The 72,089-nt window shown below is 43.3% G+C and overlaps 1 pseudogene; it reads right to left on the bottom strand.

Annotated features, from left to right (window-relative positions):
* Window positions 1-13,440: 13,440 nt before the first annotated feature.
* LOC146802159 (band 4.1-like protein 4A pseudogene) lies at window positions 13,441-37,531 on the bottom strand (annotated as a pseudogene).
* Window positions 37,532-72,089: the final 34,558 nt, after the last annotated feature.

Genomic DNA, 72,089 nt, shown 5'->3' with positions numbered 1-72,089 from the left:
AAATTGTCCTAAAAGAACCTGAACAGGAATGCCCTCAAATCAAACTAAACCAATCGGTACATAATGCTCACAATGTTGAGCCAACATTTGTTGAACATACTCGAATAATAAAAAGTGCGGACAACGCTACAGTCACCAAAACAGAGTTGCCGCTTCAATCAAAATGGCACTTAAACAGCAACACAAGGCTACAAAATGCAGATAATGATCCAATGCAGCAACTAAACCACTCAGACACAATACGCCTAGCACGTTCCCCTCAACCCTTCCACCAAGATAACGCGGGACTTCCAAATCGAATAGCACCCCAGTACTTGCATAGTCAGGCATCAATCCTTTTCATTCCTGAATATACATCCAGAGGAAGGGATGATATATTGAACAGGGGTAACATACTGAGACTCTTGCACTCAGTCAATACCCTAGAAAACATAAGGCCTTCAGAACTTGCACAAATAGAGTTTCAGCCAAACACCGAACCTCACCGCCCGGAAATAACGAAAGCAACCTGGAACTCCGCCGAGGCAGTGAGTAAAATCATGGAAGAAGAAGCAACATTCCAACAATGGGGGATAGAGTTGAGATTAGAACAGCGCCCCCGCTATCCAACACCCCTTTTACCATCTAATAGGTCTCTAGCACCCAAAAGAACCAACTCAATTTTAAGGGGTGCTAGGAGTAATTCCCCGAGGGCATATTCCAAAGACGATAGGAAATTACAAATAGGACAAAATCCAAACTACAGTACTTACTTTTAGCGAGACTGTAATCCTAATTGGAAGTCAATCCAACGCACAATTAGCACAACGACTGGCGCAACTTGACAAAAAGGGCAAGAACTAGCTAATCCTTCAAATAAGAAGAGGGATATCAGCATCTGCTCATGGAACATCAATGGCTTAGCCAGTAAAGGCAATGACCCAGAATTTCTTCAATATCTGAACAGATTTGATCTCTTATTGCTTCAAGAAACATGGGAAGAAAAAGCATTTGATCTATTGGGGTTTGCATCATGTTGTATCCCGGCTAATAAAAATTCCACCTTTGGGCGGAGATCAGGTGAATTGATGCTTCTTGCATCTATACAAACCATAGGTGAAATTAAAGAAATAGACTCTCACATATCTCCCCCGAGTGCAATACAGGTGGTAAAAATCTCACTTTGGTTACGGAACCTGCCTCAAGAAGTAATCATAATCAATGTATACTTACATCCAAAACAAAAGCAAAAGGCCGCAAAAGATTTGGGAGCAGCCTTGGAGAATATAAGGGAAGAACAGGACTCCGACTTAATCATCATGGCGGGGGATTTTAACATGCTTCTCATCAGAGAGGGACAAGACGATGACCTTATTCGAGATTTGAATGTGGCATGGGGCGTTCCCACACAAGGCTCGGTAAAAAACAGCAACTAACTAAGTATTCAAAAAACTTGCTCCAAAATTTGGAACATCTCAACCTAAGGGCCTTAAATGGGCGTTATGACGAAGACGACCCACCAGTTGCAACCTTCCACTCCAATAAACAAACCTCTCATCTTGACTACATGTTTATATCTCTAAACATGTTTAGCTGGACCAAAATGTTCAGAATAGGGATGAGTGACCTCAGCGACCATCTACCCTTAGAAACCATAATAAAAGTCTCTGCAAAATTGGAAAAGGAATTATACAAAGGCCCCTGCTTGGAAGTCACGTCAAACCTACGGCGGTTACGATGCAACATTGACAACATTAGGTCAGTAAGCACAAAAAACCTTTTCACTCAAGCAGCCAATTCCTCATGTAAAGCGTTGAAAAACTGGCAAAGCTTCATTACAAAAATTAGCGAGAAGCTGATAAACAACAAGCCAAACACGTTACGCCAGGGGAAGAGAGTCCCTAATAAAAATCCAGTAACCCTAGAAATGAAGACTCAAAAACGGCTAATAAATCAAACACTAAGGCTGTTACGAAAAGATCAAACAAATTGCAGTTTGCGAACAGTCCTACAGACAGCAAAAAAACACCTGAAACGGATGAAATGGGAAAAAAGAAAGGAACAGAATGAAGAGCTATGGGCAAAGCTCCATTATGAAGGGAAGCAGAAAAATAGTTCGAAATTCTGGCAAATGGTTAAAAAAAATAAACAACACAGACCACCGGGGTCAAAACTCACACATACCAGAGGAGGTTTGGACAAAATATCTGTCACTGCATTTTAACAATGAGGACATCACAGAGGGAGTCGTAACACACATACCTCGTGCAGTAACCATGTGGCCCAAAATTGAAGGCAAAGAAACCAGCCGCACACCCACAAGGTTCCAGGAAAAGCGTAAGAATGGGTCTAAGACCTCACCTAAGCTCGATAAATTAGTACCAATGGCAGAAGTTTCGATATGTGCCGAGCAATGGCAAAATTTAATTATTCCAGCTGACGTAAAACGACAAATAAAAAGAGGGTGATCTGCGGGAGCACCGGGCCCAAATGGTAATTCACCCATGTTGTATAAGGAAGACGTGGAATTTTGGAGCAAATCATTGGCATCCTTATTCAATAGTCTAACTTACACCCAGATACTTCCTGAGTCCTGGTATGGGTCAGTCATCAGCCCGATTTATAAGCACGGTAGTAAGAAGCATCCAAATAACTACCGACTCATTGCATTACTAGATGTAGAGGCTAAATATTTTGCAGGCATAATTCTGGAAGAGTTAACAACATGGGTAGCTGAAAAATCCATTATCCCGATCACTCAAACAGGATTCTGCAGAGGCCAAGGCACCACAACCAACATCATGGCACTGTGCCTGCTGATGGGACAGGCCAAAGAGACCAAATCACCTTTATATCTTACGTTCATCGACTACACTGCCGCATTCGATCACAGATCGTAACAAACTTTGGCAGAAACTAAGCCATTGGGGGATACCGAAACATCTCTTAGACGTGTTAATACTACTTCACTCCAACACTTGGATTAAAATCAAACTTGGAACAGGAACACACCTTTCGAAACCTATCAAGACAACAAGAGGACTAAAACAAGGGTGCGTACTGGCTCCTCTCTTATTTAACCTTTATTTAGCTGATCTACCAGGAGAACTTGACAAATGCTCTAACCACACGCCTAAACTCAGGTCAATTAACCTCTCCAACTTATTATATACAGACGACTTAGTGTTAATAAGTCGAACCCCAACGGGCCTTCAACATCTTTTGAATGTTGTATATACTTTTTCTGAAAGAAACGCCCTTCAAATAAATCTTAAAAAGACTAAGGCCATGGCTGTGAATTATAAGAAAAAAAGGGAAATTCGTTGGTACCTGAATGGAGAGAAAATGGATCTGGTAACTACCTATAAATACCTGGGAGTAATCCTGGACGCAAAAAATACGTCCAAGCCACAACTTGAATCCCTACGAGGGAAGGCGATTATGATCCACCTGGCCATCAAATCACTAAAGGCAAAACTTCCCGATCTTACACTTAAACCTCTCCTTCAAATACTACGTGCAAAATTACAGCCGACCATCACATACGGGAGTGAATCCCTACATGGGAAGGATGCTGCCCTACTGGACATACTTATGGCCAAATCATATAGGGCCATTTTCAATCTTCCCAAATACGTTTCTCCTGCTCAGATTCGGCTGGAATTTGGAATAATTAAACAGACAATAGGAAGGCAGTGTGCGTATGTAGGAACCTGGCACAAGATTCGCACCGCTGAGACTGGCTCCTTAAGTTCCAACTTATGGGGGAGCTATTTCGACATCAAAAATCATTGGCCAGACACTATCTATTTGAATCACTTCAAGCCTTGGGCCTGAAAGAGTTATGGGAAACTCCAACAGGCCACCTGTCCTTTAAAAAAATCGCAAAAAAATCGGCGCGCATTATCTCAGTAATTGAAGACAAGAATGATTTAGCGAAAAGAGTGCACGGTTGGACAACGCTGGGTGATTACGGGCCAGTACAACCACAAGTATATCTTAGTACTGGCATGAAAATAAAAATCAAAGAAAGGTTTCTGAAATTACGTCTCGGAGTAATTCCTCTACTCCCACATTTGCCACCTTGGGAGAGGAATAACTCCTCAGAGCAGTGCCGACTGTGCAAAACTGACAAGGAGGACATTGTTCACGTGATCTGTATTTGCACTAAATTGAATGACTTGAGGCATAACTTACTACGCCCTTTCTTTAAGCAGTATGGCACACGGACTTGTAGACAAGCTGTAATACTGTGTTTTAATCCGAAATACACCAAACTGAACTGCCAGGTCGTCAAGTTTTTTGATTTAATGTGTAAAAGACTTAAGAGCACCTGATGACAACTAAAAAAACTCTTTAAGGTTACTTAACTGATCTGAAGTAAATTTCTAGCTTAAGGCAATGTATCAACGAATTTTAAAACACTTATTTCGATGTTTTATGATATTTTGTAAAGATTTTAATTAATCATGTACAAATAAACAATTACTTACTTACCTTTATTTTAAGTAGAAGGGCCCTGACTTTAGTGGGATCCTCGAATGCTGCATCCTGGGTAGTGCCAGTCAGGGCCGGCTTTAAAACTGGTTGCGCCCTTTGCGAAAATGTCTGTTGGCGGCCCACTCCCCCAATGACCACTTCTGCCATGGATTACCTTACTAGCACCCTTTCACAGTGCCCCTCAAGTCTCCATAACCAGTCTCTCAGATTCATTTACTTTTATAGCGCCACTCATACCAGTGTAAGGTGTCAGAGCACTTTACATCACACACACATTACAAAGAGACAATCAATCATTTTGCTTTTTTTGCACTGTCAAAAGTTAGTCTGGGTTGCCTACCATCCGACTTGCCCATTAACATCAATTCCTCAGAGCAGGATTGTCACACCAGAAAGTGGGCAGTGGACCAGTGAAGGGGAGGCTCTCAGAGCGTAGAAGTCATCCAAGCCTCACAGCAGTATAAGCCAAGTGAGGTCAAAACATTCCTCCCACTCCTATGTGGTACCACACAAGTGCCTGGACACTTTATATGGGGGTAGGCTCAGCTACGGCGAGCATAGGCTCCTCAGCATACATGATACTTCAGAATCGGCAGGCTTCCAATTAACCTCATCAGCACAGGGCCCACGAGTCAAGGCAGCCCCCAAGCCACAGGCAAAATCCAGAAGAGGCAGCACACTATGAGTGAGACAGTGTGGGTACCGAATAGTTAGCATGCAGGCTCCAGTATCAGTGGCAGTCTTGGCCAAGATTTGGGCGCAGCCACCACGCTCGCTATTTGCCGTGCTCACCTCGTGAGCAGGCCCGGGTACCGGGTCCTTCTGCTCTCACAGATTTGGCATAGAGACCAAATGGCGAGCCCCAAGTGGTCCCTGCGGCATTAGTGAGTCTGCTGGGGGCACAAATGTATCACTGTACCCTTTCTATAGTCCAATCAGCCGTCTCTTCCTCTGTCTCGGGGAACCAGTTTATTCAATTTATCAGTACCAATTTCACCAGTGCTGGCTCATGTGGGTTGCCTGCTGCTCAGGGAGCATTAGTGGAGACTAAAGGCTGCTTTATTTGTAGGATTTTGAGCGGATTGTGAGTTGCGACATCGAGAGCAAGTCGTTTACACCACCACCTTGCTAGGCATTCTCTATCCGCCTCCCCGATACTCATTTCTGACTTGCAATCTAGGACATATGTACTACCTGTAATCGGGATTTGTTGCCGAATGTGGCTCCCTGACATCAAGTCTGCCTTGAGAGGGACGTTTAGCCTCCTGTTATCCCTCTAAATTCTGTTTTTGGAAAAAAGGACTTCTTTCCAACAAACAATTTAAATGGTTGCAAAACGTGTTCTCATTGATCTTTTAACCATTTCGTTTAGTTCCTCTCTGGCAGTTTAGTAACCATAGCCTTCTGCTTGGATTCCAACTCTCATGGTTTCAACCAAAATGTTCTGCGCCTATCGCTGCACCTGCCAAAGACGCGGATGCCCATAGGTTGTCAAATGTTATGCTGATAGGTATTGTCCTAGAGTCTCCATTTTGGGTAGAATGTGAGGAGGATCCTTTGTCCTGTATGCGGTCATATAATTTCTCAAAATCCTTTAAGAAGATCTGGGAGACACAAGCAGCATAAGTACTTGCTCCCAATCGAAAATCAGAAATAGCATACGCTTATTTTAGAGCCGATTCATCCTTTTTCTCCTCTTGATGTGACAGGGTGGATTCTTCTGAGGACACTGAAGAGGATGGAGCCCAGGAAGAAAGAATAAAATGTACTTTGGCCACTTGAGGAAAGTTCTCATCAAATGTTTTACTAATGTACCTCTTGCTCAAGAATCTAGGTACATTTTCTGTATCCACTGTCTACAGAACATGTAGACAGTGATGGATGTGCTACGTGAAGGCATTGACACCAACCTTCCGCAAGCCTTGATTTTATTAGACCTGTCCGCCGCCTTTGATACGGTGGACCACTCCATCCTCCTCAATCGTGTCAGGGCGGCGGGCATAGAAGGCCTAGCCCTCTCGTGGATTGAGTCCTTCCTCACAGGGAGGGCCCAAGCTGTCCATCTGGCCAACTTTACCGCTGACTCCCGTAAGGTGGAATGCGGGGTTCCTCAAGGCTCATCACTTTCCCCCCTCTTATTTAATTTATACATTTACCCCCTCATTTTTTCGTTACAGCAGATGGAGGTCACGGTGTTTAATTACGCCGATGACCTTCAGCTAATCTTTAATCTCTCTAATTCCTCCTCATCTGCCTCCAATGTTCAGACAGTAATGACATTTATCCAGGACTGGATGAACTGCAACCACCTCAAACTCAATCCGGACAAGACTGAGTTAGTCCTGACCGGAGGTGGTTGCAGTCCATGGGCCCCCTCCCACTGGCCCCTGTCACTTGGTGTTCCCCCTCTTCCTGTCCCTAAGGTCAAAACTCTCGGGATCCTTCTAAACTCACAACTTTCTATCCACTCACAAGTTGGTTCAGTGGTTTCTGCTTGGTTTTTTTCACTAAGACTAATTAGGAAAGTATCTAGTTTTTTCTCCCTTTCTGCGTTAAAAATCATTGTGCTGGCCATGGTACTATCACGAGTTGATTATGGCAACATCATCTACAATGGAGCCCCTGCCTATGCGATCCATCGCTTGCAGCTCATTCAGAACCTAGCGGCTCGTTTGATTCATGGCTTACCCAAATACCATCGTGCCACTCCCCTGCTTAAAGCTTTGCATTGGCTCCCGGTGAGGGAGCGTGCTCTTTTTAAACTCGGTTGCCTCACCTTTCAGGCTAGATCGGGAACAGCCCCCGAGTTTATACGCTCTGCCATAAAATCGTATCTTCCAGGTCGCGAACTCCGCTCTGCCCACGTGGCTCTCCTGACCATTCCTCGCTTCAAGAAACAGAAATCAGGCGGAGCGAAATTCGCTGTTCTCGCCCCGCTCTTCTGGAATTCTCTTCCTGCCGCTCTCCGTACTTCTCCTTCATACATACAATTTTGGAAGGATCTTAAAACCCTGTTATTTGAGCAAGCCTACAATGTCTAGCCTTCTACTGCCGACTGCTACTGCATCACTTAAAGCGCCATGAAACCGCATGGTATAAGTGCGCTTAATAAATGCTTTTAAATTCAAAATTCAAATTCAAATACAGAACATGCCCTTGATCACATCCTGAAGGGCAAGATACCCACTCATCAGTAGCCGAGCAGAAAAACCCTAACCAGAGTAACCCTCATCATCCTCGTTTTTCTGTTCAAATTCTAAATCAACCGGTATATGGCCTAACATCTGGAAATTCTTTCCCTGGACATATTTTCCTCTTGTTTCCAAATCATCATCAATATCCATTTTCATCATTTTGGCTTGTGAATCAGAACGTGCAGTATCCACAACCTGGTTAATCACCTGCTGGAACTGAGTCTTGGATATTTGTAAAATTTCAACATTCTTCGCTTTTTGGTAAACATTTGCCCTTTGCAGGCAAAGACTCCATGATATCACCTCTCACATAGCAAGAAGTCAGAAGAGTGCTAATGGTACCACTTATATTTGTTTCTAAGCAATCAAGTCTCACAATCCCCAAGACTTTACTTGCCTAAAAAACAGCATTCTGCCCTGTCGCGGCCAGCAGGACTCACTTGCGGGGGTCGCGCAGGGGTTTGCATGGGGGGATTTAAAGAAAAAAAAATTACCTTACCGGGTGCCGCATCGCCTCTGCTCCTTGCTGGGTCCTGCGTTTGGTGCTTTCCTGCTGCTTTCCTGCTCTCCTGCCTCCGGCCAATCACAACGCTTCAATGGGGGCGTTGTCATTGGTGCGGACGGTGCTTGGCCGGGCACCTATGGGGAGGCCATTTTCTCCATGTAGGCTGCATGCAGCCTATATAGAGAAAATGCAGAGTGCGCCTGACTGGTCAGGGGCCGACCAAACAGTCAGGGCTCACAGCATTGGGCAAGCCACTCCTCCTCAACCCGCCCGCCCCAACCAGGCATACCGTTCTGCTTTCTCACAGAGCGATAAGCAGAAACTGAAAATTTTATTTAAAATCACATTTTATGTTTTAGCTTCTCGCACTGTGAGAAAGCAGTGGGGCGATGCTCCTCCGCCCTAATGGAGGAGCTGCCCCTGATGCCTTCCCAAAGATAAGCACGCACACGAAACTCGCTGGCCCAGCACAGTAGGAAGTGCTGGGCCAGTGCACACACAAACATGGTGCACAATCAACATTGACATCTTTTTTTAAATGTATAAACACAGCATGTTCCTTACCTGTGGGTGACAGTAATGTAAAACATGAGGTGAGGCGGGAGGGAGGAGCCTTTGTCCATGTCTTCATGGGCTAGCATGTTAGAGGCCTGTCAGAGGGCAGGGTTTTGCCCTCACTTAGTTATGACTTGGACGGGGTGGGCCTATGAAAGGGTTTATAGCATTTGTGTCCATGGTAGCAAACTGCTCCCTGTATTGGATTAGTGAAAATTTCACTTGTTCCATTTTTTATACAAGAAGTTACCAAAGTGAGTAATCCATGTTAAAAAATAAGTCCAATATTCTGTGTTAAAATATTTTTGCACCTGCTATGACCTCTTGGGTCTCGGTACCCATGCTTATCTCTACAGCAAGGATGTATACAGTTTTCTTGTTTCTGTGCTTGCCACAGATTACATGAAATAACCCATTCCCATTTGGCACTTTTCAAATCTGTTTTAAAATGTTTTTTCTGTTTGTTTTGTGTCTCACTTTCACTTATTTATGATTGTTTTAGGTTCAGGCTGCATAGTGCTTCTGTTGCGCCTGTGAAATCTTTTGTAATGAAAAGAAAAACTTAAATGGAGCTTACAGCCAGTCCTTACTTTCCATTTCTTTGTATGCTTTTCACTTTGTTTTCCTTGTTTTCGGTTGGTTGGAGCATGCTATTTCCTGTTGTGTTTGTTTTTCTTTTTTTGCGTTTTCTTATCAGTGGAGCTTGGACCAAGTTTTCCTTCCTTTGAACTTTCCTTCCTCCTTTTATGGCACTACTTTTCTCTTCGTCACTAAGCGTGTTTGGGGACTGCATGTTATTTGTGTAGCTTTGTTATTTTCTAAACCGAAGCTGGAGTAATTTGCAATTTAAGAGATCTATTCCCTGCAGCGTGATTTAGCTGTTTTATTTTACATGTGTTTCTTTTCCAGATATATGCTGTAACGTTTGCTGTATATTCTGTTCGGGGGACGAACAAGCCACGTGGTGAATGAATGATACCTTGGAAACTGAAACTGGAGTCATTTCCATCTATAGAGATCTAATTCCGACCACGTGATTTTACCTGCTTTATTTTACATGCGTTGCTTTTACAAATATGCTGTAACATGTGTTGTATATTCTGTTTGGGGGATGAACAAGCAACGTAGTGAATGAGCGATATGCTGGAAACCGAAGCTGGAGTCATTTGCAACTTAAAATATTTAATTCTGGTCGTGTAATTTTAGCTGCTTTATTTTGTGTGTGCTGCTTTTACTAATATGCTGTAATGTGAAATCTCATGTAATGAAAAAAAATCTTACAAGCGGCTTGTGGAGCTCTGTTGCTTTCTAAACCAAAACTGAGGTAATTGTAACTTAAATATGTAATACACGGCGGCTTGATTTAGCCGCTTTATTTGACATGTGTTGCTTTTACACTATATCTATCTTATTTATATATTTCTATATTGCATGGTACAGTTGAGTATTCAGTAAAAAATAAAAATACTTTTCAGTTTTCAAATAAAAAACACAAAGATTACTTTTAATACAAACATTCAAATTCCCTTCAGCAGAAATGTTATAAACAAGCATTTGCAATGCAGTCGGTCTCGCCTTTGGGACGTTATATGTATTTAGCTATGCAGCCCATTGCCTGGGTGCTGAAACATCTACTTTTCTTTAACAAGGAGGGAAAGTAAGCACCAAACTGCGTGACACGCCAGGTATGGGAACACATGGAGAGAAATATTGCCTTTCAGCGGGAAATGGTATAGTCCAAAGCTCTGTTTTTAACATAAAATCAGGGCCTTTGGTGGTCACATCACTGAAAATACAAGATTTGAAAAAAATATTGGCTATGGGTGCTCGTGGAAGACGATTTCTATGGACTGGAATCTAGAGAATGCTAAAGTGATTGTGGTATTTTACTGACTTCTGCTTGTCGTTTTCTATCAAGAAAGTTAAATAGAGGCAGTTACCAGAAAAATTAAAAAAGAAAGTCCCTCAGAGGAAAGCAATTGTGATATTTTACTGACCTCTGCTGGTCATTTTCATTCAAAACAGTTAAATAGAGGCAGTTGAACAGAAAAAAAAGGCCCTAAGCGGAAGCAGGCAAGTCCTAGGGCTGATCTCCAGAGCCCACAAAGTACATACACATCTAAGTGTTCACTAAAGTATATACAGGAGGTCTTGAATGCTCAACCTAAAAAGGCTTGCTAGCAGCATATTCATATCGTAATAGTAAAAACATAAATCAATAACTGTCACAAAGGCAATATCTGTTGGCTTCAGAGCCAAAGGAACCCAAAGCAGCCCTGGCAAATTTTGACTAGTCCCCGTCCGGTGCATAGCGAGTGATCCTGACCACTACAGAGTGGAGTTTTGGGTGTAGGGGGTGAATGGTACACTCTACAACACATTTGTCAATATATCCTCCTGTAGCTCACGCTGCCTTCTTTAGAAACCTTTTTAGGACCATCCTAGATCTACCACAGGGATTGACCGTAATTGGGGAAGACTTTAAAGCAGTCCCTATCCCGGAGTCTGAAGCTACTGGACTTTCTGATTGGGCCACAGCCTTGAGACTTTGCGTCATATTCCTGGAGATGGCCCTTTTAGTCGCGTAAAGGAATAATACCACCCGCTGGAGGTCCTCTTCACCTCCCACTCTCTAACATTGGCACCGGGGAGTAGTTTGGTGTGCACTGCAGAAGCAGCCTCTCTATGAGGCCAGGTGTTTCCTCCGTAAACATGGCTGAGTATGGGGGAAGTCTGGGACGAGGATGTCAATGTTGCTGATGCACCGGAAGGAGGTGTTGTGTCTACTGTATGCCAACGCCTTGCACTTGAAAATGTACCTTATTTGATGAGCCAATTGTGTGTCACATTGTATTTTACACTCTGGATGTTAAAACCAATAACATCTGTTTATAAAAAAAAAAACAAGTATTGTAATATATTCAATTGCATTAGCGGTAAAAGCATAGTAAATGATGACCTTACTGTGCGCACCAGGATACAACAATCTTTGTTGCAGCTCTTTAATGATTCATCGCTATCACCCTCAAACAGTGCCTCTCATCTCTCCATAACGCCTCTCTAGCATGTGTTTCATTCGTTTTGTAGCACCTCTCATACCAGTGTAGGGGTTGTACGACGGTACAACGCAGGCAAATACTTTGCATGCCTTTGACAGGCATTTTTTAGCGCGCATGTTTTTACTGCGAATATGTATTTAAAACGCATGTCAATACCACACATTGCTTTTATATTTAAAAACAATGTATTTGTGAGGGGAGACCCCCACCCACCCAACTTACCTCAAATGAGGGGGATTGGCATGCGTTGCACATGCATATTCGCGGTAAAAATATGCGTGCTAAAAGTGCATGGTAAAGGCATAACGAGGTAAAAACCTTGTTGTAAAGGCTGTTTCCCAGTGTAGGGTGTCTGAGCACTTTACATCACACACATACAGAGCCAATGAATCATGCATGTGTAAATCAGTATATAGGACATGTTATATAAGGCAAAGGGGACTATAAGCTGTAGGATTCACATGCTAGCCATACCAGTAGGCATTTTTTTAAAGTGCTTGGTGGAGAAGCTCAAACTCAGAATTTAGAACATAACACAGTGGTCAGAGTAGGTTTTAATAAGAAGAAGTAATTTCTACCCAAACAAACAAAACTTTCTAGCAACATCAGGATAATGAAAGACTGGGAAAAAACATAACATTCTAAACTGTACCATGCAGCTTGCATGCAGCTCTTTGATGGCACTTCACAGCTCACTGAGCTAGATTATGATTGTAACTTATGAATAAGGCTCCCTGTTTTCCGTTTTTACTGATGTTTACAGATAAATACAGACAGAAAACCATTTATTTTCTTGTTTGTATTTATTTTTAAATGTGGATAAAAACGGGAATTGGATGCTTTTTTGAGTGATTCTAAATACACTTTGCCATGACTGCCAAGCAATTAACTGTGTGGATTGATAGGTAAGGGGGTTAAAAAAGAAAGGCATTTTAGTAAAGAGGCATAAACAGCAGTAGCTATGCACAAGGCAGATAACGAAATGTGCACATTTTCATATAAGTGCATTGATTTATCTTCTGCGGGATTTCTTATCACTGAAACATGGCAGGCATTCAAGCATGACTGCATTTTTTCCCAAAACCCATAATAAATATGGATAAATACAGATAAAGTTGACAAAACATAAATATGGATAAATACAGACGGAAATGACAAAAAAATAAATACCATAAAACCGGGAACCCTACTTATGAACTGCACTGTAGTAAAATAACCTATGTGACAAAAGCAGTAAGTAACCCAATGAGCTTCGGACATAAAATATTGTTCTTTGATATGCAAGGTACACGTTCTTTGCAGCAGGCATATTGACCCTCTGCGCTACTTTAGATGAGTCAAAACTACCACTAGTAAAAACTCCAATCTCTCTCCAGTAGGAACATTAATAACCAGTTTTAACTTGACACTTTTATTGTTGCCAGAAAACTGCTGAATATTCAGGGAAATTTGCAGTGCTTTTAAAATTGCTAAACTGCTACAAAACCGGCCCTCACTAAAAAGAAACGGCACACCACCATTCCAGCCTCCCAAGGAAAGGCCTGATACACTGTACAGCCAGTCCAGCCTTGATTGGCTGTGCCAGTGCTTGTTTATCTTGACTGTACTCTGTCATGTTTCTTTCAAGGAAACTGGTTTTCATTTCAGTTTATTCCTTAATAAAAAATGTAACTGTAAATGCTAAATGCTCCAGCCCACAAGTCTCAAGCGTTGACATCTGTCTGCAAGAAATACTGTTGAACTTACTGCGGTTTTGCTCCATCAGGAGTTGCTGCCTCTGAAAAATAAAGGAGAATCTTTTTAGACTTCACATCCAGGACAGGGGCTTGTAAGGGAGTTGAGGGTGTCAGCACAATACTCCGAGATATCATTTACCGCTACACGTGTCTTTAATAGTATGCATGCCCAAAATGTAAGTCCTCATAGAAAGAATCTGGATGCTGCACAAGATACAGATGTACCCACATGTATTTATAATGCATTCCGTGAGCATGGTTTCCCTCATAACAGAAAGTTACACAAATGTGGTAACACAATGCAATTGGACCTAACACTTCTTAGTGAGCTACCTATTATTTCTCTTGGGAGTTTGTCTTTGTTTCGCAATGCATGTTAAATGCTGAGGGGTTACAATAAAACAAATATAAAAATTACAATCAATGCCTATTAACTTAATGCTGTACATTGGATGTGGGTGGATGAGAAGGGAAGGCAATGAAGTTTATAGTTACTAATGTCTTAATGCAATATATATTCATTTTCTGAGCTTCCTGGAGTGGCACATTGCACTTAACCATCAGCAAATATCTTTAAGGATGTGACTCAAATCGGCCCAAGTTCTGCTACAGCTAGACAAGATTCTATGTTATTTATATATGTTGATGCGCTCGTTCAAACACACACACCTATGTTAAACCACCCAGTACCATGTTATTTATTTCAATTGTAAATGTATCAGTCTAGTGCAAAGGTCGAGTTGCAGTTTATTACAACAGTAGAGCCAGCTTGACCTGAGAAAAAGACTCCCCCACACATTGCATATTACAATTACTTTATATATGGAACACATTCTCCAAAAGGTCACAGGGCCTTTTCAATTCGTCGTCACGGTACTGCAATATGTCAATCCTTGCATCCTGGTTCTAGTTGAATATCTTATAATTAAAAATAAAACAAAGAAAAAATGCAGTAGCAGAGAACATATATGCAGTTGTGCAGAATGATATATTTTTTTTTTAGGTCCCGCCTGAGCCAGCGCATGCGATGCACTGGCGAGACATTTAGTAGCTGCTTTAAAAGTGCTACCTTGCCGGCCACCAGCTTGCTATTATGCGCACAAGCGCGAGCGACGTGCACAGCACTTTTTCCTGTCACACGCGCACACCACTTGCGTTTTTTTTTTCAATTTCCTTTTTGCGCGCGCACACAACTCCCGGTCGCAGCCAATGCTTGCACTTTTTCCCGCGTGCTGAGCACAGAGCGTGTCATCGCGATCACTTTCGCTTTCACCGTGATCGCGATGACTTTCGCGGCCGTGCGGCGTTACTTTTACGGCCGCACGGCCACTGCTTGTTATTGTCTTCACATTGTGCTTTTCATCTAGGCTGCTCGTGGACACTGGAGACTTTCCGTCCAACAGGCTGTCTTTGGATCCATTTCTCCTCTGCTTTGAAGCGTGGCCACCAGAACGCTATCTATCAGAAGCACCAGATCTTTCTTTGCATTGACTTCAGACAGGACTGATCTCTCCCCACCAGAACCTTGGGAGCATCTATTCTGACGGAAGATCCGAGGTCAATGGGAATGCCTGATGCGAACAGGGTCCCCTGAGTCGCTATCTCAGTGTATGGATTCTCCTTTAATTGGTCGACTGATAAACCAGATGGGTCAAGGAGTTCTTTCTCACCGGGATCAGTGCCTGGACCTCCTGAAGTTGGGATCAGCCTGGTTTTTCTCTTTTTGTCATCTCAAGACAGCTTTCTGTGGCGCCAAATCCACCATGTCATTCTCCTGTCGCAATCTGTTTCTCTTCTTTCGATGCTACCTGTTGCAATTCTCTTATTCGCTGCCACTGCTGGTATTACAACGAGACCGTCATCTCATGTTTTGCTTTAAATTGTAGGACTCTTCACTGTTTTGACCTTGCCTTCTTCGTTCAGGCTGGCCAGAATTGCTGTCACTTTCACCTGAAGAAATTTGTTGACGAGGGGTGGGATACTCTGGTGACTTGCTACGGTCAGTGGGCGAACTATACAGTCCACTCTGTGGTCCATTTTCTTCCCATGGTGCACTTGTTTTTCTTTGTTGCGATTCTGGTCTGTTAACACATTTTACTTTCTTGTACCTTTTCACTGGAGATGGGGCAATAATTTTAGTGATTCATTCATTTTCCATGTGTGCTGTTTACACTATGCGATCCGCTCAGCCTTCCCCCCCCCCCCCCCCTGTCCTTTTAGGGTAGGCTTTACTCGGGCTCATTTCGACATTCTTTTTTGGGGTAGCAGGGGTTGAACGGAAAGGTCTCTGCTCATCTGAAAGGCTGTCCAACCATTGAACCAATGTTTGCTACTCAGTGAACCAATCTTGTTTAGTTTCCTTTACAGGGAGCTGGAATAATTTTCTGGCAATCTGAAGAACTTGTTGTGCTCTACATAGAATTTCCAGAGGTGCTTGCATGCTGTTTTACTGTGTGTTAAAAAAACAAAGGATGTTTTATTGCACTCGCAACAGATAATTGCCTTCCCGCAATATAGGAATATTCACGCCTGTCCAGATATTTCTCTTGCCATAAATCCATAAGGTTCAGAAACTTCATGTAATCTGACAAGACTCAGCCTATTCACAGCTTATTCCGTTTATGAGTATCGGGTGAATAATCTAGATCTGAATTCATTAGGACATTAAAATCCTCCCTTAAATCACTTTCCCTGGGATGGTCAACAATGTCTGATACAACTCTACCAGTACGGCTGGGTCGTGTAAAATTGGAGCATAGATTGAACCTATATTTACATTTAATATTGTTAATCAAACCGCTAACCAGGGAACGCTTCCCTTCTTTATCTGTTTGGAAGGAGGTAACATGGTACAGGAAATGTCGATTTATATAAAGTGTGATCCCCTCAGCGGGCAGCGCTCACAATTGAAATGCACGCATAGCCTGCCCATCACTTAAACATGTTATAATTCAACTCCGTTTAGTCCCGGAAATGTGTCTCCTAAAAAAGCACAATATATGGTGAATGCCCTTTTAACCAATCTTCAATTGCTCGGGCTTTACGCATTCTGTTTAGGCCGTTGGCATTAAACAAAACTATTCTCAGATGATCTTTATGTACCCTCATGTAAATTCTGGGTTTCAACATATAAAAGCATACTGACCTAAAGTGCAGTACAATAAATACCCCACAAAAAATGCGTGTCTATGCATATATATTCCCCATCCATACGTCTGCTTATTGCATACTTAAAACTTAAAGTGCTGGAATACATACATCTGTTTAACCAGCAATTAAAAAGTAAACTGCACTTCCTGAGCTACTGACCTACAATAAGGTTGAGGGAACCCATAGATATTCATAACTTTGAGAAAGAAGAAGCATTCCTAAAAATATACTGTGCCAAAAACTAAAGTGCAGTGCAAGAATATATATATGCTTCTTCTCAAACATTTCACATCATTTCAGTTCATTTCACCTCTCTATTGAACCGTTCCGTATGTTAATTGCCCAAGTGATTTCACTATGCCTAAGTAGAGCCTACTAGTAAACAAGCATTGGCATAGCCAATAGATCTCGCCTTTGGGACCTTACAAGTATTTAGTTATGCAACACAATATCCTTGGTGCAAAAACATCAACTGTTGCATGGCTAAACACTTATATGGTCCCAAAGGCGAGACCTATTGGCTATGCCAATGCTTGTTTAATATTAGTAAGGGAGGGGAGGGGCATCATGACCCACTGCAAGTAATATGTTTTTTACCAGCACTGAATGAAAATGCTGTGTTGACCATCCATTTAACTATTTTATTTGTTTAGAGATGCTAAATAGCCAGCAAATGAATTCAAGGCTGTGATTTATGGGAAATATTTCACAGTTAAGAGCTGTTTTCTGTGGTAAAATGTGAGCTTTGAAACCACTGCCACACAGTTTGTTTTATGTTAGGTTGTTATTTTTTTACCATCTGAATAGCGCACAATATACCTGGGAGGGTATCCTGTTGCTGAAGAAGGAGCCGTAAGGGCCAAGCCAGGGCTAGGTGAAGAACCTGGTTTTCAGTTTCCTATAAAATTCAAGAATGGAGGAGGAGGCTCTGATGTGCAGAGGCAGGCCATTCTTGGCTTTTCCTGCATGCAGGAGCAGGCATTACTGACAGACCTATCTCTAGGAATGCCGGATAGCACAGGGATGTAAGACTAGGAGTCTGGTTGAGCGAAGAGGTCTGTAGGTTTGTGGAAGTTAATAGATTGTTGAGGTTCATGGTTCCAATGTTGTGTAAGGCTTCGTATGTGTGTGAGGAGTTTGAAGTGTGCTAGTTTCTGGATTGAGAGCGAGTGGAGGTCTTTCAGGTGTGAGGTGATATGAGGAGGATGAGTCTGGGCATTGAGTTTTGTATGGTCTGGAGTCTTCTGGGCAGTTGAGGGTTGAATCTGCTATAGAGTGTGTTTCCGGTGTCCAGCTGGCTGTTGAAGAGGGCTTTTGGGGAGGGTTCAGCAATTGTTGGCGAGGAGCCATTTGAAGTTCTTCTTGAGTGCATGGAAGCTGGAAACTTTGTTCACTTTGCCAGTCAATGTGAGTTGATTATCGATTACTAGTCTGAGTTTGTGTGTGATGCCTGGAGAGGTGTGGGTCCATGTTTGGCAGGTGAACAGGTGGAGTTCCAGAGTGAGGTGTCTTTCCTGAAGATTACTACTTCCATCTTGTCTGTATTAAGCTTGAGACAGATGTTTTCATCCATCTGGTAACTTCGGAGCGAAATTGGTCCAGGTGTTTGGTGTCTTATCAGAGTATGAAATGGGTATCATAAGAAAAGGATATGATGTTGATTCCGTGGGCATAATGATGCTGGTGAGTACAGTCATGTCGACGTTGAACAGAATGTGGCTGAGTGAGGATCCTTGTGTGACTTTGCAGATGAAGTTGACGGCATCCAAGGTGAATGGGGCCTGGCTTAAAGGCTGTGTGCATTCTGTCAATAAGGAGCAAAGCCAGAAAGTGTGGGATCTTTGATGCCAGCTTTGTGCAGTCGTTGCATAAGGATGGAGTAGGAGAGGGTGTCAAAGACTGCAATAAAGATCCAGTAGGATGACGATCAATATGTCACTTCTGTCCATGATCATCTGGAAGTCAGCCGTGGCAGTGATGAGAGCAGTCTCTATGCTGTGGCTGCGTATGAATCCATACTGAGTGATGAGGAGGCGGTTGTCAGTGAGGTGAATGGCTAGGTATTTGTTTATCATCTTTTCGTTTACTTTTTCCGGTAAGAGTAGCACGGAGATAGGCTGGTAGATGGTTAGCATCTTCAGGTTTGCTTCTGGTTTCTTGATGACTAGGAATACTGTGGCACATTTCTAGGCAAGCGGGTAGATGGCTGTGGTCATTGAGCCATTCAAGAACAGTGTAAGGGCTGCGCTGATGGGTCCAGTCCTTTGATGAGGATGTGGTGAGAGAAGGGATCTGAGGATTCTCAGGAGTGTATAGACTCCATGGTTGTTGCTGTTTATTGAGTGGTGATGGTGGGCCCAGAATGTTGGAGTTGTCCTGTGGGTGATGGAAGTGATGGGCAGGAGGCCTATGATGATGGAAGTGTCCGATTGGTGCTCAAACGCTTTGTAGATGCTGATGATCTTATTGCTAAAGAATAGGGACAGCTAGATGCAGCGGTCCTAGGGAACAGAACACTACCTAGCAGCACATTCCTTACCTTGAAATTATCCCTAGGCATCAGACTGGATTCAGAAATTTTCAGTAGCAGTATCCCTGTTTGCCAGTAGGTGGCTCTGTGTGACTCGGCATGGCTTTGTTTGTTTCGAATTGACATACGTTGTACCTATATAGGCCACCCCAGTTTCTTTTTATGACTTTCCATGTCAGGAGCGCAGAGCCACAAAGAACACTTACCATTGGTGTGGAAAACTAGCTCCCTGAAAGGGAGGATGGGTGGGTTGGTAAGGAATCTGCGGAAAAGATAGCATCTTAATCAGATAAGGGTTTAGCAAAGGTAAGTACCTTGTTCATCTGATTATTATTATTATTATATATAAATTTATTGAGCGCACAGCTACCCGTGGGTTTCCCGGCGCTAGAGACACAAAAGTGAGGGGAGGAGGTCAAACAGGAGTGCAAGAAGCAGATTACAAAGAGAACAGCCAGGTCTTCACTCCTTTGCGGAACTTAAGATAACACGTTTCAGACCGCAAGGGAATGGGAAGTGAGTTCCAGAGCGAGGGCGCCAAGTAGGAAAAAGAGCGCCCACCTACTCTAGCACGCTTAAAACGGGGAACAGAGAATCTGCATTGGGTGGAGGATCTGAGAGTACGGGAAGGACAATATTGATGAACTAAGGTGGATAGATAATGGGGGGCTTTGCCAGCTTTGATACGGTGCATAAAGCATAGAGCTTTGAATTTAGACCTAGATTCTATGCGCAGCCAGTGCAGGCTGCGCAGGGAAGAGGAAACCAAAGTGGTCTTAGGCAAGTTGCAGAGTAAGCGGGCAGCCATGTTCTGGACCACTTGAAGCTTACGGGAGACCTCCTTGCAGGCACCCAGAAGTAAAACATTACCGTAGTCCAGACGCGATGTCACTAAGGCCTGGACCACCGACTTCTGGGTGTCAAGGGGAAGCATCCATGTTATTTTCCTCAGCCACCTGATGATGGTGGTACAGGTGGCTGCTACTTTAACCACATGTTGCCTCATGGATAACTGATTGTCAAAGAGGACCCCGAGATTGCGTGCTGTTGTTGTTGGAACCGGCAGTGGTCCCATTTGCTGAGGCCAGTGTTGCGGGCCCCAGAGAGCGGAGTCCGGACCGAACAAAAGCAGCTCCGTTTTATCGCCGTTCAATTTCAGTTTGTTAGTCAGCATCCAATTGGCGATATCAGTAAGCCCAGAGTGAAGAGAAGAGGAAGAAGAGTGCGGATTAGAAGAGAGAGAAAAAATAATCTGAGTGTCGTCTGCATATGAAAAAATAGAAAGTCCTGGTTGTTCAGCAAGAAAAGCCAGGGGTCTGACATAAAGGTTAAAAAACAAAGGACTGAGAATAGAACCTTGGGGGACACCATAAGGGGAGTTATGAACAGTGGATACCGCAGAGGAGGAGAAAACTTGAAAAGTGCGATCAGAAAGAAAATTAGAAATCCAAGCAAGTGCGGAGCCACCGATCCCAACAGACCTCAAGGCAGAAAGAAGGATGGTATGGGAGACGGTGTCAAACGCGGATAGAGACCTCTAGCCGCAGTTCTCCTACCTTAGAAGACATCCCCAAGCATACCGCCTCAAATGTGGGTCTGCAAAACTAATTTTACACCAAAAAGTCCTGCAGGACCAAATGGGCTAAGTGTCCATCATGAGAGACCAGACTGTCCAGGCAGTAGTGCTTGCTGAACATATGCAGAGGAGCCTACATAGCTGCCAGACACATGTCCAGGACTCCATGTTCTAATGTAGTGGTCGCAGCCTTGACTCTGGTGGCATGAGCATGCAAACCCTCTGGGGGGTTCTTCTTGGCTAATGAATAGCAGATTTTAATGTAGAGCACGATCTATTGGGAGATGGTTATTTTCTGCATGATCTTTCCTTGATTTGCTCCAACATACCCCATATAGAGTTGGTTGTCCACCCGGAACTCTTGTGTGCTTAAAGTAGAAAGACAATGGTCTTTTTGGGTCCTGTCGATGGAGTTGCTCCTCTTCCTTAAATGTATACGGCAAAGTGTAAAAAGTAAGCAGGGTGATGGATTAGCCTTAATGAATAGGAGTGACTACCTTTGGAAGGAAAAAAGCTCTAGTGCGAAGGACCAGCTTGTCCGGAAAGATGGTAATATATCGAGGCTTGGATGAAAAATCTTGGAGCTCACTGACCCTCTGAGTGGATGTTATGGCAACTCGGAAATTGCTGTGATTGTAATAAGCCTGAGAGGACAGTTGTGTAGCGGATCAAAAGGAGCACACATCAGAAAGGTGAGTACTAAATTGAGGTCCCACTGAGGCATGAAGGATGAAGGGAGAAGGTGGAAACATGTGTGGAAGACCTTTCAAAAACCTGTTTACAACAGGAGATTTGAAAAGGGATGGCTGATATGGCAACTGAAATGATGGCAGAAAGATAGCCCTTTAGGATGCCCAAAGCAGACTGAAAAGAAAGAATAAACAGATGGACCTGGGAACGTGGGGCAGAAAGTGGGTCAAATCTGTATTTCTGCACATCATGCCAAACAATTGCTCCAAAAACAGGTGTATACCGTTGTGGTGGAGGGATGCTTGGCTACAAAGATGACATTACACACTTCAGTAGGAGTATCAAAAGCTGTCAACTGTCACTGCTCAATCTCCATTCATGAAGGTGTGGAGCGTGGACAGCTTCAGGTTGAGAACCCTGCCCTGCTGCTGCGACAGAAGATATTCCCAAAGGAGCAGACTGATCGGAGGACTGATAGACATGCTCAACAGCTCAGAGATATCAAACTCTCTGAGCCCAGTCCAGAATCACAAGGATGACTTGGGCCCAGTCATTCCTGATCTTTTTGAGAACTCTGGGCAGGGGTGGAATGGGGAGAAAGGCATACAGAAGGTCTGAGCTCCACTGAAGATGAGAAACGTCTGAGCGAGAGCCACCTTGGAAACTCTTCTGTGCAGAACTACTGACATTGCATATTCCCGGCGGTGGCAAACAGATCTAACCAAAGCTCTCCCAATTGCTGAAAGAGACATTGCACCACCTAAGGATGAAGATGCAATTTGTGATCTGCTAGGCAGCTTCAGCTTAGTTTGATCGCCCTGGTGTTCAGAGAGCCCACTAGGTATGGAACCATCAAGGATATGCCCTGAAGTTCCAGCCATGTCCAGAGACACAGGGCCTCCTAACAAAGGATCCACAACACCACTCCACCTTGTTTGTTGCAGTACCACATGGTGGTGTGTTGGTGGTGATTTCTGTGTTGACGGCCTGGGGAGGTTAGACAGAATGTATAGGTGAATACTTCAAGTGTGAATCTAAATGTTTAGATCAGCACCAAAAACAACATCTATACCTTCTTCAGGAATAAGCTGTGTTAATTGAAAGTGACCAGGAGTACTTGGGATAACACTATGATTCAATTCTAAAACAGGTCTAAATGTTCAATCGCTAGGATCCTGTGAGTGAAGCTATAAAAGTGAGCTAGCTGGGAGTGTAATGCTGCATTTTGTGTCCATGGACAGCATCCTGGATTGAGATTCGATTACTAACACATAAAGGAGATCTGTGTTAATAGTTTGCCTTCCACATTGGGAAGCCATGGTGATCTTATGCGAAGATATCTTGGTACAATTTCTTTTTTTCCTGCTTGAGAGTAAACTCTGATATGATACAATGTGGGTTGGAGTAAGGGACACAGTTAACAGTTAATAAAGTGATATTTTGAAATATCATGCATATTTCTACTACTATTCTATTTCTCTATGCTGTCCTCTCTCTCCACTACTGCCTCATCTGGAGCATTACTTAGATGACAATGTGCTTTGTTCTTGACTCCAAATGTTTAACATTGTTGAATGCGATAATGAGAGCATGCTGACAGACCTGGAACTGTGATTATAAAGGGGTGCCTGTCGTTTTGAACTAGACTTCATATTATTCTATGAATGCTTACACTGTACAAAGATATAGGCGGATTCATGTGGTCTTAGGGCCTGATAAAAAGCAATAATACTGAAGTGTTGAGAGAATCTATATAGATAGATATGTCCATGATTACCTATGGGTGTGTTATCACGTGTTCCTAGCACTTTAAATAGTTGAAAAAATTCTCCATTGGCGTATCATTTGATCAAGGCCTCTGCGAGGCTGAAACGCGTAATGGGGGTGGTGCAGGGCATCTGTTAATAAAATCTTATTGCACCGATACCTGGGTCTGCCTTCGTCCTTCCAGGTGATTGTGGTGGCGAAGTATTGTGGAGAAATATACTGAGTCAGCTTCCTCGGTAGTGGCAGACCCCTCCTTCCCAAAGGGCAGGACGGCAAGAAGCAGCGTCTCAGGTGGTGACCAGAAACTCCAGAGAAAGGAGCAGCCGTGGAAGCACCCGGCCGGCAGGAAAAGCCTTTGCTGCGAAGTGCATAACGAAGCCCGTGTCGGAGGACTCGAGCGGCGGGTGTGACTCTCCGTAGGTAAGGGCATGCCAAGAGGCCGGTGAAGGAGTGAGAGTGAGCTAGGTGTGGGCATTGTCTTTAGCACCTGCTCCGAGTTGTGAACTTTGCCCATACAAGCACAATATGTCCGCCAATTCGCTGAGGAGTCGGGAGGCGGCAGCAGATGATCTGTTTGACAATATTCCCAGTGGGGAGACAGTGATGAGTGCGCAGGATCATGCAGCGCAACCTGTTAATCGCAGCGTTAAAGACCGGTTAAAAAAAACTTGAAAAATTGATGCGAACGGAACAGGCTAAATGGTGGGAGTATAAGTCCTTAACTTGTTACCTGGAAGTGGGAAGAATACCCAGAGGACTGCGTATATTACTGGCTCCAAGCTATGAAAACCCAGACCCCTGCATGTTGGCTGAGTGGGCAGATTGTAATTTAGATCCTCTCGCAAACTGGTGGTGTTACTTGTGAAATACGCTGAAAGTGACCGAGCAGCCCTTCAGATCAAAATCGATTAAATGAATGCAGAAATAGAAAAGCTGAGAGTCACGGCTGTGACTCAAAAACAGAGATGATATGATGTCTCGTTTACAGAGGGATGAGGAAGTAATTAAAAAACGGAAAGCCTTTAAATTTCAAAGAGACAAGGTGGACTACGAGCAGGGGCGTGTGTTCACCTTTGCGAAAAAATACAATGCGGTTAAAGCAGCAAACATATCAGGTGCTCCCAAACCAGCACAGCCGAGCACCAGTGGCAATGTACCAGTATCTGCTTCTGCCTCTGATATGAGTTCTGCCATAGACAGTGAATCAGATAATGAACAACTGGCAGTAGCACGGAGATTGGGGTTTCCAAAGCCAAGCCTTGGCCAGGAACTGGACTATGTGAGGCAGGACAGAATAAGAACTGTTAGACCTGGCACATTGGCGTGGGTCTCCCTTCCATTTTTCGCTGTGCCTCATGTATTTTTTGCTGGTGTAGTTGCTCAGGGCACTGTGCCACTGCTGTCCAGTGCCACAGTGCAAGTGCTCCCTATTGTAAATTCATGTATGATTTGTGATTCCATGATTGGTTGGTTTGGTTTACTTGTCAGACCCTAGTACAGTGCACCAGGAGTGCCCGGGGCTTGTGAATCCAAATACTGCGGGTGGGCTTGCAGCACTGGTTGTGCCACCCACAGAAACAGCCTGTAAATATGTGTCTAAGGTCTGCCATTGCAGAGCCTGCGTGTAGTCTGGTACTGTCATGCTGACTGGGCAAGTGCACCCACTTGCCAGTCCCTAAACCTTCCCTTTTCTTCATATCAGACACCCCTATGGTAGGCCCAAGGACATGGTGCATTGTAAGGATAAGGTATGACATGCCCTAGTGTGTGTGGCATGTTCTAATAGTTAATTACAGCCATTTTCGTTTTTCACTATTGCAATGCTACCTGTTCTCCATAGGCCAGAATGGGCAGTTTGGTTATTACATTTTATAATCCTAACTGGCTCAGAGAACATGGTAGAAATTAGAATTTAGTATGCCTGAACTCAGGATGATAAAATACATCTTTTAGTAAAGTTGGTTTTAACATTCTGTGTTTGAAAATGCCACTTTTAGAAAGTAGGCATTTTCTTGTCTAACCATTCAAACCTGCCTCTGCTAGGCTGTGTGTATTCCTTTGTCTGGAGTTTGAGTGACAGGGCTGGGGAATTCTAGGAGACAGGGTGAGGTGTCCCAGTGGTGAATAGAGATCTACATCCAGATGGGTGGGAGGAGTTGCGCCTGGGACCTGAATAGGGCTGTGCCTGCCTTCCACAATGCTGGCTCCACCTCCTGGGGAGCGGCTGATGTCTCTGCCCTGCACAGTGAATGAAGAGAAGGAATCCTGTCAACAAAGTGCTCCAGGGCTGTACTTGCCTTCCACAATGCTGGTTCCACCTCCTGTGGGGCGTCTAATGTTTCTGCCCTGCACTGTGAAAGGAAAGGAGAAGTTTGGTAAACAGAGTGCTCAGGAACTGGTTTGGACTGGGCAAAGGCCCCTCTGCCTTCAGAGGACAAAGGATTTCTGGGTATAAAAATTGGGACCCTGATCGCAAGAATTTAGATCACTTTGGGAAAACAAGAAGAACCTCTGCTGAGGGAGGAACCAGAAGAAGCTGAGGAGGAAACTATCCCTGAACCTGGGGGATTGGCCTGCAGTGGTTGCCTTACTGCCAGAGAGAGGAGAAAGGAAATTTGTGTGTACCTTTGCTCAACTTGTGAAGGATCTCCAAGGGCTTGCCTCCTGCTGAAGTCTCAGGAAAAACAGACTTCACCCCCCCAGCTCCCCCCGAGTTCTTTGGAAGTGCCTGCTGCTGTTGTTGGGCCTTCTGAGGGACTGCGTGTCGCAAGGAGCTGGAAGCACGACTCAAGAAGGAGAAGCGTGCCACCGTCGGAGCTGTTGTCGTCGCATCTCGTAAAGTGTGTCGCCGCTGCAGCATCGCATTGAGCGGAAGCGTCTCGCATCACCCAGGAAGTGTCACGCAACGCCGAAGAAGCGTGTCGCCATCGCAGCCATTGTAGCTGACGCTTTGCACCGCCTCAAGAGAAGAGTCTCGCATCGAGGAAGAAGCGTGTCGCCATCGCAGCCATCGTAGTTGTCGCATTGCACCGCATCCAGAAAAGCGCCTCGCATCCATGGAGAAGCGTGTCGCCGTCGGAGCTGCTGTCGTCGCATCGCATAAAGGGGTGTCGCCGCTGCAACATCGCATCGAGTGGAAGCGTCTCGCAAACGTTGGAGAAGAGTGTCGCTGCCAAGGCTGCTGTCGTCGCATTGCGTAATGTGTGTCGCCGCTGCAGCTGAAGCATCAAGTCGAGTCTTCTCGCAACATCGGAGAAGCGTACCGCATCTGGAAGATCTTCACGTCTTTATTTCTTTGCACCAAAAACTTCATCGCATCAACATCGTTGCAACACTTTCGTTGCCCTGCGTGTCGCATTCAAAAGGTACATTGACTTAACGTGTCGCATTTAAGAACTTAAGAGAACTAAGCAAAATCCTACCATCTAAAGTAACAATATTGTGTGTTTTTGCCGTTTAATGGTCTTGTGGTAAATCTATATAAAGAATACTTATTTTTAATATAAAAACCTGTGTGGTGGTCATTTGTAGTGTTGTCACTTGGTTACTGTATGTGTTCACAAATGCTTTACACACTGCCTCTGAGATAAGCCTGTCTGCTCGTGCCAAGCTACCAAGGGGGTGAGCAGGGGTTATTTTAGGAGTGTACCCCCCTACCCTGACTAGAGGAGAGGGTCCCTGTTTGTCACAAGTGCATACCTGTGACAACTAGAGACCCCCAAGTCTAACAAGAACATTACGACCTCGTGCCCAAAATGCAAACATCAGCAAGGACGCAATCAAAAAAGACTGGCCAGGTGTAAACGGCGGTGCCAACGGCAAGCACAACAACAGAAAACAAACAAACAAAAGATGGAATCGCAAGTAATGACAAACATCAAAGGGTAAGACCCACAGTCATTAATTAACCTAACTGAATGCATTCTCAGCGAGGATGACAGAAAGTTGATGGCCTTGCGGCTCTCTTTCAGTCCACCTAGCAATTTTGAGTACACCTAAACCCGGATTGACATTTTTAAATTTGTCCGAAAATTAAAACTGCGAAAACATCACCTGATTCAGGGCACACAGAATCCAGGAAGTTCAGTGAATGTCCTGAACGAGCTGGAAAAAGAAGATGAACTTACGGCAGGGGATGTAGATCTCCAAAGAGTAATGCAACAACTTCAGGATGAAAACAACGAAGCTGCCACTGCTACAGGCATGGAGCCGTTACATCTAGGGGGTAGGATTCAGACAAAATTCAAAGCCAAATCTACTTTCTGTCCCATTATGCTACGTGACAATGTAGATTTATTTCATGACAAAGTAACATCGGAATTTAAAAAAATGTATTGTTCCACTACACGGGTCCCAAGAAAATATACAAAACAAGATAATGTGTACTTTCAATTGATGAACAAACTACAGGCTGATGACAATGTCATCATTCGTCAATCGGATAAAGGAGGCAATGTAGCGTTAAGGCCACGCAAGCTTTACATGGAAGAGACCCACATCCATCTAAATGACAGAGACTGCTACAGGCGAAGAGACATGCAAGCGATAAAAGTGTCCTGGAATGACTTTTATACAAAGTTGATGGCACGGAAATCAGCAGGATTGCGGACCATGGAAGAATTCAAATTTTTGAACACCTCATCATTCCTGTCATATATTTCATTCCCAAAATACACAAGGATGCATGTAAACCCCCGGGTAGGCCCATCATCTCTGCCAAGGGTAGCATCATGGAAAATACATCTACATTGTGGACTTTTTCCTTCAAGAACATGTGAAGAAATTGCCCTCATATATGCAAGACACAGGGGACTTTTTATGTAAAATCAAAAATGTGAAATGGGAACCTGGATATGTGCTCATCTCTCTATATGTAGCATCATTATATACGAGCATCCACCACCAGGATGGCTTAAAGGCTGCTAAATAATTTTTAAATACCCGCCCAATGAGCTGATAATTGCATAACAAAATGCTTTTGACAATGATTTCAACATGTCTGGAAAATAACTTTTTTCTCTTCCAAAATCAGGTCTCTCAACAGGTCAGGGGTGTTGCCATGGGGGCCTGCTTCTCTCCAAGGTACGCTTGTTTACATAGGGGACTTTGGAAGGAGCAGGTCCCGATGGCAAGCCATGGTGACACCTTGAATACACATGTCTTTTGCTGGTGTAGGTATATAGACGACCTGTTTTTAATTTGGAAGGTTACAGAGCAGTCTGCACAGCACTTCATTGAACAACTTAACATCAAGAATCTCAATCTTAAGTTCACTGCCCAAAAGAGCAAGGAGAGCATTTTTTACCTTGATGTGGAAGTCTTTGTAAATAATAATAGACTGGAAACAAGACTCCACAGACTCCACAGAAAATCCAAGGCAGGTAATACAGTCCTACATGCCCATAGCCACCATCGCCGCACTTAATCAAGAGCATCCCCTTTGGGGAGATGCTGTGGATACGCAGGATATGTCGTTCTGACAGGGAATGCAGACAGGCGCAATATGAGTGGCGCAATATGAGTGTAGAAAGAGATTCCTGGAGAGGGGTTATTCTGAAGACATACTCAACACCGCCATGACCAAAGCAAACAAGATACAGAGGTCTGCTGCACTCACTAAAATATTAGCTACAAAAGACAGTCAGATACATCAGGATCAATCCACGTAACTTATACTGACATTTAGCAAGCAGCATAAAATCTTACGCAGGTTAATTAATAAAGGCTGGCCCTTAGTGTGCAATGATCCTGTCCTGTCCTGGGGAGCAAACTGGTCAAATCTCCCAGCATTACCTTCAGAAAGGCCACCTCTATGAGTACCTCTCTTGTCAGAAGCATCCCTGAAGTTAGACAAACCAAAACCTGGCTCAACAGTAAGACGGGGTTCTTGAAATGTGCAACTTGTAAAGCATGCAAATACAGTAAAAGTACGTCCTCCTACCATACACCATTTCAGCCCAAACCAGTTCAAATCACTAAATCTCTCAATTGCAAGACTGAATATGCGGTGTATGAGCTGAAGTGCTCATGTGGCCTGCAGTACGTGGGTAGCACGAAACTACAGGTGCACAAGCGAGTGCTCCAGCACATCAGAGCCATCATCAACAATGACGCCGCATATCTGGTGGCAAGGCACTTCAAGGAGACGCATGACAATAACTTGCGGTACAAAAGGGGGTGGTGATGGACGGAGCATCAGAACCAATCAAACACTCACACCCAGTCAACAGATCTGGGTTTGATCCATCACCGTTCTTTAGCCCACTCTGAAATGCCAGAAACCGGTCCTAGGAAGCTTGTTTCCGGTCCAGGGAAGGCAGGGCTTGGCAGTTCGGGCTGGACTGTTCCCATGAGGCACAGGGTCAGACTGATTTGCATATGGCCATGTCTGAACTGGGCTGGCAGAGTGGGCTAAAGAACGGTGATGGATCAAACCCAGATCTGTTGACTGGGTGTGAGTGTTTGATTGGTTCTGATGCTCCGTCCATCACCACCCCCTTTTGTACCGCATTGTTCGCCATAAGTTGGCAGGGTATGCTCAGACGTGAGTCCCTTGCTCACTTTGCCACTGGATTCAAGAAAGCCTGGCTGAAGACGGCTGAAATGCCAGAAACCGGTCGTATGAAGCTTATTTCCGGTCCAGGGAAGGCATGACTTGGTAGTTCGGGCTGAACTGTTCCCATGAGGCACAGGGTCAGACTGATTTGCATATGGCCATGTCTGAACTGGTGTGGCAGAGTGGGTTAAAGAACGGTGATGGATCAAACCCAGATCCGTTGACTGGGTGTGAGTGTTTGATTGGTTCTGATGCTCCGTCCATCACAACCCCCTTTTGTATGACAATAACTTGCTACATCTGAAGTACTTTGTCATTGATGCGGTATTGCCATTGAGAAGGGGCCGTAATCGTGAACAACTACTAAGACAAATGGAAACTAGATACATATTAGAGTTGGACAGTAAAACAGCCCAGGGGCTAAATTCAAGCGAGGATTTTTTCACCTGCCTCTAACATATTCAAATCCGCCCGCATCACACTGTTTAGAATAGTTGTACTGCTGCCTCGCAATATGTTTTTAACATAATATTCTTTTAGGATTTCTTTTTTAGTATTGCACATCCAATCACGGTTGTGATTTGGAACAGTGTAAGCACTTGCAGTCTATGCACTAGCACTTTGCACTTTTTTTTCCACAGGTAAATCTCAAGGCCCACTTGGGCAGGACGTTTGTTTATATTTTTGCAATGCACTATTTTTGCCATAACCATTTTTGCTGTAACTAGTATGAATCAGTATTTTACCTCGATGTTAGTTACGTGCAATAGAGCTTTATATAGTGACCAATTTTATTTCTGACGGAAAGTTAAGAATTGCAATTTTGCTGCTAACTTATAGGTCATTTACATTGTTTTTTTATATGAATTATTAGCTCTGTTTTTAGCATTTATATCGCATTTTATTTATGCTATAGTTCTCTAAATATTTATTTATTTATAAATATTTATTGACTTTGCGTTAGTTGCACTGTGATATTCATCACAGTACTGTAATGCATATTGGCACATATTGCATTGCAGTAGTTCATGCCGACAACAATGTTTTGAATTGGCTGACTATGTCCATGATTACCTATGGGTGTGTTATCACGTGTTCTGCGCACTAGCACTTTGAATAGTTGAAAAAGTTCTCCATTGGCATATCATGTGATCAAGGCCTCTGCGAGGCTGAAACGCGTAATGGCAGTTGTGCAGGGCATCTGTTAATAAAATCTTATTGCACCGATACCTGGGTCTGCCTTCGTCTTTCCAGGTGATTGTGGCGGCGAAGTATTGTGGCGATATATATGTGTATATATATATATATATATATATATATAATATAATATTACAAGATGGGTTACAGGTAAGTTGCCCGGTGCCCCACAGTCTCAGACACGGGTCCCCACCAGTGTTATTTATATATAAAACACAAGCAAATTTGAGATAACCACATTATAATAATCTAGGTATTGGAAATAAAATGCATCTTCTTATTCATTCGTCTTTTGATGTTTATTCTTATTTTCTTGGAAGTCAAATTTACAAAAAGGTATCACAGTAATGCCACCACGTGTTTCGCGCACACTGCGCTTCTTCAGGGCTCTAATCAGTAGCTAGTCCCATTTCTTGAAATACATCTTAGGGAAAAGTCATCCGTGAAGTTGTTGAATCCCCTTTATAGGCATAGGTACCTTAGTATTAAATATATTCCACAGTGCTAGACAAATCTTCAAAGTATATGTTTATTCATGATAAATCCTAAAGCTAGCGTTCCTTGATAAGATCGCTAGGAAAAACAGCGTCCGTCTGACCGTATCTCCTGCAAGCTTTACTTGCAGGAGATACGGTCAGACGGACGCTGTCAAATACAATAAATGGCACACTAAAACAAACGTTGCGTTACATGCGATGGCCAACCAAGCACCGGTGTCTAACCCTAATGTAACAGATGTCAAAATAATAAAAGTGTTGTACTGTTTATACTGTACAAGGATAGAAAAGGTTCCCAGCCCAAAGACAACCATGACATTGTTCTAAACCCCCCACAAGCCATAAAGGGGTGTGGGGTCTTCAAATTAGCATGCCGGGACAAATATAAAAAGGCCCCTTAAGGATTCCTGCCCCAAACGCCCATGCAAAAACCTCGGGGGAGCGACCTGCCTGGATTGTATTGCTGTACCTTAAGGATTCCTGCCCAAGCAACCATTCAAAAACCCTTGGGGAGCAACTTGCCTGGATTGTTCTGCTGCAGAGAGCCACCCCAGGAACTTAAAGCAAGAATGGACCTGAGCCATTTATCCCAGATAGACGCCGCCTGCTACACTGTAATGGAGGTAAATAAGGGATGACGCCATGATGTATGTTTATGAATTATTTAAAGTATTAGGGAGACTGTATTTAAGTGAGCAGAGATGCATTTTAAATGGTGCTCAGTGCATTTGTGGTATTGTACCCTTGGTGTTTTAATTAAGCTTTAAGGCATTATGATCTGCTGCTTAATGTTGGCACTGAAGTTTTTAAAAGGCGTAAAATACAATGTAGCTGTATTTAAAGTGTATAAAGGAGGGTTTGGTTGTGGCGCAGGGGTGTAGTCTTAAGATTATACATTTTTTTATAGAAACATTTTACCATACAGCTGTACATTTAATGTCAAGAATTTTAGAAGTTATGAGGCGCTTGTATTGCAAGGTTACCAGAGGTCCTTTAAATAAAATACAATGTTTACAAATTCAAAATAAATAATACAATTTGGTACTCACCACCCTGTTTATCCTGCCGGTGAACTGCCTCAGAAGTCATAGCTTTCAGGTTTAAAAAGCTGCTACAAGTCCCTGAGGGCTCAGGAGTCCGTGATGGTATGGGGCTCGATGCCCTTTTTTAAATTGTAAAGCCCTAGAGCCTGCTTGCTGGTGGTGCTGCTCGGGGTGTCTTGGGGGCTGGCTCCAGGGTCCGAGGGACTCTGCGGCCGATTGCCGCGCTTTTTTTGATGTAAAAAATAACCCCGAGCCCGCTTGCTGGTGGCGCAGCTCAGGGTGTCTTGGGGGCTGGCTCCATGGTCCTCGGGGGTCTGCGGCCGATTGCCGCGTTTTTAATTTGAAATAACCCCGAGCCCTCTTGCTGGTGGCGCTGCTCGGGGTGTCTTGGGGGCTGGCTCCAGAGTCTGAGGGGCTCTGCGGCCGATTGACGCGCTTTTTTTTATGTAAAAAATAACCCCGAGCCCGCTTGCTGGTGGCGCTGCTCGGGGTGTCTTGGGGGCTGTCTCCAGGGTCCGAAGGTCTCTGCGGCCGATTTCCGCACTTTTTTTTTAATGTAAAAAATAACCCAGAGCCCGCTTGCTGGTGGCGCTCCTCGGGGTGTCTTGGGGGCTGGCTCCAGGGCCTGAGGGGCTCTGCGGCCAATCGCTGCGCTTTTTTTTTTTTATGTAAAAAAAACCCCGAGCCTGCTTGCTGGTGGCGCTGCTCGGGGTGTCTTAGGGGCTGGCTCCTGGGTCCGAGGGGCTCTGCGGCCGATTGCCGCATTTTTTATTTGAAATAACCCCGAGCTCGCTTGCTGGTGGCGCTGCTCGGAATGTCTTGGGGGCTGGCTCCATGGTCCTCGGGGCTCTGCGGCCGATTGCCGCGTTTTTAATTTGAAATAACCCCGAGCCCGCTTGCTGGTGGCGCTGCTCGGGGTGTCTTGGGGGCTGGCTCCAGGGTCCGAGGGTCTCTGCGGCCGATTGCCGCATTTTTAATTTGAAAAACCACCGAGCCCGCTTGCTGGTGGCGCTGCTCGGGGTTCAGGGTTTTGCTCCAGGGGTCCGCGGGGCTCAGAGACCCGGTTGCAGCGTTTCATTTTTTTAAAAAATAAGCCCCGAGCCCGCTTGCGGCTGGCGCTGCTCGGGGGTTCAGGGGCTGGTTCCGGGATCAGCAGCATGGCTGCTTCTCCTACGGGTCTGATGTGCAAGACCCGCCCCTTCAGTGATGTCACCAGCGAGTCACTGAAGGTGCAGGCCTTGCACATCAGAGGTGTGTGTGTGTGTGTGCGTGTGTGTGTCTGTGTGTGTGTGTGTGTCAGACCCGAAGGTGTCAGAGCGCTACACAATAGGAACAGTAATGATACATGAGGCAATTGTGTAAGTATCAAGAGCAAACAAAAGGTAGCAAGCATTACGTTACAAAAGGAAAAAGTGACGTGTGCAGGTTACAAAAGCATACAAAGTACACGTCAAGGTAAGAAAAAAAAATACAATTAATGGCACACTAAAACAAACATTACGTTACATGCGGCAATAATGCCAATTGTGCAAGTATCAAGAGCAAACAAAATACAGAAGGTAGCAAACGATACGTTACAAATGGAAAAAGTGACGTGTGCAGGCTGCAAAAGCATGCACAGTACACGTATAGGTAAAAAAACAAATTGCAATAAATGGCACACTCAAAACACTAAAACAAACGGTACGTTACATGAGGCAGGGGTGGCCAGTGTATGCTAAGGTTAGCCCCAATGCCAGCGCTATTAAAGTACAGGCTTCTGCGCTGCACAGGCAGCCATTTTTTGAATATATGTTTTAGAGCACCACATGCAGCGCTTTTTTATTGTTTTGTTTTATTTTATTTTTTAAATGTGGGTTGTGGCACCCTCCTAACAGCCTTTTTAAATGCCTACATAAATTGTTTGAAATTGTAATACTTTGTTTAAGAAAAGGCGTGTTTTAAAACAGTTTTTTATTTAATCCAGATGCAAGACCCTGCAAAAACAGACGTTATCTATGTTCCCCAGGCACTGGACACCCCTGAAATAACTATCAACGCCCGAGAATTGACAAACCAGCAGACAGGTATATATATTTAGAGTTGTGTAGTTCTACGTAGTTTTGTACACAAATCTCTCAGAAGTTCTGTTTTTTCTAATGGGGTTCTCCTGTATGCGGATCTGTTGTTCTGGACGGTTGCTGTTATGTCCCTTAATGGCTGGGCCGACCTCTCTGCAGCATGTTTCTGAGACGCTTCTAGAATATAAAGAGAAAAATATATATTAGAGAAAAACATAAAGCACCATGTACAATCACCACCATCCTTATTTTCTACACAGCCATCTTTTTATATAGTCGTTGCTACAAGCCGCTGGACCCTCTGGCTGAGAGTCTGTAACACCGCTAGTACTTCTCACACCCTTTTGTAAAAAACACACCTGCTAGAGGTCTTTTTGCAGCTCCTTTCTTTGGCGCAGGTCCCTCTTTACACGTTAAAGCTTTCCTCTTCAAAGGTCTTTCTTTTGAACGTTGCGCAGTCTCTTGTACCGCGGCGCCGTCCGTGCATAACACTGGGGCCCCTGTAAAGAAAAAATAATACCCGGCCTTAGACATCTTTCTGCGGAGGTCCCCTATACACCCCTGGTCAGGCCTTTTGCCTACCCCAGCTCCCACGCGTCTTAGACAGTTCAAATAACGGCAGGCTTTTTTATTTACATGTAGGAACGGTAGTGTTTTGCACATTGTTCATAGCTCCTGGAGCATCGAGGTACACCATAAGATCTTCAAGAACTTGTTGTAGGTCGGGATCATAAGCTGTAAAATCATACATACATGAGAACCCCATTAGAAAAAACAGAACTTCTGAGAGATTTGTGTACAAAACTACGTAGAACTACACAACTCTAAACATATATACCTGTCTGCCGGTCTGTCAATTCTCGGGCGTTGATATTTATTTCAGGGGTGTCCAGCGCCTGGGGTACACAGATAGCATCTGTTTTTGCCTTTTCTTAAACAAAGTATTACAATTTCAAACAATTCATGTAGGCATTTAAAAAGGCTGTTAGGCGGGTGCCACAACCTACATTTAAAAAATAAAAATAAAACAAAACTATAAAAAAGCGCTGCATGTGGTGCTCTAAAACATATATTTAAAAAATGGCTGCCTGTGCAGCGCAGAAGCCTGTACTTTAATAGCGCTGACATTGGGGCTAACCTTAGCATACAATGGCCACCCCTGCCTCATGTAACGTACCGTTTGTTTTAGTGTGCCATTTATTGAATCTTTTTTTTTTTACCTCTAGTGTACTGTGCATGCTTTTGCAACCTGCACACGTCACTTTTTTCCTTTTGTAACGTATCGTTTGCTACCTTCTGTATTTTGTTTGCTCTTGATACTTGCACAATTGCCGCATGTAACGTAAGTTTTAGTGTGCCATTTATTGTATTTTTTTTTTTTACCTCGACGTGTACTTTGTATGCTTTTGTAACCGGCACACATCACTTTTTCCTTTTGTAACGTAATGCTTGCTACCCTTTGTTTGCTCTTGATACTTGCACATTGCCTCATGTATCATTACTGTTCCTTTTGTGTAGCGCTCTGACACCTTCGGGTCACACACACACTCACACTCACACACACACACACACACACACACACACACTCACACACACACCTCTGATGTGCATGGCCAGTGACTCGCTGGTGACATCACTGAAGGGGCGGGTCTTGCACATCAAGCCGCAAGCGGGCTCGGGGGTTATTTTTTTGAAAAATAAAACGCTGCAACCAGGTCTCTGAGCCCCGCGGACCCTTGGAGCAAGACCCTGAACCCCGAGCAGCGCCACCAGCAAGCGGGCTCGGGGGTATTTCAAATTAAGAACGCGGCAATCGGCCGCAGAGCCCCTCGGACCCTGGAGCCAGCCCCCAAGACACCCCGAGCAGCGCCACCAGCAAGCGGGCACGGGGTTATTTCAAATAAAAAAACGCGGCAATCGGCCACAGAGCCCCGAGGACCATGGAGCCAGCCCCCAAGACACCCCGAGCAGCGCCACCAGCAAGCGGGCTCGGGGTTATTTTCTTACATTAAAAAAAGCGCGGCAATCGGCCGCAGAGCCCCTCGGACCCTGGAGCCAGCCCCCAAGACACCCCGAGCAGCGTCACCAGCAAGCGGGCTCGGGGTTATTTCAAATTAAAAACGCTGCAATCGGCCGCAGAGCCCCCTAGGACCATGGAGCCAGCCCCCAAGACACCCCGAGCAGCGCCACCAGCAAGCGGGCTCGGGGTTATTTTTTACATCAAAAAAAGCACTGCAATCGGCCGCAGAGCCCCTCGGACCCTGGAGCCAGCCCCCAAGGCACCCCGAGCAGCGCCACCAGCAAGCAGGCTCTAGGGCTTTACAATTTAAAAAAGGGCATCGAGCCCCATACCATGACGGACTCCTGAGCCCCCAGGGACTTGTAGCAGCTTTTTTAACCTGAAGGCTATGACTTCTGAGGCGGTTCACCGGCAGGATAAACAGGATGGTGAGTACCAAATTGTATTATTTATTTTGAATTTGTAAACATTGTATTTTATTTAAAGGACCTCTGGTAACCTTGCAATACAAGCGCCTCAAAGCCTCTAAAATCCTTGACATTAAATGTACAGCTGTATGGTAAAATGTTTCTATAAACATTTTTAGAATCTTAAGACTACACCCCTGCGCCACAACCAAACCCTACTTTATACACTTTAAATACAGCTACATTGTATTTTACGCCTTTTAAAAACTTCAATGCCAACATCATTCACATTAAGCAGCAGATCATAATGCCTTAAAGCTTAATTAAAACACCAAGGGTACAATACTACAAATGCACTCTGCACCACTTAAAATGCATCTCTGCTCACTTAAATACAGTCTCCCTAATACTTTAAATAACTCATAAACATACATCATGGCGTCATCCCTTATTTACCTCCATTACAGTGTAGCAGGCGGCGTCAATCTGGGATAAGTGGCTCAGGTCCATTCTTGCTTTAAGTTCCTGGGATGGCTCTCTGCAGCAGAACAATCCAGGCAAGTTGCTCCCCAAGGGATTTGAATGGTTGCTTGGGCAGGAATCCTTAAGGTACAGCAATACAATCTAGGCAGGTAGCTCCCCGAGGTTTTTGCATGGGTGTTTGGGGCAGGAATCCTTAAGGGGCCTTTTTATATTTGTCCCGGCATGCTAATTGGAAGACCCCACACCCCTTTATGGCTTGTGGGGGGTTTAGGACAATGTTATAATCAAGAAGAGAGAGGAGAACTAAAGAGGCTAGTCCGTTTCCCCAGCTTATATGTTAATAATCAATGAGAGCTAGCTCTTGTTTAAATTATTTCTATGTCTGCGGGTGGGGGAAAACCATTAGGTTTTTATGAAGGCCCTCACCCACCAACCTAGTTGGTGGCATTCTTCATCATTGGGCCCCACCCGAGGTACCGAGTGTACTTCAGGTGTGCTTCGACGCCAGATTACTGCGGAGCAGGTTTTTTTGGTTCGTGAGGGTGCTGTGGGTGTGCTCTGAGTGAGGTTTAAAATACTGTCCTGGGTGTCCCAAAGACTGTTTTAATGGTGGGCCCCAGGCAGTCAATAAAAACAAAGGCTATCGGACGTGCACAGTAGGCTTATGGCCTCCGACGTCCTGTGCAGTCAACTAGTTTCAGCCAGGCCTTTTCTTCTACTGGCTTTCGTCAGGACCTTATATGTGTGGGGTGTTACAGGAGTTGTTATGAGTTTGTCAGTGCCCTGTGTGTAAAGCACACACTACGGTGCTTATATGTGCAAGAGGTGTTTCCTCTCGGGTTGTACCTGTAGGGGGTAAAAAAAGGGGACAGACATAACATTTAAGTAAAGGCTCCTAGTAGTGGGCTAAAAGCTTATAGTGAGGCCGTACTAAGTGCCTAGAGGTGACCATGGACAAGACGGTAGTGTTGGTGTTAGTGGCGGGCAGTGAAAGAGTGGCCGGTCTCGCAATATGCGTTATTGTGTGTGAAATTAGGCCTATGTACTGTAACCAGTGTTGGTAAAAACAGTAAAGTGGAGTTGCTTACACCGGATTACAGCGAACAACTCAGCATGGAGCTCAGCCGGGGGCCAGGACCATGTGCACTCTAAATAGGGGGAAGAAAAGGAAAAAGGCTGTTGGGGAAGGTGGGTGATATGCGCCCAACAAGGTAACGGTAAAAAGGATGCACACACAGACACGGCCGGGGGCAGCATGAAAGGTGGCTGTACCGTTAGCTTGGTCAAGTTCAGGTACTTACTGCGCAAAGTTGCTGGACCCTCAATGAACCTGTTGTCCGGGCAGAGGCTCCGTGAGAAATGAGATTCAGTGTAGAGAGTGCTTAAATACCTGTGGGAAGGGCCAGGTGTTGCTTGTTAGCTGGGCCAGGTGTTCTGGCCTGGGCACGAGTCATGGGGCGTATTCAGCTTCCTGTTGTCTCGAGGAGGTGCCTGTAGTAGAGGAAATGGAAGAAGACTCGCATGCAGGTGTATGTAGCGCTCTCTCTAAATTATTTCCAAGGTGCAATTGGATGTCTAAGTTGCTAACATGTGCGTGCAAATGTGTGGATTATTTAGGGGAGTGCTAACCCATTAGGGGGAGTCGCGCTCCATCTGTGCACTGCAAAGGGGGGGCACCCTCTCTATTTAAATGTAAGCGGCAACTAGGCGGGGCTAAGAAGGTAACGTGTGTTCATATGCAGGGATGTTGCTGCATATTGGCCCTGCTAAAAAATGGGGGTGATGAACCCACTGTGTGGGGGCTCATGAGTATGTGTATGAAGGGTACACCGTGGGGTCATTATGGTCTCGTGTGGGTGTATACCCTGGCACAGTGTAGTGGGTCCAGGCAAGGCATCGAGTTTAGATGCTCTGCCGGTTGCAGTAAGGTTCACAGGGCATCAGTTGGCGGGATCTGATGTTGTCCCTTAGATTGAGAAGGGGGGGGGGGTGTGGGGGGGGGCTCATCTGCTGAGGCTGTTCCACGGAATATTATCATTCAGTCCCTCTGTGTGGGTGGACAATCTGTAGATCCAGCGTTGTTCTTTGGACAGTAGCTGCTTCTCGTTGTCTGTAGGGTGGACAGGGATCTGTTCAATGACCGTCCATCTGAGGTCATTGGTGGTATGTCCAAACCTAAGGAAGTGGTCTGTGAGTTTGCGGATAGTCTTCTTGCACCGAATCGTACTTCTGTGTTCAGTGATTCTGGTGCGTATTTTTCTCGTGGTCATCCCCACATAACGGAGCTGGCTTGGGCATTGGTTGAATTACAGTTCGTGTGCCTACGTTGGTGCCATGTTTTTCCGGTTTCCAGATCGAGGATATTGGTATGTGTCGTGAGGTGGCAGATGCTGCAGTCGCCACAGGGGTAGTGACCTGTGACTTTAGGGAGGTACCACACTTGATGTAGTGTGGGGTTGGTGATGGTTTACGTGGTTATCGGCCGCGTGGAGATGAGTTGATCACGTAGACTGCTCGATTTTTTTATAGGCGAAAAGGGGCAGGTCCCAGTCTCGTTTGCCCGTGTTGATGATTCTCCAATTTTTCTTGATGATTTTAGCCACTGTATTGGAGATAGGGTTGTACGTGGTGACATAGGCCAATGGTGTTGTTGTTTCTTGACGGGTCAGTGTTTTCAGGAGGGCGTCTCTATTTTGGTTCTTTGCTCGTTTTTTGGTCCGGTTGATGATCCTTGTTGGGTAACCCCGTTGTTGTAATCTGTAGGAGAGGTCTGTGGCCTGTGTGTTGTAGTCCTCCTTATTGATGCAATTGCGCCCTATGCGTAGAAATTGGCCATAGGACAAGTTCTCCCTTAGTGGTCGTGGGTGGAAACTTTCAAAGGCCAGTAGTGAATTTCTAGCCGTGGGTTTGTAATATGTGGTGGTTGACAGTTTACCATTGGCGGCCTTGATCAGTAGGTCCAGGAAAGGTAACTGGTCTTTGCTGCTGGTGTACGTGAAGCGTAGGTGGGGATCACGTGTGTTGAGCCAGGTCAGGAAGGTCTTCAAGGATTCCTCCGAGCCTTCCCATATCATGAGGACATCATCAATGTATCGACGCCAGAAAAGTATTGATTCCGTGAACGGGTTGTTGGGCTCGAGGATGTGTGACTGTTCCAGATGGTAGACGTATAGTCCCACCACACTGGGAGCAAAAATACTGCCCATAGAAGTTCCGTTTGTTTGGAGATAGTATGTTCCCTCAAATTCAAAAAAGTTTTCTTTTAATGCCAGTCTGGCGCAGTCTAGGACAAATTCTCTTGGTGTGGTGTGTTCCCATTGTGAGTTGGTCAGAGTTCTCTCTAGGACCTTGAGGGTGTCATCTTGGGGCAGGCTTGTGTATAGGCTTTCAATGTCCAGACCCACAAGTAACTGGGTTGTGGGGTTAAAGTCCAGGTCTTGAAGGAGGGACAGGAGATGTTTGGTGTCCTTGATGTAAGTGGTTGCAGCTTGTACTAGAGGGTTAAGAAAAAAGTCACAAAACCTGGAGAGAGGCTCTAGGAGTGAGTTGCAGCCTGAGACAATCGGCTGTCCCTGGGGTGGTCTTGTTTCCTTGTGTACCTTCGGTACTATGTAAAAGTACGGTATCCGGGCTTGTGTGTTGCAGAGGAAGGTGGCCTCCTGTTTGGAGATGTGGTTGTTGTTTGCAGCTGTAGTCACCAGGTTGGTGATTGCTAGCTTGAGTTGGTTGGAAGGGTCGTTGTCAAGGCGTCTGTAATTATGGTTGTCTTCGAGGAGTCTCTGGCACTCTGCTCGGTAAGCCTGGGTGTCCTGAATCACAATCCCTCCGCCTTTGTCGGCGGGTTTGATGGTAATGTTGTCATTGTCTCAGAGGGTTTTCAGAGCTGCCCGTTCTTCTTGAGATAGGTTGTTGTAAGTCTCTGTTTGGTTGGTTTTCTCTACTTCATTGTAGAAGGCCTGCTCGAAGGCAATGATTTCTACAGGTATACTGAAAGGTGGAGGCATGAATGTTGATTTGGGTCGTAGACCCGTCTCATTGGTTTCCCTTGTGTCATTGTTGGTGTCTTGTCTTTCAAAAAGGCGCGGAGCTTCAGCTTCCGGAAGAACTCAGCTAGTTCGGTGTGTAGGAGGAATTTGTCAACTCTCTTGGTAGGGACAAAGGAGAGGCCTTTATTCAGTACTTTTTCTTCAGTAGTGGTTAAGTCTATGGAGGATAGGTTGAAGACCAGGGAAGGTGTGTCTAATTCCCTGATTAGCGGCTGGTGCTCGGTTGTTGTTCCTTGCCCTTGTTGCAGGTGTTGGCGCTGACCGGTCCGTCTTCCTCTGTCCAGTGTACATGGGGTGTCTGTTGTGTATGAGTTTGAGTTTAAAAGCACTTTTAAAGCGCACGTATACCGGCGGTTTCTTGGCGCTGTAGCTAGTGGGGACTGAGGTTTAAGAAACAGGGGGAAAGGACTGGGCATTCATTCAAAGGATTTTGTGAAAAGGTAGGTTTTAAGATTTTTACGGAATTGGGGATAGAGGGTGCTGGCACGAAGGTGAAGGGGGAGGGAGTTCCAAAGGGTTGGTGCTAGAAAGGCAAATTTGGAGCCGCCCCACTTTTTCCTCCGGAAGCGAGGGATGGTGAGGAGGGACTGAGAGGAAGAACGTAGGTCCCTGGAGGGGACATAGGGAACAATCTCAGAGGAGATGAAGGCAGGTGCCAGGTCCGATCGGGCCAGAAAAGTGATTGATGCGAGTTTAAATTGAATTCTGGCCCATACTGGGAGCCAGTGAAGAGATTTTAGAAGTGGGGTGGAGTGGTGGAATTTGGGAAGGTTGAAGGCTAGGCGGGCCGCCTGGTTTTGAATCTGTTGTAGGCGGCGCAAACTGTATGCAGGAATGCCGGCATACAGGGCGTTCCCGTAGTCCAGGCGGGACACCACCATGGCCAGGATAATAAGTTTAAGAGCGGAAAAAGTAAAGAAACGGGACACCTTGCGGATAGTACGTAGTGAAAGAAAAGAGGAAGATACCACAGAGCTAACCTGGGAGTGAAGGGTAAGTTGAGAATTGAGCTTAATGCCTAGTGTTTTGACAGAGGAGGAAGGGACAGGAGGGGGACCAAGAGAGGGAGGCCAGCAAAGGGGGGACCAGGGGCTGGAGGAACCGCCCGTCAATACCAACTCGGTTTTGTCCGGGTTAAGTTTGAGGTGATTATGGCTCATCCAGTCCCTGATGTGAAACATGACAGGCGGTCTGTAGGGTTGGCCATAGAAGTTCTGGGGTGCTTGGTGGTACAGGGGTGGCCATCCGAAGTAGGGGTTCTGTTGTGGGTGGTTGAACATCGGGGTCCATAGGCCTGATTGGGCTGTGGTTGTCCTCCCCATGGTTGTTGCCAGCGACGGCCCCGGCCTCTGTTTCTTTGTTGTTTTACAGATCCTGAGCTGGAATCGCTGGACATGGAGGTGTTGTCCCCCGATGAATCTGAGCCTCTGTCTTGTCTTAGGGGGGCAACATAATCATCCGCTGTGTAAGGGTAGGTTTTTGAGTAATTGAATTTCTTTAAATCTTTGTCAAATTTTGCTATCTTTGCTTGGGTCAAGTACTCTTTATACTCATTCAGTTCTTTATTGGATTCTTCCAGTTTCTTTTTGAACGAGGTTATCGTAGTTTTGAAATGGGATTCGGTGGCCTGTATATCGTTGATCATTGCGTCCGAAAGGCGTTTGGCGGTTTTGATTATGAGGACCAACCAGTCTCTTGTGCAGTGCCAAGCTATCTGGGCCCAGTCCTTCCTGAATGTGGCATCATCTAGGAAGATCCTGGGCGCATAGGTGACTAGCAGACCTTTAGGTGCGCTGTTTGTTCGTAGGTATTGGGTTAGGATTACTCCATGTAGAATGGTCCTGATCTTGTTCCTTTTCTTTTGTGTGAGTGCGTCCCAGTCCGTGGAACAGCCTCAGCAGATGAGGCCCCCCGCCCCACCCCCTTCTCAATCTAAGGGACAACATCAGATCCCGCCAACTGATGCCCTGTGAACCTTACTGCAGCCGGCAGGGCATCTATACTCGATGCCTTGCCTGGACCCACTACACTGTGCCAGGGTTTACACCCACACGAGACCATAATGACCCCACGGTGTACCCTTCATACACATACTCATGAGCCCCCACACAGTGGGTTCATCACCCCCATTTTTTAGCAGGGCCAATATGCAGCAACATCCCTGCATATGAACACACGTTACCTTCTTAGCCCCGCCTAGTTGCCGCTTACATTTAAATAGAGAGGGTGCCCCCCCTTTGCAGTGCACAGATGGAGCGCGACTCCCCCTAATGGCTTAGCACTCCCCTAAATAGTCCACACATTTGCACGCACATGTTAGCAACTTAGACATCCAATTGCACCTTGGAAATAATTTAGAGAGAGCGCTACATACACCTGCATGCAAGTCTTTCTTCCATTTCCTCTACTACAGGCACCTCCTCGAGACAACAGGAAGCTGAATACGCCCCATGACTAGTGCCCAGGCCAGAACACCTGACCCAGCTAACAAGCAACACCTGGCACTTCCCACAGGTATTTAAGCACTCTCTACACTGAAGCTCATTTCTCACGGAGCCTCTGCCCGGACAACAGGTTCATTGAGGGTCCAGCAACTTTGCGCAGTAAGTACCTGAACTTGACCAAGCTAACGGTACAGCCACCTTTCATGCTGCCCCCGGCCGTGTCTGTGTGTGCATCCTTTTTACCGTTACCTTGTTGGGTGCATATCACCCACCTTCCCCAACAGCCTTTTTCCTTTTCTTTTCCCTATTTAGAGTGCACATGGTCCTGGCCCCCAGCTGAGCTCCATGCTGAGTTGTTCGCTGTAATCCGGTGTAAGCAACTCCACTTTACTGTTTTTACCAACACTGGTTACAGTACATAGGCCTAATTTCACACACAATAACGCATATTGCGAGACCGGCCACTCTTTCACTGCCCGCCACTAACACCAACACTACCGTCTTGTCCATGGTCACCTCTAGGCACTTAGTACGGCCTCACTATAAGCTTTTAGCCCACTACTAGGAGCCTTTACTTAAATGTTATGTCTGTCCCCTTTTTTTACCCCCTACAGGTACAAACCGAGAGGAAACACCTCTTGCACATATAAGCACCGTAGCGTGTGCTTTACACACAGGGCACTGACAAACTCATAACAACCCCTGTAACACCCCACACATATAAGGTCCTGACGAAAGCCAGTAGAAGAAAAGGCCTGGCAGAAACTAGTTGACTGCACAGGACGTCGGAGGCCAGAAGCCTACCGTGCACGTCCGATAGCCTTTGTTTTTATTGACTGCCTGGGGCCCACCATTAAAACAGTCTTTGGGACACCCAGGACAGTATTTTAAACCTCACTCAGAGCACACCCACAGCACCCTCGCGAACCAAAAAAACCTGCTCCGCAGTAATCTGGCGTTGAAGCACACCTGAGGTACACTCGGTACCTCGGGTGGGGCCCAATGATGAAGCATGCCACCAACTAGGTTGGTGGGTGAGGGCCTTCATAAAAAACCTAATGGTTTTCCCCCACCCGCAGACATACAAACAATTTAAACAGGGTTTAGAACAATGTCATGGTGGTCTTTGGGCTGGGAACCTTTTCTATCCTTGTACAGTATAAACAGTACAACACTGTTATTATTTTGACATCTGTTACATTAGGGTTAGACACCGGTGCTTGGGTGGCCATCGCAAAACTCTCTACACCTTCTTGACACTTTTATAATGGCTCTCACGTGTTAAAGCTGTTTGGACCTTCCCCCCAGGGGCGGAGGGCTCCAGGGATCAGGATCTATCTCCAATCTCAAGTCCCATCACCTGTCATTTTTTAAGGCCAGAGTTTTTCCAGCCACCAGTCCCAGTCACTTTTGGGACTAGTCCTACATGTCACCCCTTTTTAAGACCAGGCCTGTCACTTTTTTTGCGGCCAGGGATGTCACTTTTAGCGGCCAGGAGCTTTGGGATGTGTGAATTACATCCTGCCAGTTGCCACCGTTTCAGGTTGTCTGGGGCAGCTTTGGTTCTACAGGACACCTGGCAGGATGTAATTCACACATCCCCCAAAGCTCCTGGGTGGTTGTGGTTTGTTATTTTATAACAGGGCTTGTATTAGCCTATTTTTTAGAATTGCCCAAAGGAAGATTTGAGAGGGACCTGGGCTGGGTTTTTCACTCGTCCTCCCCCAGATCAGGCCTGTTACCCTTTACCACGTACGCACCTACATGCCATGGGCTGGGGCCTCAGGACTGCTCCACAGCTGTTCAACCACCAGCTGTCTGCAAACCCCAGTTTTAAACATGCCCAGACATGCGGAGGCCCATTTGCGGGTCTTAAAAAGCCGGCAGAACATTGCACTTTAAACCGGCACTACAACTCCCAATATCCTCAGCACTGTCTTATACAAAGCAGCCCATCAGGGGGCGTGCTATCGATGGAGAGAAAAGGGAGGTTCGGCAGTGCACTTCATTCGCCAGAAGCCTCTGAAGAAGAGTTATCGAAACGCGTCAGGCAGGCGTGTGACTGCTAAAGGTATCTGCGGAGGCATGTTTTCCATACCTTTGAATAAAGGCTTATGCTTGGAGCCTTCGTGGTGTTCGAGTGCTTCCTAAGTCTACGGACCCAAGCTAGAGCCTCAATTTATTGACGGTTGCCGTGCCGTCAGGAATGCACCATCCCGTGAACCTGGGAGCCATCGGGACTGTCATCCAGCCAGCCCCGCTGTGGGGCACCATGGTACAGGATTAGGAAAACACCCGATGCGGAGGCCCATTCGCGGGTCTTAAAAAGCCGGCAGAACATTGCACTTTAAACCGGCACTACAACTCCCAATATCCTCAGCACTGTCTTATACAAAACAGCCCATCAGGGGGCGTGCTATCGATGGAGAGAAAAGGGAGGTTCGGCAGTGCACTTCATTCGCCAGAAGCCTCTGAAGAAGAGTTATCGAAACGCGTCAGGCAGGCGTGTGACTGCTAAAGGTATCTGCGGAGGCATGTTTTCCATACCTTTGAATAAAGGCTGATGCTTGGAGCCTTCGTGGTGTTCGAGTGCTTCCTAAGTCTACGGACCCAAGCTAGAGCCTCAAAATATATATATATATATATATATATATTCACTGAAAAAACCATAGGTTTCACACACGTTATAGTTAGGAATTAGCATTTAAAAAGCCTTGCAAATTCAATGAAAAAACCATAGGTTTCACAAATGTTATAGTTAGCTGGACATTTCGCTCGTAAAAAAACAATGAAATTCCCCCGTTCTAGTTAGTTCAGCTAACTATAACTCGCGCACCCGCAATCCACTGCTGATGACGTCACATATTACATCACTCATGACATGGTCAGTGACATCACTCATGACATCACTGATGACATCTAAAATGACATAACTGATGACGTCATCCCTTGAGTCTGTGTTTCTTAACAATTTTAATATGTTTAATATATATATGGAAAGGCCTGTTGAAGAACGAGTGGGTGTACAAGTGTGTAAATGGATGAGTTTCTTTGGTGCGTAACTGACTCTATAAGTGAGTCATTAAATGTATCTTACTGCAGACTAGTGACCAATCTGTGTGAATGTCTGTATGTTTCTGTCTGTTGGTGTATAAGTGGCTGCATGGTTTTGTGAATATCTATATGAGTGTCTATGTGGGTTATCGATTGGTTGTCTGAGTATCTGTATGGGTGCCTGAGTGTTAGTGTGGGTAGGCTGTCTGTGCATAGATGTGTGAGTGGGTGATTCTATGGGTGCATGGTTTTAAGAGTGCATCTGTGATGGACTGTACGGTTGAGCGAGTGTATGTATGGGTGTGTTAGGGATTCAATGTATATCTCAGTGGTACATTAGTGACTAACTACATATGTGAAAGGCAGTATATATGTGTGTAAGAGTATATAAGTGGCTAGATGTGAGAATGTGTGATTGTGACAGTGACTGTATGGATGAGTGTGTGCTTTTGTCAATGATTCTAATGGACCATATAAATGTGATACTATTTTTGTGAGCAAGGGAACTTGATTGTGTATAACTGTATAGGTGAGTAAATGGCAGTGTGATTATTTTTATGAATGACTAGGTGTGAGAGTACCTCTATGGATGATTGGTAGTGTGTGAATGTCTATATAGGTGTGTTTATAAATTCATATGATACTTTTTTATGGCGTGACTGTAACTATGAGTGACTTTACACGTGAGTGTGTGGAGGTGTATGAAGACCTAAAAGTTAATATGTGGGTATGCAGTTATTGGTATTGCATTATTTATGGATATGAGAATGGAACTCTGTAATTTTGAGTTGGTATATCAAAGGTTTTGTAAGGGTGTGAAAAGATGTTGTAATTTATCACATTGTTGACGTCATGAGTGATGTCATTTTAGATGTCATGAGTGATGTCATGAGTGCTGTCACTGACCATGTCATGAGTGATGTAATATGTGACGTCATCAGCAGTGGATTGCGGGTGCGCGAGTTATAGTTAGCTGAACTAACTATAACGGGGGAATTTCATTGTTTTTTTACGAGCGAAATGTCCAGCTAACTATAACATTTGTGAAACCTATGGTTTGTTCATTGAATTTGCAAGGTTTTTTAAATGCTAATTCCTAACTATAACGTGTGTGAAACCTATGGTTTTTTCAGTGAATTTGCAAGGTTTTTTAAAAGCTAATTTCTAAATATAACGCGTGTGAAACCTATATTTTTTTGTGTTTTTGCATGGTTTTTTAAATGCTAATTCCTAACTATAACGTGTGTGAAACCTATGGTTTTTTATTGAATTTCTTTTTACATCATTTTTTTCCTTTTTATTTTTTCCTTTAAACACTATTCTACCTATGTATATATTCATGGTTTTAATTCATTCTTCAATTTATAATGATTCACCTTTTTTAAATAAATGGTTAGATATAGTTGTATAACATAGTTAATATCTTCAACAAACCTTTTTTTTTTTTACCGTGCGCGTACGGTAAGCTTACCGTAAGCGCACGCTTCGCTTTATGTACGGTGAGCGTACGTAATATTTCTACTCTGTTTGCGCATGCTTACGCAATTTGCGTAGGCGTCCGTACTTCCTACGCGACGCGTAAGCGCATTCTTTACACGCGCGCGCGCACACGTTACACGGAAGTGTACGAGCGTGCCTGTAATGCGCATGCGCGCGTGCGCGTGTCTTTCGTACGCGCATGCGTACTTTTACCATACGCGCTCGGTAAGCTTAACGTGCACGTATGGTTGGTCATGTGATCAAGAAACAACACTTTTGATTGGTTTAAACTACTTTCAGTTCTGGAATCTTCCTACACCACACCCATTCCCCTCATTACTGCTTGTGATTTCTTAGGAGAAGGAGCTGAATTGTCTTTGGGATACAATGGCAGAGCAGCAGACCTCTTCTGAGAGTGAGCAGGGCAGCAGCATCATCAGGCAGAGAAGGAGGAAACAAAAGAATTCTTTTGTTTGGGACTATTTTACTTTTCCAGAGGGGCAGAAAAAGGTAAATGCTCCATTAGTCACCTGCTCACTTTGTGAGCGTGTCTTATCTAGAGGTAACCCAAGGAAGAATTATTCCTTTGGTAACAACACTATGCTGAAACACATTAGGGATGTACATCCCAGGACTTTTGCTCGACATTCTGAAGCAAACCCTTCAGAAAGTCACCCGAGCACACCCGCAGAAACTCAGCCGAGTACATCTTCGGCAGCTCAGCCGAGCCCTTCCTCTGCGGTAGGAGCATCACCCTCTTCTGCTCCTCTGGAAACGAACCCTCGATTTCAGAGGGTACAAATGAGGTGCACCAGATGTTATGGTCTAATTGTTCATGGGGAAAGCAGTTTCCCTAATAAACAATAAGATAGACCAGCACATCTGTGGTCCTTGTTAATATTCCCATTCTTTCTTTCCTCTATCCCTGTATTAACACAAGAGCTCTTTTAAGAGCCAACCTTACCTCACAACGTTTTTAAAATGTTTTTAATTTTTTAAAAAAATTTTTTTACCGTGCGCGTACGGTACGCGCATTTAAAAAAAGAACAATTTTTTTTTTTACCCTACAAGGTCCTTGAGGGAGTACAACGGAAATGAGAAAAGCAGAGAGAGGAGAAGTGAAAAAAAGGGAGCATGAAACTAAATGTGTGATAAATACTGAAATTTCACACATACCTGACCAAAAAAATAACATATTTATTAATAAATGCTTCATTTAAATTGCTAGAAAAAAGGTTTATGTTTTCGTAAAAAAATTCTCAATCTGAAAAAAATGAAAAAAGTATTAATATTTAATAATACATTTTAGAATACAGTACACATATTTTCATATTTCAAAACAATTTTTTGCCCTTTTTTTGCTGTTTTCAGAATATATTGCATTTCACTGTAAATCGTGAAAGCAATTGCATTCATCACTTAACAGCGGGCAAAAAAAAATAACAATCTGAAAGATTGTTTAAAAAAAGCCCAGAATCTCTTCTCACTAAAACATACCTTTATAGAAATGTAACATATTTTTTAAAAATATCATCTAAGAACAATAACTATTTCCACTAAATATCGTCTTAAAATTTTTGTTGCATAAGCATAATCACGAAAATAATATGTGTCAAAGAAGTCCACAATACAAATTGTTACCTTTCCTTTAGGCCAAATGGTAATTTTTTAAAAAAAATTTGATGAAATTTCCAATGGTAATCCAATAAAATTGCAAAAATGATTTGTACAGATGTTGCAAATTCTATCTAAAATTTTGGTTTCAGAAAAATTAAATAGGAATTTGCTAAATCAAAAGGCAAACGTTGCTTAAAAACCAATTGAGAATCATTACACAGTGTCCAGCCTTTTTCACATTTAAGATAAACTGTGTAATGACCAGAAGTTACAGTAGGTCCATCATGGAAAATTATTGCAACTGTAACAAAAGTTTTTCCTGAAATTGATAATTGCTGTCCTATAAACTTCTTTATTAAAGTGTCCAATTTTGAACCATCAGCTCTACAACGTTGCATCATTAAAATTACATACTGTCCATATTTCTTTAAAAATAACGTTGAAAACATGTCAGATCTACAGTCACAGCATTCCATGCTATGATTGGCATCTTTAACTAATTTACTAAAACTCGCTGATTTACTTTCTGGCAATGTTAAATAGATAAACCTATCTGAATCAACATTAGAGCTGCATGTGTAGAAACAGTTTTCACCAGTATGTTCCCATTTATAAGAGAGACCGAACATATTCTCAATATCTAGGCCTTCATCTTCCAGTACCATAAGGACATACATCAAGAATTCCTGTGCATCTTGCTGGACATTTTGAGTAAACTGTGTACGTCCTGAACATACATCTAAAATATTTCTAATTTCAGTAGCACTTTCTATTTTAGTTTTATCAATACTCAGCTTCTCATAAAGGAGACTTAGCACAGAACAGAATATTTTATCATGATTTACTATTATCTGCTCTTGCAAACTTTCTAGATAAAATACAACATTTAGCACTACATTAGCGTAGCAGGTGACACCAGAGCTATTTTCAAAATGACAACCAACAACCTCTTCAACATTGTCCTTTTTCTTTTTGCTTGCAATCACATGAGTCTTTTTGTTTTCTCTTCTCTACATCCTCATTACAGATATTCTCAAATCTCCTTTTCCGAGAAACAACACGTTTTTCCAACACAGGATACTGACCTAAATGAGGAGCATAGGTTCTTCTTAATCTATTATACTCCTTTACACAATTTGCATCTGCACTAACTTTTGAGTCATCAAAGTCTATCATGAATAAACCAGATAATGTTTTCACTCGTGACAAAGCAACATATGCCATACCTTCTTTGAACACAGTAGAACCAATGTTTACAAAAGCACTATCTACAGTTAATCCTTGAGACTTGTGAATAGTTACAGCATATGCTAGAGAAAATGGAAACTGCTTCCTACGTACATATAAGTCTTTTACAAGCAAAAAACGGACTGAACAACGACTAATCTCTTTAACCTCTGCAATCTGATCAAATTTTATTTTTAAAAATTCAATTCCATCTTTTTTCTGGTATTTCACAAAACTCACAACTTTACCCATAGCTCCATTCACTAAACCTTTTTCAACATCCAAATTTCTCCTTAAAAATACTCGACAGTTCATGCAACGATAGATTTTTTTTCTAATCTAGCTGTTTTCGAAATGTTCTACTCTAGAGAATCCAATTTATTTTTCAGTTTGCCTGTTAATGTAATAGTAATTCCTTCATGCTGAATTTTATCAACTGCTTCCATTTTCTTAATCTCTTCCTTTTCCAATTTCAAAAGTTCCTCATTGAATATCGAGCATTCACGTAGTGTTGGCATTAAGCAGATTACAGTATTATTTTCTGCAATATTCTTGTATATTTTCTCTGCAACTATTTCTTCCTTTGGAAATAAATTATGTAGCAACCGACTCTGTAATGCTTTTCTGCCAACTTCTGTGAGTAGTCCAATTCTGATATCTTTCAGAATACTTGCATAATCTTCATCGTTTGCTTGCCTCATATTGGTAGTAAGTTCTTTGTACACAAAGAACGACCAAATATTCGCATTACCAATGCTTCCTAATGACTTCTTCGTGTCTTCATGTGTCACAGTATTAAACACTGGTTGTCCTTTAACTGGAGTAAGCTGTAGAAGATCCCCAAAAACTATAACATGTTTTCCTCCAAATAACACGTCATAGTCTCTCTTTAGAATTTGCTGCATTCTTAAATGCACAAAGGCAAGCATTAAGTTTGATACCATGCTTACCTCATCAATAATGAGAACTTGCATCTTCTTCAACACTCTTGAAACTTCGAAGCATGCTTCTCCTGTAAGCTTGTGATATTCTATTTTGTTCTCCTGCTCCACTGGTAACATTAGCAAGCGATGTAAGGTAATTTCTTTTATATTATATGCTGCTAACCCAGTTGGAGCAGTAACAACACAAGACAAAGTTGAATCTGTTTTTTGCTGTAGGTAGCTTCTGATGACTTTAATTAGGAAACTTTTTCCAGTTCCAGCTTGTCCACTCACATACATCCTGATTGGTTCAAATGATGTGCATGTGCACTCTTTATTTTCATGTAGTAATCCGTGATCAATTTTTTTTCTGACTTCTTCATAAATTTGTTGTTGTTCTTCATTGAGTTGTTGTTCCAAATTTGGTAAGTCTATTAAATCTTCTTGAGCTTGATTCATAGCTGTTTCAACTTCATTCATGGCTATTGCAGCTTCATTTTCTACAATTGGTTGTCCTAGGGGATCTTGACTGAGCGTTTCAGAACTTTGGCTGTCTTGAGAACTGTCTCTAGCTACTTCAGCTGCAATTGTTGCTTCCTGTTCAATTTCTTCATTTAACATTTGCACATAATTTATGAAAGTACTGCATTCAATCGTATCTTTACATGTATTGAATGAATCCTCATAGCTTTGAAATTCTCCAAGTAGTTCGACCTCTGTACGCCATGGTTTAAACAGCTGTAAAAGTGCCAAGTAGTAAAATTCCTTTTTGTCAGTAGTGTTGCAACTCAGCTTCCTATGATTAATCAAACTTCCTTTTGTTTGCTTCACCAAACATCCTTCCTCACCAATGACTTTATATTTTCCATTTTTGATGTCTTCTGTGGCTTTCCGTGAAAAAATTTAGTTTTGCAGCACTTCATAGAGACACATGTTCTCAAGATGACAACTTCTTTTTGGGTAATACGTGTCCAACATGTTTGTTTTCAAAATATCTGTACTTTCCGAGTCGTTCTCGGCCAAATATTCAATTTCTGCAACAGATTTCAGTACCCGATTTCGCATTTCTGCAAGGCCTAAACTTACCCAAATTATTCTTCTGGATTTCGAGTACAGACTTGCAGATGATAACCTATCTGAGCATTCGTAGGATCCAATTTCTCGATGCGATAACATCTTTAAACTGAAACTGTATAGCTTCTTACTGACAGTTTTCTCGTGAGAAATCTCTTCCCACATTTCCTTCAATTCCGTTTTCTCAGATTTAGTAATGTACGATGTGACATACCGAGCAACAGCAATAGAATTGTCTGCCACATACTGAATATCCATGTTAGCATTCCACATGGATAAAATGAGTGGGTTGTAGTCATTTATATATTTTGACTCTTCTTTTCTTCTTAGGTTGTACGTATTTTTTGGAGATTTTCTTGTAATAGTATGTCGCACAGCTGACATAAAACGGTTTACTCTTCCTTTTGAAAGAACAGGTCTGGGAAATCCAAATCGACATTTTGTGTAGAATTTATCTTTGCTTTAGTACTTCCGTCGACAGTATTTTCCACACCGATGACTTTGGAAACGTAAAACTTGGTCTTTTAACTTTTTCTCTTCTGTGCTTTTAGGTATAGCACATGTTGCATATTCTTCGATGAAAGATAAAACTGCTTCATCAGCATCTGTTCCAAATTTTGGGGCATCCTTGATCCACAACAGCATATGAATATGAGGAGCACCTCTTGCTTGGTACTCTTTTCTCCAAAAGAAATCCACAACTTCTCCAAGAGGTGGATTTTTTTTATTGCAGATAAAGGACATCATAGCCTCAAATCTATGATTGAAATATCTGCAAACATTAACCGGATCCAATGAGCACAGTTCTCCTGCTGTCTTGTATTCAATGTTTGAATTTGCCTCTCGAAGAAAATCCAGAAGATCATCCCAAGCGTACTCTGCACAGCTTAGGGTAAGGAACCATGTAGGAGTTCCTAAATTCCGTAATATACATTTCAATTCTCCATGGCGTAGGTACCAATATTCATTTGTCCCACGCTGACAAGCCATCAGATTGATCAATTGTGATTCCAAATGATCATCTCGCTGCTGCACTTTGTTCATAAAATCCTTACCAGACACATTATGTAGATGTACTCCACTTTTTAAAATGTGATTTACTGCATAAGATAGTGCAGACAAGTCACTTTCAAATAACAGATGGAACAAATAAGGAATACTTTGACGAAATCTGGCATCTTCTGCATATAATCGTGTAGTCCGATACTCAGAAGCAGGAATCTGGACTGGACGTTCATCGTATCATCCACCTTCTCCTGTAGGAAACAGCTGGGGAAAACAACGAGCTTCCAAACTCTCCTCCCATACACTTCATCTGAAATAGATCAATAGTGTTTGCCATAACTTCTTTTGAATGAAGAGGATGTATGCTGAAATGTTCATAAATTTCTTCTTCTTTTGACTTGTCCACTTTTTCAATTTGCCCAGTTGGTGTGTCTGTGTCTCCTAGTAAATTTTCTTCATCTTCATCTATATAAATTGATTCATACCATGTATTATTCCTTTTCAAATATAAATTTGCTCTTTGTACTTTCCGTACATCTACCAGCTCCTGCCAAATTTTCTTACTCTTTGTAGGTACACCATTAACCAGAATAACTAATGGTTCAGTTTCCAAAGTATCTGTATCAATAGTTTCCATATTTTTTTTCAAATCCAACGGCAAATAGACAACTCTTTCTTTTAAACCTCTCTGTGAATCTGAAGGAGGTAATTTACCAGTTTTGGGCTCCATACGTACTATGGTCTGGAACGGATGAACACATTGAATGAGTATAGACTCATACGTATTTAAATCAGTAAGTTCTGCAGGAATTTCAACCAATTCTAAATTATTTACGGAGGGTTCTACATTCTCTTCCACATTTTCCTCAATAACTGTGTCATTCCCTGCACTTTCTTGTTCCGGACCAAAGTAACTTAACTGAATTTCATCAGTAACCTTCTCAACATCTGATACAGTTCCACGGAACAGAGCCCTATTCAACTCATTTAACTTTAGTGCTGGATTTTTAGCAAAATACAATCTTCTCACAAATTTTCTAATTTCAGTATGATGAACTGCCAGCATCCTAAAATGGTGAAAAACACTTTGACAAACTTTCCTAGATAGACAAGCCAGAGAGTGTCCTTGCAAACCAGTATTCTCTCTCACTCAGCACGGATCTAGTCCTTGAAGCACCTTAATCTTCTGTTTAACACTCTTTTTACTATATTCTCTTAAAAACTCACGTAATTTATCAATAGATTCCTGTCGCAAAGTACAAATACTACTACAATTCCAAGTATACACTGGGGCTTTAGGACGTCTCCCCATAACCTCATCCGCAATCACTTCTTCCTCATTTCTTGGAACCATTTTCTCCTTTTCCATTATACAACAATCTTTCACTTCATAAGCTCGTCCAGTGGTGTCAACTGCATGCAGCAAACTATTACTTTGAAGAGAACTCTCTTCATTAAAAAATGGTTCAGTACTTGAACTATGCATCCATTCTCCTAAAAACACTTTACAAAAGTTATTTCTTTTCACTACTCTTTTCTTTTTGCTTTGTGACTTCATTACATTGACCATTTTTTCTAATGTGCGCATCCTGTTCAAAATTAAAATGAATAGTTTTCTTTTTAATTCTAAAGCCTTAGCTACAATGGCTTCAATATCTTTTTTTCTCTTGTAAAATTTCGTTTTTTTCTTATATTTTTTTCACATCCTTTAGCAAATTGGACATCACTCTTCTCTGAAACATTTTTCTACGGATCCCTTTAAATGCTGTTTTTCTTGTTAAGTCAATCTTTATTGCTTCTGCTTGTACATTAGCATTTAGTAAATTCTCACTTTTGTCCTGTTTTCTACTTGAAACAGTTTTTCCAGTGGGGACATTTTTTAAATTTTTCCTTTTTTTGAATATATTTTTAAAGAATTCCTTTGTCTGCTTACCAGAAGACTTTTTCTTTGTTCCAACATGAGCATCTTCAACTAACTTGGGACCTCCAGTTGTCTTCAAATATACATGTTTTTTCTGTTCTTTTCGCTTTCTTGATTTTATAGGCATCTTATATTTCCTTCACTGCTCTGCAGCAATACCTGAAAGAAACTAAAAAAAAATACCTTTTTGTAATTTAAATATATTACTATATTTTTTATGAGCTTTTCAAATCTTATAATACTATCTACCCCTTTCCTACAAGTGAAAAACACAATAAAACCAACACAAATTAAATCTCTAAGAACAATTCCTGTGTGCACACAGACTCTTGGTGTGATTCTAGGCAGAAAACGATATTTGATTTGCAATTCAAAAGCAGACATACTATTGTTTTTTTTGCAAGTGAAAATTACTAGAACAGTCTGACACATTTTCCTTATAGTTTAGAGAGGCAGAAAAGAGCACATGTCCAAACAGCTTTTTCAGACCATGTACATGAGTAACCTAGCTGACTGACTACACTCCAGCAAAGGTAATGAGCCTTGGTGATGTTCAATGCATTAGCGTTACTCACTCCTACTTAAAACACCACACAGTGCTGATTAGTAAGCATGAGTGTACAGGAAAAACAGCTAGCTCTCTGCTAAGAGTGTGGTTCTGGAGACTGTCTACTATCAGGTGCAAGAGAGACTTGAATGGACCCTTACATAACTGCATAAACACTGTAAACATGTATGTAAGACTACATGTGTGGTAAGGGTTAATATGAGTTTTTAGCATGTAGCAACTACATGACCCATTGCACGAGTGGAAGAAAAATCTACCATGTTGATTTCAAATAGGTTAGCATTTGCCTCTTATTTGAGATACTGTTTTGGGCTGAATGCTAACCATCACATTTCCAGAAAACAAGCTTCCCCTTTCCTACGAATGCAATTCTAAAAGAACCAGAGTGACACGAAATACATCTCTGACAACAATTCCTGTGTGCTCACAGATTCATGGTGTGATTCTAGGCAGAAAACGAAATTTGCTTGCTAATTTCAAAGCACACTTACAACTGTTTTTTTCTGCAAGTGTTAAGTACTCTAACAGTCTGATACATTTTCATTACAGTTTTCAGATACAGAAAACAGCACATGTGCAAACAGCTTTTTGAGACCATGAACATGTGTAACCTTGGTGACTGACTACACTCCAGCAAAAGAAATCAGCCTTAGTGATGTTGAATGTATTAGCGTTACTCACTGCTACCTGAAACACCACTCACTTCTGAATACTAAGCATGATTCTACAGGATAAGCAGCTGGGTGTGTGCTAAGAGTCTGCTTCTGCAGACTGTGTATTTTCAGTTACAAGAGACATATGCATGGATACATCCATAACAGCATAAACATTGTAGTAATGTATGTAAAAGTACATGTGTGGCAAGGGTTAATTGGAGTTTTGTATATGTAGGACCAACCTCACCCATTCCATGTTTAGTAGCAAAATCTACTATATCTATTTCAAATGTGTTATCATTTGCCTCCCATTTGTATGATACTGATTTATGCTGAATGGAAACCATCACAGTACCCAAAAAAAAGCTGACCCTTTCCTACAAATGGCATTCTTACAGAACCAGGCCAACAGAAATAAAATCTCTGACAACATCCAAAACCTCCCCTTTCCTACCAATGCAATTCTAAAAGAACCAGAGTGACACGAAATACATCTCTGACAACAATTCCTGTGTGCTCACAGACTCATGGTGTGATTCTAGACAGAAAACGAAATTTGCTTGTCAATTTGAAAGCACACTTACTACTGTTTTTTTCTGCAAGTGATAAGTACTCTAACAGTCTGATACATTTTCATTACAGTTTTCAGAAACAGAAAGCAGCACATGTGCAAACAGCTTTTTGAGACCATGAACATGTGTAACCTTGGTGACTGACTACACTCCAGCAAAAGAAATCAGCCTTAGTGATGTTCAATGTATTAGCGTTACTCACTGCTACCTGAAACACCACTCACTTGTGAATACTAAGCATGATTCTACAGGATAAACAGCTGGGTGTGTGCTAAGAGTCTGCTTCTGCAGACTGTGTATTTTCAGTTACAAGAGACATATGCATGCATGCATCCATAACAGCATAAACATTGTAGTAATGTATGTAAAAGTACATGTGTGGCAAGGTTTAATTGCAGTTTTGTATATGTATGACCAAGCTCAGCAATTGCATGATTAGAAGCAAAATCTGCTATATCAATTTCAAATGTGTTAGCATTTGCCTTCCATTTCTGTGTTACTGATTTATGCTGAATGGAAACCATCATATTTACAAAAAGAAAGCTGCCTCTTTCCTACAAATGCCATTCTTACAGAACCGGACCATCACTATTAAAATCTCTGACAAAAATTCCTGTGTGCACACAGACTCATGGGTTGATTCTAGGCACAAAACAGTATTCCTCAGTGATACCAGTACACCTTAACTTATGGTGAAAACACACTCCATAATATTTTACTAGTTCAAGACAGTTAAATATCTCCCAAACCACAAAATGTAAAACATAACATTTAAAGAAGAATCACAATTCTAATATTTATATCAAAAATCACCACATACATCCTCTCTCAAACTCATATCTCACCTTTAAAATTACTTAGTTGAGAAAGAAATGTGGCACTCAAACAGCAGACTATCAGAGTCAGAATATCAGAGCTCTACACCTCTCTCCTCTCTCCAGAACCAGTAAATGGCAATGTTCCCCTCTCTTTTTTCACACATATACATGTTAATTACAAATCTCAGTGCTTCCAACATTTTTTCAAATGAAATCACACATTTCTATTGGTTGAAAACTTCAACCCTTTTCCAAATGAACCCTTCCCCCAACTTGACTTCTGCCTGCTACCATAGCAACAGCTCATGGAGCACTGCTGTGAGCAGAGAGGTCAGAGGTTCAGCACACAATGTTTCAAATCCAAAGAGCAAGAGTGCTTCACCTGTCAAACCTAACAGCAAATCCAAATTAATCTTCTGTGGGAACACAATTTTCAAAACATGCTTCTAAAAATGTACGCATACAGCCTTGTTTTAACTGTAAAATGATTTGAATCAGCTAATGAGTTCTTTTTATTTAAAAAAAATATGTATGCCTCCTTTTTACATCTGTCTTTCATTTCATATTGCCATTCTACTGAAAGACACCTTCTGAGTGCACCCAGATCTCCTTAAAAGATGTTCACAGTGTGGATTGTAGGTCACAACTATGTCTTCTGGAGTGAAAAGTATGCAGAAAAAAGAGGTATGGTGAGAGACCTTGCTTTGCCAAATGTAGACATTAAATGGATTGGTCAGAGAGGGTTAAAGTGGTACCAATTAATGCCTTTGGTGAAAACCTTTCGACATCTCCCACAGCCTAACCTTATTATTGTGCACTCTGGTGGAGATGACTTAGGCACTTTAACTGGGGTAGGTCTGGAAATGCTTATTAAGGACACCTTTGTGCAATTGATGTCGCTTTTTCCTCAATCTTCCTTTGTATATTCTAACATATGCCAAAGGCAAAAGTGGAACTGGTCCAACCAATTTTGTCCGCAGATTGACAAAGCAAGAAAGTACGTCAACAAATCTATTTCTGCTTTCCTCAGAGACTATGGTATGGGTTCTATAGTATATACCACAACAACTTGCGTTACAACATGCAAGGCATTTATAGAGGAGACGGTGTACATTTCACTGATGAAGGCAACAGAGTCTTCCTCTTGAACTTTAGACTCTGCATCGGTACTTACTTGTAAGTACCACAAAAAAACACTTCATAAACACAACGGCTCTTTTTAGAGCCCCATAATATCTAAACACTTAAATTTGATTTTTACTTCTATTTTTTTTATCATTTTTTTTCTGCCGTACGCGTACGATAAGCTTACCGTACGCGCACCCCGCGATTTAAAAAAAAAAAAAAATTTAAATGTATTTTTCATACTTTTGTGACCTTCTTGGACCCCCTGACAAACGCTAGGGGGTCTGCAACTCTCTTCGTTGCCCCCTTTTCACGTTCTCCACCTTTGTTTATCAGTGTGAGACACACAAAATGGCGGCCGACACTTCCTGATTTCGACCGATTCGAATGTTTACAGTCATGTAACCACCAATCAGAATTGAGCTCGCGCACGGCACCGTGCGCATACGGTAAGCTTACCGGACGCGCTCAGAGCGCGCTTATAGATATATATATATTGATTTAAATGCTATTTTCTCAGCAAATACTGAACACATTTACACCAGACCTACAAAAGGCACATCCCTGACCTGAGGACTACCTCTCTGCCAAATTTCAAGTAATTCGGTTCAGCCGTTCGGGCTGTAGCTTGGACTAAAGGTCCTATGGAAAAATGCATGGGGAAAACACGTTTTGGGACCCCCCCTTTTTCTCAGCCCCCGCTTGACAAATCCCCCCAAGACTTTCAGGATAGGAGCGGAGCGGAGCGCCCCACCTATTTTGAAAATTTCGCCAGGATTCGTCAATCGGCGCCAAAGTTATTCCAAATAGAATGTTGCGGATTTCCCATGGAAACACGGTCCTAACTATAACTATCTACTGGCGACCGCCAGTAGATAATATATATATAAGGACAAGGACAGGTGTTTACGTTTGCCCGCAAGTTCGATAAATTACGTAGAAATCAAAGTGGACAACGCAAAACTACTACAGCACCTGTGCCTTCTCAAGGTAATCAACCTGAGGCTGATGATGATGCGAATTCCAATGTATCAACGGACAGTAGCGCCATGACTAGCGCAACTACCAGTGAGGTGGATTCGGACAACCCAAGCTCAAGCAACGAAGCGGGGGACCTTGGGCTTTTAACTTTGGCAGAAGAACTGGATTATGTTCGCATGCAACGCAAACAGACCCTGCGCCCACGGCAGCAACAATCACAACCAGCCAGAAGCGAAACATCAGAAGGAGGCAAAGAAGGAAGTGCAAGAGGGCGAAATCGTCGAGGGCAACAATGGAGACAGTACAAGAAGTAAGTGATAATACGATCATTAATCTTACGGATGTCGAACTGAATACGGCGGAGAAACAACTACTGTCATTAGGCCTTTCGTTCTGCCCAGAAAGCAACTTTAACTATGTGCATACGAGAGTGGACGTATTCAAGTTCATTAGAAAGATTAAATTAAAAAAATACTTTACCATTAAAAACAAATTGAGTGAAGAGTCTAATAAGAGATCTGAACTGGATACACCCACAAGCCATGTGAGTACGAGTGAAAATAACACCAGAGGACTAGTGGCATCGGATATGCAAGCCATCACTATTTTAAATGCACTGGGTAGAGGTCAGGAAGTTACCAGTGCTACACAGGAGGTGGCAGAATATGAAGGGATTAACATTTCCAAGTCTTGCAAGAGTCAGTTCAAACCGACCTCCACATTTATGCCTACTATGCCGCGTGATTCCATAGACGTATTTCAAGAGAGAGTCACTGATGAATTAAAAAAATTACAGCACCAGACTCTAAGGAATAAGACAAAACCTACCCAAAGAATGAGAGACTATTTTAATTTGATGTCCAAATTGAAAGAAAACAGCAATGTCATTATCAATAAATCGGATAAAGGAGGCAACGTAGTCCTATGGGGTAAAAAAAGAATATAAGGAGGAAGCATACCGGCACCTCAACAACTCGGAATGCTATCGTAGGATACCCAGAGCATTGGTTGAGAGCACTAATAAACAATATAAAGATGAATTATATATCTGGCATAAAGAAGGGCTGCTCACGAAGGAAGAACTACAATTTTTGAATAAGGAGTATCCGATCCTTCCGAGTATATACTTCATCCCCAAGGTGCATAAGGGAGTCAAACCGATTCCAGGACGCCCGATAGTATCGGCAATCAATGGTACATTCGAGAATACCTCGAAATACATAGACTTTTTCCTCCAGGAATTAGTGATCAACTTGCCCAGCTATTTAAGAGATACTATGGATTTTTTACACAAATTGAACAATCTGAACTTGCCTTCTGATGCTGTTCTTATGACTATGGACATCACAGCATTATACACTAGTATAGCTCACGAAGATGGGTTGAAGGCTGTGGCTCATTTTTTGGGTGAAAGAGACATTGAGTTTTACAACCACAATAACATGTTATTGAAAATGATTCGTATTTGTCTTAATAATAATATGTTTCAGTTCAATGGTGAGTTGTTTCAACAATTAAGAGGCGTGGCGATGGGGGCATGCTTCTCTCCTAGCTATGCATGTTTACATGTAGGCTGGTGGGAGAAGCATGTCCTCAGGACCCGCTTTGGGGATCAGTGGTCGAACAACATTCTGGCTTGGTGGCGTTACATAGATGACGTGTTTGTCATTTGGAAGGGCACGGAATATGAAGCATTTGAATTTGCTAAAAACATCAATGTCAATGACCTAAATCTGGAATTCACAGTAGATGTGAGCACCAGCGAAGTCAACTTTCTTGATGTAACGGTACATGTTCATGACGGGGTATTGGAGACTAGCTTGTTTCGTAAAAAGACATCAGGAAATACGGTACTGCACGCACAGAGTTTCCACCCCCAACATACTATAAAAAGTATTCCATATGGGGAATTCCTGCGCATCCACAGAGCGTGCAGCACTATCGCAGCGCGCGACCAACATCAGTTGGATGCTAGAAATAGGCTGTTAGCGCGTGGATATGAGGAACTTAGCCTTAACAAAGCTATGACCAAAGCAAATCTCAGAAATAGAGATGATCTTTTGGTAGTTAAAAACACCGCGAATCAGGAAACTCCAGTAGTTACCAGTACTGCTCCTGATAACGATTCGAGTAAAAGTGAAATGAGATTGATTACTACCTACAGCAGACAGGCCAGGAAAATTAAAAAGATTATCTGTAAAGAGTGGCCCATTGTGCTGACTGACCCCACTCTAAGGACAGTACTTCCCAATACTCCTACCGTCACCTATAGGCGTGCGTTCTCTATGAGGGACGAGCTGGTCTCCAGTAGTCCGGAAGTATCAGCAGGTGGCACCTGGCTTACTCCCACTAAAGGATTTTTTAAATGCTCCTCGTGCAGAGCTTGTAAGTTTGGAACCAACACCTACCACTATATGACACCTTTCAGCGACAAGCCCAAATATTTGAAGGGTCATTATACCTGTCGAACTGATCATGTGGTTTATATATTGCAATGTACATGCAAACTTCTATATGTCGGCAGTACAAAGCTACAAGCTTACAATAGAATTCTGCAGCACTTACGAGCTATAGTAAACTCCGATCCTGCGTACCCGGTAGCCAGACATTTTAAAGCCTGTCATAACAACAATCTGAGCTGTCTGAGCTACTTTGTCATAGATTCGGTACCTAAGCAAAAGAGAGGGGGCAACCGTGAAAAAATCCTTAGGCAATTGGAATGTAAATATATACTGGAGTTAGACACCCGCATACCAGGAGGTCTGAACAATGGGGAAGATTTGCACCATTTTTTATGAGAGTTCATGAGTACTGCACATTAGTGGGTTCATCAGCACAATGAGTACATATGGGTCCTCTCTCTGTTTCCCTCTGGTCTACCAATATTTATTTGCACAGTTACAGCATGATGAGTTTTCTATAGTCATGTAGATGTGAGAGTAGCTACTTTGACATCTCATATCTTTCCCGTGCACTTGAGTTTAGTTTCATGAGTATATACTTTGGGTATTTTATCTATCCGCTTCCTCGTGGCCTACATATATTTACACATTATGTGTTTTTAGTCGTGCTTTGGTTATATTGTCAGTGTGCCATCTTTTTTGTGACTCTATTAGACTATAAGTATAAGAGTATAGGGTCTTTTGTTTCTTTCTTTCCAGACTTATTTTATAATTGTGCCATGTACAATGTATTCAGGATAATATGTTGGTTTACAATGTATGCTTTGCATATTTTACACCTTATATGGGGGTTGTGTATATCGAGCCGTATTTGCACATTCAAATATATATATTGCCAGATTTGCACATTTTCTTTTGCAGATTTGCACATCTTGCTGTATTTGCACATATACTTCCATTTAGCGTATTTTGCACGTATTTTGCACATCTTTGGTAATTGTAGGTTTTCATATGTCGATCTCCCCATTCATTTTATTATACCAACTAATTTTGCGCATTTGAGCAACAATTTGATTTTATCTTTTTTCATTGTATATGGATGCATTCATTGTAATATTACATTTCTGGAAAATGTCATCTGTAATAGAGTACAGGATTTATCCTGTTATTGGCATATGTGAGAGAATCTTAACAAAGCGATAGTATTTTTTCTATGCCTATACATAAAGTATTGTTTTCATGTCTATTCGTAAGGTGTCACACATTTGATTTAAAAGCACTACGTTCTGTTCGTGTAAACCATGTGATCAAGACCGCTGTGTCGGTCGAAACGCGTCAGAACCGGATTGAAGTTTGCGTGGAAATAAACTGAGCTAAATACCTGTACCAGCGCATTTGTGTCCGTGTCTTGCAGCAACACCGGCTGGTGTTGCGAAAGGAGGAGTTGATATATATATATATATATATATACGCACACATATACATTTGTTGTGAGAAAGTTTACTTACCTGCAGTAATGCTCTTTCTGGTCAATACTCTAACAGCAGGTTCCTTATATTTTCAATATTTCTCAGGTATCCCACTGGATCCAAAAACATTCAAAGCCGTACTTCTGCATTCCGATAGATGGCGTAATCATGCCAGCATCAATCTGCTCCAGACAGGACATGCAGAGATGAATATAAGAGCCACTCATGCACACTGATTTTAGTTCCTTTCCAGGCTGTATGTGACAACAGATGAAGAGCCCAACAGCAAATTGACTTTTACCTGTGTTCATATCTCTAGGCCAAGGACATTTTTAGACAGAAAAAGAGCCCAGTTCACAGAACCGGTAGGATTGGAGGGTTGGTAATTGTTGCAAGTCCTAGATTCTAGACTCCTTAGCTGAAGGATTTGGCTTTGTAATGCACGGGTGCAAGGAATGTGTTTAGAGCATCACCACTGAGGAAACAAGTCCCATTTCAACTGCAGCCCCACACCACCAACTTAGCATTCCTGTGAGTGAGCTGTTTTCTAGGTCACTGACTGTTCCATAAAAAGGTTCAGGGACAAAGTGGAAATTCAGGCAGTCTTATTAATGAGTTACATACTCAAGGATCACTAGAATCAGAATACACATTTTGACCTATACATTTTTTCATATAGTTTTTTTTTTTTATCCTGATCTGGTGTAAACAGTATAGTATTCTAATATCACAGAAGATACAACTTCGAAGCAGCCAAGCCTTTCATGAATAGGGGCACCCACAGGGAAAAACTAACATCATTATCACAGTTTTAGGCTAACATATTCACTGTGCTAACTTTAGGCACCAGGCTAGCTCTAGTAGATCAATAAATCATAATCCTATTTCTCAAGTTTCAGAGAGGTGGTGTGCATAGCTAGGGCAACAAAATGTGTTGTGTGGAAGAGCTTGCAAGCTATTTCGAGGAGCAAAGACATCATGTGTGTTCAGGAACAAACATCACCATGACACCATTCTGTGCTGACTGAGCCTCAGACGAATCTTATTGTAACCTACTTGAGATAAGGTGGAACCTGGTGCCATGCCATCTGGACATGTGCACTGAGTGAAGTTTCCCTCACAATCAATGGTCAATTCCAGGGGCTTGATTATCACAATTTCCTGACACATTTATAGAACAGAGCAATAGGAACATGATACAAATGTGTGTTTGATGGAATCACAGTATATTACGAGTTGCATGTTCAATAACATGGTTTCCGCTTTGGAAGATACCAAACCCCCCAGTAGATAAGAAAGATACATTGAAAAAGAGCATTCATGATAAAGTGTCAAATCTTATACTAGAATTATTTTAGAGAATTATATGTAAGGGGTATATACAAGAATTATATGCAGGGATTATTGGCAAGAATTATATACCTATTGAAAAGTGAAAATTTAACTAGAAGAATTCTTTCATTTTTGGATTATTCTGGCTGGGTGTAAAAAGGAAAAGACAAATATGAAGGAGACAACAAAGTCTAAAAGTACAAGCTACTTACCTTTGGTGATGCCTTATCTGGTAGAGACTTTATCTAGCTGCAGTTTTCCTATTTTATAATTATCCACAGGGGTAAGACTGGATCTGGAAATGTTTTAGTAAGCAGCACCCCTGTGTTGTGGTAGGTGGTGTCGTTCTGCTCCACATGGTGTAGTCTACACTGGAAGTGACATGCGCAGTCCCTATATAGGCACCACCCTAGTGTGCTAATGTTAGTTTCTTTTCTTGACTTTCCTCACCAGAAACGCAGAGACACGATGAACACTGACCACTGGTGTGGAAACATAGGGCTCAAAAAGCTGAAAAATCCTTTCCCTAGAAATCAGTTTGAAGTGCGGGGAGGATATGTTGGTAAGGAATCTATAGCTAAATAAAGTCTCCAACAGATAATGAATCACAGTATATTACGAGTTGCATGTTAAATAGCATCTTTTTCTGCTTTGGAAGACACTAACCCCCCCAGTAGATAAGAAAGATATATTGAAAAAGAGCATTCATGAAAATGTGTAAAATCATATACTAGAATTATATTAGAGAATTATATGTAAGGGATATATACAAGAATTATATGCAGGGATTATTTGCAAGAATTATATACCCATTGAAAAGTGAAAATTGAACAAGAGGAATGCTTTCATTTTCTGATTATAGTGGCTGGCTGTGAAAAAGCAAAAGACAAATATGAAGAAGACACAAAAGTGTAAAAGTACAAGCTACTTACCTTTGGTTATGCCTTATCTGGTAGAGAATTTATCTAGCCGCAGATTTCTTATTTTAGAATTATCCCCAGGAGTAAGACTAGATCTGGATTTTTTGTTTTGTGAGCAGTACCCCTGTGTGCTGGGAGGTGGTGTCGTTCTGCTCCACGGGTTGTAGTCTATGCTGGAAGTGATGTGCCCAGTGCCTATATAGGCACCACCCTAGTGCGCTGAAGTCAGTTTCTTTTCATGACTTTCCACACCAGGGGCGCGGAGCCATGAAGAACACTGACCGCTGATGTGGAAACATAGGGCCCAAAAAGCAGAACAATCATTTTCCTTGAAATACGTACACAGAGCGGTGAGGATATGTCGGTAAGGAATCTATAGCTAAATACAGTCTCTAACAGATAAGGCTTTACCGAAGGTAAGTAACATGTTCATCTGATAGAACCTTCTAGTTGCAGATCCCTTACCTTAAAATTGAAACCCAAGCAGTACAACCCAGAGGTGGGTCTGTGGCCCAATTTCACAAGGGAAGTCCTGCATGACTGAACTGGCAAAGTGTCCTTCCCTACAGACCTCACCGGCCATGCAATACTACTTGGTAAATGTTTGCAAGGAAGCCTAAGTTGCGGCCAGACAGATGTCTAGAACCTGAACAACACTGTGTGCTAATGCAGTGGCTGCAGCTTTAGCTCTGGTTGAATGAATATGCACGCAAACGTTCAAGGGGTTGCTTCTCAGCCAATGCATAGCAAATGTTATTACAGTGCATGATTCACCGTGAGGTGGTCCTCTTCTGTATGACCCATCCTTTCTTCCCTTTGACATACCCCACGAAGAGTTAGTTCTCCACCTGGAACTCTTGTGTGCTGTCAAGGTATAACGACAATAGTCTTTTTGGGTTTAGTAAGTGAAGTCGCTCCTCTTCCTTGGAGTGATGCGGCAGTGTGTGAAAAGTAGGCAGTGATGGATTTGCATACGTGAAAGGGAGTGACCACTTTCGAGAAAAAGGAGGCCTTCGTATGTAGCAATAGTTTGTCTGGGTAGATGTTAAGATAGAGAGGATTTGAAGAAAGAGCCTGGAGCTCACTCACACTCTCGGCAGATGTTATAGCCACAAGAAAGGCTGTTTTGACTCTAAGGAGCCTGAGAGGAAAATTATGTAAGGGCTTAAAAGGAGCATATGTAAGAAAAGTAAGACACGATTGAGGTCCCACTGGGACATAATGAAGGTAGAGGGTAGAAACAAATGTTGCATATCATTCAAGAATCTATTTACAATATGGGATTCAAAGAGGGATGGTTCATCAAGCAACCACAAAAAAGCAGAAATAACAGAGAGATAGCCCTTTAGAGTGCCTGGAGCAGAGCCCTGCTGGGCAAGAGAAGGAATGAAAAGTAGAACCTGAGAAGAGGGAGCAGAAATGGGATCGATTTGCCTTTCTGTACACCATGCCACCACTTTTCCCCAATGGCAGGCTTATACCATCTTGGTGAAGAGAAACCTGGCTGCCAAGATTCCATTGCAGACTTTGGGAGGAAGGTTGAAGGCTGTCAACGGTCACCGCTCAAACTCTTTGCAAGGAGGCAGAGAGTTGACAGGTTCGGGTGGAGGGCCCTCCCCTGCAGCAGTGACAAAAGATCTTTCCAAAGGTGTAGCCTGACTGGAGGAAGGATGGACATGCTCAACAGCTCAGAATTCCAAACTCTCAGTTCTCAGTCCGGAGCCACAAGAATGTCTCGAGCCTGGTCATTCCGGATCTGCTTGAGAACTCTGGGCAGGAGTGATTTGGGCAGAAATGCATGTAGAAGGCCTTAGTTGCACTAGAGGCGAAAAGCATCTTTGAGGGAGAGCTGCCTTGGAAACTCGAGAGTGCAGGACTGCTGACATTGCCCATTCTCATCAGTGGCAAAAAGACCTAGCCAAGGCTCTCCCCACTGCTGAAAGAGACCTTACACCACATCCAGATGGAGACACCATTTGTGATCGACTAGGCATCTTCTGGTGAGTTTGTCCACTCTGCCATTCAGAGAGCCAGATGTTGAACCAGCAGGGAAATTATATGATGTTTCAGCCATGTCCAGAGACAAAGGCCCTTTTGACAAAGGGTTCATAACCCCACTCTGCCCTGTTTGTTGCAGTACCACATGGGGGTGGTGTTGCCTGTGAACACCTGCACTAGTCTTCATTTGATGGATGATAGAAAGACTTTCAGTGATAAATGGATCACTCAGAACTCCAACAGGTTGATGTGGAGCCCAGATTCCAGCAGAGACCAGAGTTCTCTGATCTCCATCTCTCCCAGATGGCCGCTCTGTCCCAGGAGTGACACATCTGTCACTATTTCAGATCTGGTTGGGGAAGGGAGAAGGTTCTGTCATTGACCCAATCACAATTCATAAGCCACCACTGGAGACCTTATGAAGTTCCCTTTAAGATCTGGACCATGTCGGAGCAATTCCCCTGATGGCACCCACTGGAACTTTAGGTTCCAATGCAGAACCTGCTTATGCCAGTGTCCTCAGGGCCTCAAAGTCAGCCTCACCAAATTCCAGGATAGAGGATGAAACATTGGTATCATAGCCTGAATATCCTGGACTCGTTCGAGAGAATAACCCTGAAAATGCACCATATCCAGAAAGGCTCCAATGAAACGGAGCATCTGAGAGTGAATCAGGAGTGACTTTGGCACGTTGATAGTGAACCCCAGTGAGTGCAAGTGGTCTGCAGTAGTCTGGAGGTGGGAGACAATCATCGAGATAGGGGGAGACTGGCACCCCTTTTCTCAGCAGATAAGCTGCAACCACCACCATCACCATGGTGAACACCCGAGGTGTGCTGGCGAGTCCAAAGGAGAGAACAGTGAACTAAAGATGCTTATGGCCAACCGTGATCTGCAGGTAACGTCTGTGGGTAGACAGCACATGAATATGAAAGTATGCATTCTGCAAGTCCAACGCTACCATCCAGTCTCCCGGGTCGAGGGCAGACAGGACCTGAGCTCGCGTGAGAATCTTGAACTTCTTCTTGAGGAAGTAATTTAAAGGGCGCAGGCCTAGGATAGAACAAAGGCCTCCATTCTTGTTGGACACCAGAAAGTAGCAGCAATATCCACCACAACCTACTTCTGCTCTCAACCCCCTCTCTATGGCTCCCTTGCACAAGAGAGCCTCCACTTCCTGGCGGCGAAGAGAGAGGTGACCCTCAGTCAGCCTGTCACTAGTTTGTGGCATGAGGGAGGGAATAACCCCTTTGGATAATCTGAAAAATCCACCTGTCGGATGTTATGGACTGCTCAAGGGAGAATTGATGGCAAATCCTGTCTTCCACTGGGTGCCCATGATGGTAAGAGGAAAGGATAGGAAGGTTTGGAGGCTGCGATTGTGGGGGAGGTAGTGGAATGACCTGACTGCTGGTTACCTGACCCATGGGGTCTGTGGTACCGAATCCTCGGCCACACAGAGACTGGGAAGCTTGCATGGTTGGAAACCTCTTCCATAGCCACAAAAGGATCAAAAGGGTGATATGGGGTGGTGAGGGGCTATAGAAAGGCCCAAGGACCTGACCGCAGTCCTGTTATCCTTACAGCACTCCATCCTAGGGGCCCGACTGGTGCTGGGATCAGACGTGCCTGCACAGAACCAGATGGGGCCCCAGCCGAACCCTCAGGACTGAAGGTGCACGAGAGGGAACAGGCCACCCAAATATGTTGGGCATGGCCTCATAGAATTCGTTTAACTGGGTGGGGGTGGCTCTGTCTCCTGGAAGTACGGGGAGGCACGGGGACGGCACAGGTGCTGGCTCAACCTCTAGTATGGATGCTCCCTCGGCCGATAGATGTAGAGAAGTTGAGGGTCTCTTTGAATTTTTCTTCTTGTGGTGGTGTGACTTACCTGAGTGACGCAACGACTTCCAGTGCAGCAATTATGTCGGAATCCAGAACCATTCCCAGGAACTTCCTCCCGACCAGGACCTTGATCATCGTAGCATTGCACGTCGAGTGTGAGAAGTTGGCCTGGTATATGCTGGTCACTAGTTAAAGTGGCAACCTTGCACCAGTACAATTCGACTCTTATGGTAGATAGGTTTAAGACAACCTTTTAAAGAAAGCTATCCTAGTGGTAGCTGTGGAGAGCAGCCTTCAGGCTAAGTCTCTGAGGGATGTAAAGCAGCTTGTTTTACCTTATAATCTCCTGAATTACCAAATGAAAAGACATCACACAGGTATATATATAAAATATATATGTATTTATTTCTAGACACACTCTAGTAATCTCTTTATGAGATTAGAAGTCAGGAACATATGCACAAATCAACGTTTCACAACAAATTAAGCACTTATATGGCTGGGGCCCTAGGGGCGTACCAGACCATATGCTAAAAAAGAGGCATAAGAAGAACGACTTGAGAAGGCCTAAGGTCTTCAGAAGCGCTGGGGCCTCACTAATCCACCCAAGGCAGGTAAGTAAAGGACCCACGGGAGACGCATGCAGTGTGAGAACACAGCCGCGGATCCCAATAGACTTCAATGGAGCAAGTCGCAGTTGGAATTTTAAAGTTTTAGGATACTTCGGGAGAGTCTACAAGCAAGTCACTTACAGGGTAAGTAGTTCTAGACCCAACGCACACAGGAGCACCGGAGTGCATGAGTTACCTAACCCAGGAAAGCCAGGTGCATAGGTGTCTTTTGGTGTCGGGTCGCGGCGTCGTTTTCAATGGGAGCCAAAGAAGACTTGCTGCTTGTGAAGACAGGAGAAGTGTCCAGTGGAATCCAAGGCTGGATTCTGAAGAAAGAAGACCTGAAAGCAGAGGAGACAGTGTTCAAAGTCACTTGCCAGTGACCCGGGCCCAGGAAGATGGATGCCCACAGTCGTCAGGTGATTTCAGGTGGTCACAGGTGTCTTGACTTTTCAGCCACGAGGTCCAGGAGGCGTCGAGGACGACCAGGAGCTGGAT

This window comes from Triturus cristatus, chromosome 8, assembly GCF_964204655.1.
Source record: "Triturus cristatus chromosome 8, aTriCri1.1, whole genome shotgun sequence".
NCBI classification, from domain to species: Eukaryota; Metazoa; Chordata; class Amphibia; order Caudata; family Salamandridae; genus Triturus; species Triturus cristatus.
This window is presented reverse-complemented; position numbering and strand designations above follow the sequence as displayed.